Source organism: Phaseolus vulgaris, chromosome 9 (genome assembly GCF_000499845.2).
Source record: "Phaseolus vulgaris cultivar G19833 chromosome 9, P. vulgaris v2.0, whole genome shotgun sequence".
In the NCBI taxonomy this organism is placed as follows: Eukaryota; Viridiplantae; Streptophyta; class Magnoliopsida; order Fabales; family Fabaceae; genus Phaseolus; species Phaseolus vulgaris.
The window spans coordinates 17,393,308-17,457,944 of record NC_023751.2 but is presented as its reverse complement, the minus strand read 5'-3'; the positions used below and the strand labels follow the sequence as shown (position 1 = coordinate 17,457,944).

Genomic DNA, 64,637 nt, shown 5'->3' with positions numbered 1-64,637 from the left:
CTTTTATTGGTACCTTACATTCAAAGATGAGATGTATCATAGTTTCATTTTTCTCCTTTCTCATCACACATAGATCAGATATAGGATATTTTCCATTAGTACTTCCTATTTCTCCAATTTTACTTGTGACAACCTTGTTTGACATTATTCTCCATGTAGAGAAATGTGCAAATGGTAGAATTTTAACTCTTCCAATGTGCTAAAAATTTATATAAATTCTTCTAAATTTATCTATTTGCAATTTTATGTAAGTTCCATTGAGTGTATATGTATCATCCACAATATCTTTCCATACCTAGGTATTTCCTATACATATTTAATTGGATTCCTAACAAGTCTACGAAGAAGACATATTCATGAACTTTTTTTCATTCAAATCATTCTTTTCTCCATTTAACTTGTCATTCTCACTAATTACTTTGCAATTTTCTTGACTCTTGTAGGGTTGTCTCCTTGTTTATTGCATTAGTGTACAATCAAGGGTATTTGTACATGAATGTTTTCTCTCCCGTCCATCTATCTTTCCACCATAATATCTTATTTCTATATCCAACCTTCCATGTCAAACTCTCCTCAAACCAACTACTATCTTCTCCCATGCCACATACATGTTTTAGATCTTTCTACCATCGTTACTCCTCCTTGGCATTCTCTTTTATATTATGTTTCTCCATGAGCCATACTTAGACACCAAAATATATCTCCACAAACCTTTATTTTCAACTCCTAGTCCTTAAGCGCGCGCACACATATATATACCCATTTTATCCATGCTATTTTCCTACTCTTAGATCTACATCCTCACAAGAATTTTCTCTAAATTAATTTACTTGAGCATAATGAGATCCTAAATAAATGCATATAATATAAGGATAAAGTCGTAATAATTGATTTAATGAGACACACTCTACCTACCTACTACGAAGGAGACGACATTCCCTTTCCATCTAGATAATTTACTTTTTATCTTAGTGATGAATGATTGTCAAAATTGTTGTCTCCTTGAATTGGCCCCCATAGTCATACCTAAAGGGCAGTTGCATTGGGCTACAATTCAAAAAAATAGCAAACCTCCTTAATTCTTCTTGTGCAACACCTAACCCACCATTCTTGCTCTTATGTAAGTTGACTCTCAAACTAAATGTTAGCTCAAAACATTTGAGAATGTTTTTAATAACCATAAGGTTCATCAAGGTATCATCCATAAAGTGTAGCATTTTAACCTTAATGTCTTTCTTCTCACTCTAACGCTTTTTTAATAGTTATTCCTAATAGCTTGCCTAATTATCTCTACTAATCCTTTTAATTGTCTTGTTTGACTCCTTTTAATCCTTTTAATTGTTTAAACTTATATGTTGTACCAACATTCACGAAAATGGAAATAATGGACAATTTTATAAAATTGTGATCAACTAATCTATAATTTACCGAATCCCAACATATTTAATATGTAATAGATAATAGTCACTTGTTTTTTTTTAAAAAAAAGGTAATAGTTTTTAAAAATCACTACAAGAAAATCATGAAATAGAGACCATTTTAGAAACTATTACAACTAATTATTTTGGTTTCTAAAAATTGGTTTCTATTTCATGATTTTCTTGTAGTGAATCTTTTGTTCAATTTATATTCTAATTTATAAGGAAAGGATATATATTTGTTTCTAATAAATATCTTTTGTAATAATTATTTCTCTGTTAAAAAAATGCAAACAAATATATACTATAATTAAAAATTTGGAGAACGACTTGCAAATAGATCATTAATTTGAGAAGCGTTTTGACCTTTAAATATGAAGTTTAACTAAAATATAAGTCTTTCATGTCAAAAACAGTGAAAAACCCTGAATATTAATATAAAAATGCAAATCATTAAAAATTAGTAGAAAATATTAATTGTTAAGTGTTTCAAGTGTTTGTTAATTAGTGTTTAATTTGTAAGGTATGTGGTATGATTTTGTAAGTTTGTAATACTTAATGCATACATGGACTGTTTAAAAAGATTCCAACATGATGGATTTCATTTTAATTCCTGGTCAACATTGATTTTTTTTTATCGGTAATAAAAAATAAATAAATGGAAAATCACTTCACGGTGGTTCAACCCTTATACATAAAGAGCAAAACACCTTACCATACTCCTACCACGAAACGCCTACCTGATTATCTAAAGAACAACCAAACTAACCACAAGAAAACATTAAATTACCATCCTCATACAATCCACTGGGTTCAAAATCCAATTAGAGTACTCGAAGGAAGCACAATGGGACTTTGCGTAAATCCACGACCAAACCTTTACATGTACTAAGACGAATACTTGGAGCGCATCTACCACCCCCTATCGAATGACACGCAGTTCCTATAATTCTAAATACTACTCACAACTCCAACCCAAGTTGCACTCCAAACATCATTAACCGAATTTGAAGTCATCATTAACCGAATTTGAAGTCTGAGTTAACCTGTAAAAAGTTTTACAAAGGAGATGAATTCACACTTAAGATCTAAAACCCTAAACTATTCATTTTTTTCAGTTTGGATCACCTCTTTCCATTTATACTATGGGGCCATTTTCCAGTCAACCTTAGACCAATTCATCCAATTATATAACTATAAACTCATTTCTTATAGGTTTTATTAAATATGATCATAGAGTAATGCATTTCTTTATCAATATATATTTAAATTAATTTTGACTTTAATTCTGTGAGAAATTATTAAACGTACACGAACATTTTAAATGTTTATAAAAAAAAATGTTTTTTTTCTTTTTCTTTTCTTTTTCTCATTTCAACTTTTCCCCGTCTTAAAAAAAAGACATAAATGTATAGTTTCATTTATTGCGTGCATTAAGTTTTCAACCTACCATTTTGCATCATTTCACCAATAGGCATGGAATATGGATAAGATTAAATATACTCATGAATGTGTTTACATACAAATTTCAAACTCAAATGAAAGTTTTCAATAAAAGTTTAAAACAATGAACCACAAATAGATATTCCACATTAGAATAGATGTAAGATAAACTAAAAACACAAGTGAAATATTTAAAACAATGAATAAGATATGTATAATTTATTTCAAAAAATGAGTTGAGATTTTAAAAAAAATCATTAAAAGGAAAATTAATTAAGGATTTTTTTTAAATATATGCAGTGATTCTAAATCACGTATACATGTATTAAATATATTTTTAATTTAATTAATTATTTGCTGAAAAAAAAAAACATATACATGTATTAAGTTGCAAATTTTGTTTTCTTTCAAATTTTTATTTGTGATTAGTTTTTTTTCAATTTTAGTTTTAAATTTTTTAAAAGTTCGTAATTTTAATCTAATATTTATTTTTCACATATTAGTTAAATTATGTATAGTAATATATTCAACGAATACGTTAGATTTAAGATTCAATTGTATTAAAAAAAATGTATGTAAAATTGTAGATTAAACAAAAAATAAAGTTTTCTAATACTTGATACTGGAAAAGAATAAATGGAAGTACGTAATTGTGAATTAAAAATTAAAGAAGAATAACATTATAATTAACATTTATATTATCTCATATTTTTTAGAACATACCTATATATATGGTTTTCCTTTTTATTTTAAGAAACATTGTTACCCATATAAATATATTGAAATCCTTATTTCTTACATGTACTTTTTGTTTCTTAATTCTTACAAAGAAAGAAAATAAGAAGAGAAAAAAAAACATTGAATTGGAACTGAAGATATCCTTTTTAGAAGAAGAAAGTTAAGAATTTTATTGGTAAAAGTTATTATTTTTTCTGACACACAAGGGCATTTGAGGACACCACTTCACCAACTAATTGGGTTAATTTTTTCTCTCTTTTTTTAATTTCTTTTCATGCAAAGAAAAATATTTTTTATGTTTCTCTTTTATTAAGACTCAAAATATTTTGCATACACTTCTGCTATGCCAGTTACCCAACGACCAAGAAGATGAGTGGACAAATTATAATTTTTATTTATTTTTTAATACTTTATTTTTTGTGATTTTAGTTATAGATTTTAAGAACCTGTAATTTTGATTCAATACTTAATTTTAAGTATATTTACACATTTAATATTTATACTTCAATTATTTATTAATGAAACTTTAAACAAATATATGTTAGACTTAAGGTTCAATTAAACTTAAAAATAATCAATAAAGTATAAAGTATTTACAAAATTAAGGATGAAAAGTTAAAGAAAAAGTGATGGACGCAGTTCCACATAATTTGTGTTATAATTTGAACATAGTTATGTCATGTATTGATTTGTTTAATCGATAGTTTTAGCATACTCCTAGATAGTAACAGTAATGTGTTAGAAATGGTGACAAATTTTGATTGGATGATACGATTAGGGTTGTTTTGTTTGAAGTTTGAATTGATGAAGTAGTGATGACGATGGTGAAAATGTCATAAAAGGTACAGTGGAAGCAGCAATTAGACTCTCATTAAATACCAGGCTACAGTATCTGCACAAAAGAGATAACCAAACCAAGTAAATGACTGATGAATGAATGCAACTCACTCACAAAAATTCACCCAATCCTTCTCCTCCATCAATGTTGTGTTCCCCTGAACCACATAACTGCACCTTCTTCAATTCAATGGACCAAATCACACTTTCATTACTACCTTTTTCTCTCCTGAAAAAACTCCTCACTCCCAACACTCAGTTAACACTTAATTAATGCACCATACACACACACCTGCACTGCACGAGGCTTCACAATTTTATTTCATCACTGAAATATTTGTGTCAGCTAAACTAAAACTGAAAGGGAAAAAAATACTACTACTATGCTAATAAGTGAGATCCCTAGGTTGGCACGTTTATGGATGTGTGTTATGCATTGATGGATGTTTCTATCCCTTCGAGGTGGCTGGCATTAGCTCACCCTCTCTGAATTCTGATGCTGAAATATCTTAATCTTGTAGCATACGAAAACAAGACCCTCTGACACACTACTTCTCTTCCCCTTCTCATCTTCTTATCTAGTTTTTGCAATGGATCTACCAAGACATCACCAACCCCACCATGCATTCTCTCTTAACATCTCATTTTTTCCATTCTATGGCAACATAAAAGGAAAGTATATACGTGCAGGTAGAAGATATACCCAGAGGCTTATACCATATGCTGCCAATGTATCAGTAGAAAAAGTAAACCATTACATTACACTAGCTTTTCATTCTAAGAAGAAGAAAGAAAAACAAGTAGATGTGACAAAGAAAAGTGATTTAAGCAAAAAGAAGACAAAGTATGGACTATAATTGCCAAATATCTACAATATACAAGGTGGGGAAGCATGAAGAGGAATTGGTATACATAAATAATTAAAATCATACACATTTTTGAATTTTTGATTCCAAAGCAAATATGGATGCAAGTTCCCCCTTTAGATCATGGATTGAAAAGGTAGTTCCCACACTTGCATTTCCAGCTCATTGGTTTGTAATTTGAAAGGTCGTCACCTCTTGATGAGTAAGAAACAACTATGGTTGTTGCTCTTGCTGATGAATAATGACTTCTATGAGTTTGAATTTGAGGTACAACTGGGACTTGAACTGCTTCACAGTGCTCACAAGTACTGCATCTTCTTTCACACTTGGGAGGCCTAGACCCTATCTGAGATTTTGCCACCATCATGGGTTCCCGCTTTTTCATGTCCTTCTGCATATGTACACTCAAGTACTCTCAAGTCAATAAATACCAACACATTGGAACATACAGAAGTAGAGAATTCAGTTATGGTTTTGTACCTGGGCAGCATGTATAAGATTGGAAGAAATTACTCTTGCTGCATGCATATATACACATTGAAATAAGCAAAGTTAGATAAAAAGAGGAAGAAGAAAGAATGAGATGAGAGAATAGAAACGGGATAACCTTTGGCCGTGAATAGAATAGCAAAGAGAATGAGGCATAGGAAGGTTTGTCTATAGTTGTGGCAGGAGACATAGACTTGAGTTAACCCCATCTTCTCATCAGGGGAAAGAGACTGCAGAAGAAAGGCTTCAGTAATTTGTTTTGAGTGTAACTAAATACTAGTAACAGCTTGATAGAAGAAAAATGATGGTGGAAAAGAACAGTGTGACAAAGAGAGAGAGTGAGAGAAAGGAGGGATATGTGGCAGTAGAGAAGGCAGTGCAGCTGAAATTCTGAAAAAGGTGTCCCAAACGTGGGTCAGATATTGAATGCCACCCCCACAATACAAAGGCAAAATCACTCACTCTCACCTCTTTTATTACCCTTATTATTTCCCCATCAATTCATAAAAACACACTGCAAAAGGTGTATTATAGATATTGGACTTTGCGAGAAGGAAAGGACCTCACCACTCGGACAGACACACACACGCTGCATCGTTCACTGAGCCTCAAAAATCCAACCTCTGTCATATGGGGACAAATTCTCGAACTGAGGGCACCATTCAGACTTGGAGTAATGGCCATGCCAACCTCACACACACCAAACTTTCCAATACCAAAATACGAGACAAAACCAAAATACACATAACCTGGGAATAGGTTTTGTTAATACTTCATTGGTTTTCTTAGTATTCTGCTGTAATGCCAACTTCTGGGCGTTAAAAACTCTTTCTATTGCCTTGTTATTTCATGCAATGTTTATTCTTATTCTTAGTATTGCTACTTTCACAACACTTTTTCATAACTAATTCTATTTCATTTTTAAGTTAAATTGTTAAATTACTTTTTATCTGACTATTTTGCAAATTTTAATCAAGTTTCTGAAATTGGGTCCTTGAATTTTGTAATCGAATCTTCCTGTCTTATTTCTTTGTGAAAAATTAAACGCAAAAATCTAATTTGTCCAATATACAGAGTGTGGGCCGGTTGGGCTTATTCATCACTGCTAATTCAACAGTTGCTTACTTTTCTAATAAAATTTAAGTAATTTGATTTTGAAATAATTTTGGCAGAAACAAGAGTTAGGCTATTGTAAACAATATTTTAAGAGTACTGTATTTGTTTTAAAGATATAATTGAAATTTGAAATAATGCAATTTTTAAACTTTATGTTGGGTATTCTCATTCCAAATGATTTCATATACATTGCAGTCAAAGAACCTTCAGGGTACAAATTATAATCCCCATTCTATTCTTCATCAATGTATCTTGCTTATTCTTTTTTTCTCTAAACCTTCTTTGTCTGTATTCTTTCAACTTCAGTGCAAAAAAATGATGAAGCCCTCTCCATCTTACCAAAAATTGCATCGCCTTGTCTGTTAGAATGTGGCAATATGGGAAACTATATCTGAAAACTGTCAACCATATGTTGAATCACGTCTGCTCCATCGGAATTCATACAGTAAGTATTCACCTGGATATGGAACAAATTCCAACCATACAGAGAGCATTGTTAATACTTAAAACAAGGAGTAATGTACCAGGCTATCATCACTATGATTTTCAAACCATAAAATATGAGACATTGAAGACCCCATCATGGTCCTGCCTGGTGTTAAGATTGGAAAAGTATTTCTGTTCCTACATTATGTGTTTCAAATAGCAGAAACTTGCCTGAATGGTGCTATGTGCCAGATATTTCTGCCTACTGCCACTGAAGCTGACATCAATTCTGTCCCAGCTCATTGCTGTCAAGCTTCTGATCATTTCCTCTACAAGGGTCGTTAATTTGTACACCATTTTAGTTATGATTCATAATATAAAGCATCATATCTTTATGTTCAATCCGATTTGGCAGAAACAAGTAAGTAATTTCAAAAGCAACATTCAGGATTGGTTCTCAAGGTTCTTAACCATTCCAGCAGATTCTTGGTTGATTTAAGTACTCAGTACAAAAATTAAGTAATGGAAAACCATGATGTATTCACGTGTCTATGGTCGCTAAGTTTTAATTTATGTAATGTTTGGATTAGTGATGACAGCCATGATCTTCAACTACTTAATAATTTTTAAAAAAAATTACATCTCAGAGTGCCACAGTTATAGTAAGTAGTGATCTTTTGACTCGTGCTAACACAAATCTTTTTTTCTTTGAAATTTCCTCCTTTTACCTAACCGCATCATGGTATGTATCATATAAAGATCTGATTCGCTTGTTAAAAAATGTTTTTCACATCTAACTGCCCCCCTTCACAAGGGAAGACAATTAGTGTCAGGATGTCACTCCACCAAATCCCATACTATAAGACGAATCATTAACTTCAAACAAAGTCAACATGTCTCCTTAAAGCAAAAGACAGCAACTTTGATTTATATTTTTCATTTTCGCTTTCATGGGTCATCACAAAAGTCCAAAAATGGTCATCTTTTGAGTTTTAATATCCAAGCTCCAGCCACCTCGGACCACAACAGACAAGAACTTGTCATGTTTATCATAGTAGGTATATATGCCAAAAATATTTAGACATCAGCAGATTATATACAATAGAAAATAAACCTCATCAGTTGAAAAACTTGAAAGTGAAATACCTTCGGAATCAAGTTTACTGGATGCACTACTCAGTTTGGATTCAGCTTCAGCAGGAACTTCCTCAGCGACACAACTAGATTTTGCTGTCTCTACATAAACAATATGCGGGTACTTTTCATGTCTTGAAAGATGCCGGCGCTGAACAAAAAAACACGTTAGACAAAGACACAGTTTACACAAATTATATTATTAGATCAATAATATTATATTGAAGAATCTTGATGATTACCTTCGGGAGTTCCTTTCTACGCCTGATAGATGATGTACTCCATCCAACAAGCTCTATTTAAAGAGTCAAGTTGTTCATGTAAATAATTTGTGGAGTTAAACATTAATTCACGTCAATTTAATAGCATTTTTTGTTAGTTTAAATTCGGAATCAGACAAAATTAAATTGATTGATTGGCATCAAAATCAAGAACTAAATTGACAGATTAAGACTTCAAATTCATCTTGGCTTATGACTAAAAGACAAGGATACGGTCATAACGAACATTTGCATAGGCAACGCGGCGTTTGAAGGAGCGTAAAGCAGACCTATAGAGAAGAGGCGTGGGATGTTATTTGTTATTGACTCAGAAAAGTAAACAAAAAAAATCAAACAAACCAAACCATAAATTCTTACAAGAATTTAATGTCTTCGGAGTCACGCACCATCTGGAGAAGAAGAGGGGGTTTCCCATTGTCACCATCTTTTAAAAATAGATGTTTTCCCGTTTTACCAAAAACCCCAGCAACACGAGACACTGCTTTCTCCAGAGAGTAAAATCCACAGAACATAGGAACCTGAATCATGCATAATTCCAAAAACTAAGTCATTATCAACTCATGTAGTGAGCCACTTACGTTTCAGAAACAAAGTATAGCAAAGGCTAAAGCTACCAAAGAATAACCTGTTTATGACCTCTAGAACCAAGGTGTGGCGTTGCAGATGTAATGAAATTTATGGGCTCTAGTCCTGCAATTTTTCCTTCATATTTTCTATCATGACATTCTTGATCTGAAACATGTCTTTCACAATGTCCATTCCCCAGAGAAAGTTCAACAGATATGTCTCTCCCATAAAGCCTGGCTATTGCATATCTTGCCACCAAGCCTCCTAAAGAGTGACCTACAAATGAAATTTTCTGAACACTTGGGTGACGTTTTATAACTGATATAACCTGAGAAAAGAGAAGAAAACAAATATGTTTTATTTTTCTGGGTTTGTTGCCAGAGACTTGAACTCAATTGAATATTGAAGGGCAAAACTAATTAACTACGTGTGGTGTAAATGATTACAAAGATCAAACAAATGAATGTCAAAGCCATAACACACCTCCTCTGCTAGTCTATCTCCCATTACATCAACCCCATCAAATGTCAACATTGAAGAATTGCGTTCACTGCCTGCATTGCACAATGGTTATGCATTCCATTAAATGGTGGAAAACCCAATTTTGCTGTGAAAGAGTGCAATAGAGAATAGAAATTTAGAATGAAGATAATTGAAACTGCTTCACTTTCTTTAGCCCATTTAAAAAACATCAGGGGATGAAGGTTGCTTCCACTTTGCAGGCAATAAGAAACAATTTTCACAAACATTTCATGATAAACTTCAGCCGACACCCATTATCTCCTATGTGGGGTTAGTTCACACTACAGTATGATTTAAATAAAACCAACCACACAACATTTTTCTCTGATTAGTTAAATTTGTAATTTTCACACCATGATTTTTTTTATCAAGTCTTTCATTTTTTTAACACTGCACTGACTCAATGCTACCACACATCAGAAAGATGATTTTGTTTAAACAGACAGAGGAGGCAATCAGAATTGTGTTTGTGCGAACTTACAATGTACAACAGCATCTTCTGGATACCTTTTCAGAAACTGCTTTGCGGCAAATTTCCAATTCTGAGCACTGCATCAAAGATTGCTACATCACTTGACTGAAAGGCTAATCAAATAGATCACACAACATAAACGCTATGGTACATACTTGAAGCAAATGATAAACAGTGTAGAGAAGATTCAAAGTTAAAAGTAACAGTAGTTAGGCAAACCTGCCAACGAGACCATTAACCATTATGATCAAGTGGGTGGGGGTGGGACGCTGACCAGACTCATCAACAACCTCAATATCAAAACCTCCCCCGGAGACATCATGTTCGATTCTGAAACAACCAAACCCGGGGAAAAAAGAACTCTTTTTACTCTTCTTCTTCTTCTTGCTCCCTCCATCGACACCCTCTTGCTTTATTTCCTCAAGCTGGGGTGCTGGTGCTGAATCCATGGAGAACACTACGTTGGGTTTGAAAAGCTTGTATCTTGGGTTGATTTGGTGGCGTGGAAAGGGAAGGTGGTGGAGTGAGATGATAGGAAGCGTTTTAGTTACAATATGCGTATTGTTCTTATGTACTCCAAAGAAATCGATGCTTGAAGCTGTCTTCTGTGACTCTGACCCTCTCAGCTTCAGCTTCAACTTCTTGACTCTGACCCTCTTATTCTTCAATCAACAATATTTCACTTTTGTTTTTCCATTATTTGATTTTGACTCGTGTAAACTTAACACATGGGTCGTTTAAGGTTTTGTTGATTCCTAGTTACCATGATTTGGAATTTAAGTTATTACCCCTAAAGTCTAAGCAGCTAGAAATTTCTTCATCTTGCTTCCCTTTTTCCTTCTTGCTTCTAGAAAGCTATAATTAATATACTCATATTTATTCAAAATGATAATAAGAAGAATAATCATTTTCATGCCTACTTACCAGCAAAAATATTTTCTGCGCCACTTCCCACTGTTTAGCGTTAAAAGTTGTGTATCAAATAACAATGCTATCCTCAAATTAGGGGAAAAAACACATCTCAGGTATTTGTTGCCGTACATATTGGTGTACATCTATATAAAGAAAAATTGAGGTATTGTTTGATTTTTTTTATTGCAGTATCGTATTATTTTATGTTAAACTATTAAAATCGATTTGCTTCTATTTATAAAAAAACTGTAAATAATTGGTAGTTAATTAAATATTAATTTAAAAATTATTTATCAATAATAGAAACTAATTTAGAAACTAAAAATTTATATAATTTTTAAAATTTTCTCTAATTTAATTAATATAGAAACTAATTATTTTTTGTCTTTAAAATTGATTTCTATTATTTCATGATTTTGTTGTACCACTATTTATTTCCCTATCTAGCACCCTTTTGTTTTTATTTCCCTGTCTAACACCATTTCAAAAAGTAAAATAATAATAATAATAAATTAAAAAAAATTGAATGCATAAAAAAGATAAATATTTTTAATTTTTAAAATAGTTAGAAATATAATTAATGAATAAAGAAATAAGTTTTTATAAAATAAAAATAAAAAAGTAATAAATTAAAAATGTTTAGTTTAAATTTTTTTTAAGAATGAAGAAAATAAAAAATTAAACCCTACAACAACATAAAAGTTAAATTTATAAACAAAAATTAGTATTTATTTTTATTATTATTGATGGTGTAATCATGTTAATTTCAAGTAAAAAATACATGATATAATCACATTTTTATTAATTAGTAGTGGACACAGATAATACTGAAGTGTCTACCCTTGAATGGTACATTAAATAGTTTGTGCAAAATGAAACATAATTAATAACGAGAAGTGGACGATCCAGTAATGTTTGGACACGTTCTTTTTGTGTGTTTTGGTGTTTGACAATATGAATCACATTTTTTTGTTCGATCATGTTATTCTCTTATGTACATATCATTCCTTATTCAACTTGACTTAAGTCTCCTCTTTGAGGTTCTTTTCATTGACATAGTATTTGACGAGTGTATGCAGACCAATACTCTTCAATATTATTTGTGTGTTCACTACTAATTAATACTAATTAACTTTTTTTTATATAATTATGTCCTGTATTTTTTACTTGAAATTAACATGATTACATCATCAATAATAATAAAAATAAATATTAATTTATGTTTATAAATTCAACATTTATGTTGTTGTAGGGTTTAATTTTTATTTTCTTCGCTATTAAAAAAAATTAAACTAAACATTTTTAATTTATTACTTTTTTTATTTTGTAAAAACTCATTTCTTTATTCATTAATAACTATTTTTAAATTATAAATATTTATTTTTTTAATGCATTCAAAATTAATTTTTTTTTTTTTACTTTTGAAATGATGTTAGATAGGGAAATAGAAACAAAATGGTGTTAGATAGGGAAATAAAAACAAAAAGGTGCTAGATAGAAAAATAAAAACAAAAGGGTGTTAGATAGGGAAATAAAAACAAAAGGGTGCATAGGAAAATAAAAATGTAAATAGTGTTATATGAAAAATTGAGTAGTTAATTAAATATTAATTTAGAAACTATTTATCAATAATAGAAACTAATTTAGAAAATAATAATTTTTTAGTCTTTAAAATATTTTTAATTTAATTAATATAGAAATTAATTATTTCTATTACTTCATATTTTGTTGTAGTGTGAGAATAATGTTGTGAAATAAATGGTAATTATATTCGCTGGTAAAATGGTATTTCGTCAAACCTCCAGTGCAATGACGATACGCAGCATTTTTTTTCTCTTGCATATGCTTGTAATTGAGCATTTAAAATTAATAAAATGGTTAGAATAAATTAATTTTAAAGAAGTAATTATAAAATTTGTAAAAGAGTGTAACTCAATTGAGTTTTGTTGGCTTAAGTTTTTTTATTCTTATAACTGTGTTGGCTTAAAAAAAATTATTCTTATTATGTAATTTTAGTTTATTAATTAATTTGTAAAGTCTTATTTACAAGTAAAATTAAATATTTTTCTTTTATTTCAACATTTTTAATGTATTGATTAGTTTCTAAGTACTAAAACAAAGCCTGAGTCAAACATAACAACTCTATAACATTTTCCAAATATTAGTAATATTGGTACCAATATTTACAATAAAAAAAAGTAGTTTATTTACACGTATTTTTCTTTCACCATCCTATTAAATCTTGATAATAAATAATAATAATAATAATAGTAGTAATAATAAGCTAAAAGTATATTGAATGAAAAATGTAATAAGTGTAGGAAGAAATGTTTAAATAGAAAATAATTAGTTATGTTTAAAGACATAATTGATTATGCTTTTATATATAATCAATTATTTCTCATTTAGGCACTTATAAATAAAATTTATCAATGTCAATTATAAATATAATTAAAGTAAAATCTCTCTTTCTCTTCCTAAATTAGCTCACTAGGGAGGAGTTGGGAATATAAGTTTCTCTCCTCTCTTTGGTTATTGCAATACAAACAAACTTAATTAATTATATGTATATTTCTTTCTCTCTTTATAAATGTTAAATCTACTTAAACAAATACAACTTAAAGTTCTTTACTCTTTGCTTAACGAAGTCTTAAATGACTTTTATATATATATATATATATATATATATATATATATATGAAGAATAAGGAAACAGTAAGTGTAACCGAAAAAGAAAAAATATTCTAAGACTGAAGAGTGTCTCACACTTTGGAATTATTAAAAAAAAAATTTAAAAGACAAAAATTAAGAGGTTACTTTTATCCCTTCTTAATTTAGAGTGAAATTGTGTTTTTCTTCACATTGGTTAAAACACATAATTTTCATTATTATTTATGTATTTGATTAGAATTATTTTACTAAGTATAATTTTACCTAGTTATTATTGAGATGAGTAATTTTTTTAAAGTATGTAATGGACAAATCGTGTCAAAATGACACAATTTTAATATAAAGAAGTTGTGTTATTCTAACACGACTTTATTTAAAATTATAGTAAAGTAGTGTGATTTATGCATGACTTCAGTGTTAATGAATAAGTCGAGTTGACCAATCACGAATTTACCTAATCTAATCATTTTGTAATTTTTAGTGAAGTCGTGTTAGAGTTTAACAAGTTAAGTTGGTGGTCGTGAAAGTTGAAGTCATGCCTGATTGACACGACTTCAGTTATTTGTATATTGTATAGTTCATGATTTTCGTGAAAATGAAGAGTGTGATAAATTAATATCGCATGAACATGTTACGCTGACATCATCTATATGTTTTTATCAACAAAGAATAAATAAAATAAAATGAGGCACTTCAGGGATGTCTCAATCCTTATACAAATAATCCCAACACAAGTTTCTTATCCCTCAACCAATTGGGGATCCCACAGACATTACAACACATCAACCATATTAACGTACCATAACAAGATATAAGAGCACATCAATATACAATTACACCAACCCTCCAAAGGAACACATTCTCAAGACACGACACAAAAGTCCAACAACTAAGCTCAATATTTGCCAGTAAACAAAAGTAAAGTGATGACTTTTTATGGCAAGTATACCACGTTGCCAGAAGTAATAATGTGTCTCTAAGTGTGCCACAAGGAACAATTGAGTAATTAATAAGTGTCTAATTTCAGTAATATTTCATATTAAAATATAGGCACTTATGAGGATTTATTGTTAATTTACATATAAAATAATCCCTAATTTATGAATTTATACATTTTTACATTTTTATGAGCTTTATTTGAATAAGACCATTTTATTCCCAAATCTGGTGTTAATTGCAGATTTCTAAGAAAGATTGGAGATTTGGATTAAAGATGAATGATTTAAGCTAAAAAGATAAAGATGGAAGGTCCCAGAATGGAAAAAGATGCAAAGAAAGATTGGGTTTTTTTTTATGTTTTATCATTTAGCCCATTAGCGCGACACAGGAAGCAACCTAACCCTAGAAAACTATGATAAATAGAGGGTTAGAGGCTCAATTCTAGGGTGCCAGATTGAGAGGAAAACACCATAAAGTAAATTGTAACCCAATTGGGAGAATGGAAGGTGCTAGAAGTATGCGTGACTAATTCTACCCTTTGGGATTGGGAGTAATCTGCTCAAACTCTTATGTATTGAGGTCATATCTTATATATTAATATTCAGTTCTTGATTGATTATTGGTATTGTTGTTTTACTTTTAATTTTTTGTGACAAATTAAGAATCTTAAATATGACCGGGAGGTATTTTTAGGGTTTGGACTTAAACAACAATACTTAACATATTTGAGTGCTAGGAATAGACTTGAAATGTTAATTGCTATTAAACGTCTGAGCTTCGTTCTAAGTTGTTCTTATAATTATGCGAGGGATCGATAGTTAGGGGACATTCTTAAGGATTTTATATGCGAGGAATTGATATAAATGATTTTTATACGGGCATCAATTTCAATCAAAGAACTTAATATTGACATGCTAATCAAAATACATGAGAGTGAGAGAGATGAAACTTAATCCCTATTTTTCCAATTGAAACAACTAATTCTTTGTCTGTTTTCTTATTGATCATCGCCAACACAACCACTTTCAATACACTTTTAATTGTTTTGTTCTATATTTAGCGATTATTGTACTTGGATAATTCATTGTTCCTTGTGGGATCGATATCCGTCCTTAGGGACAATTATTACTTATGACAAAGCGGTGCACTTGCTATAAAAAGTCATCAATAATCAAGTAAAATATTCACTAAATATAAAATTATTAAGAATGCTTCCTAAATATCGATTCCTCGCTTATTTATAAAAACAACTTAGAATCAAGCTCAGATGTTGATAGCATTTAATATTTCAAGTCTATTTCTAGCACTCAAATATGTTAAGTATTATTGTTTAAGTCAGAACCATAAAAATACTTTACAGTCAGATTTAAGATTCTAGATCAAGAATTAGAAACAAAACAACAATATCAATAATCAATCCATAACAAGATATTATATCATATTTAAATATCACCTCAATACATAAGAGATTGAACAAATTACTTCCAACTTCACAGGGTACAATTAGCCACACATCTTATAACACCTTTTATTCTCCTAATTGGGTTACAAGTCACTCAATGGTGTTTTCCTCTCAATCTTGCACACTAGGGTTGAGTCTCAAGCCCCATATTTAACCTAATTTGCTAGAGTTAGGTAACTTCATGTGTCGCACTAATGGGCTTGTTGATTAAAACATAAAATGGCTCAATGTATCTGACGCATTCTCGCTCAAGCGAGAAAGGCGTCAACTTTTGCGAGATTCCCTATTGCTGAATTGGGCTTTTTGGGATTTTTATGCGTTCTAGGACCTTCCAGCTTTCTCTTTTTTTATCTTTTATCATTTCTCTTTAACTCAATCATCTCCATTCTTCCCTAGAAATATGAAATTAACACACACAAAAATTGGGAATAAAATGTTATTCTTCAAATAAAGATCATAAAATATATAAAAAGGTATAAATTCATAAATTAGGGATTATTTTATATGTAAAATAACAGCTAATACTCATAAGTGTCTATATTTTAATATGAAATATTACTGAAATTAGACACTTATCACTCTCCCCAACTTAGAATCTTGTTTGTCCTCAAACAAAGTAAATGAATATTTTTAAATTTAAATATCAAAACAGCTTAAGTGACTAAACAACAAATTAAATTAGAAACTCATGATGCTTCCAAATTCAAATATAGAAAAATCTAGATACAATCAACTTTTATGATCAAATCAAAACAAATAAATGACAATTCATTAAGGAATTTCTTCTCATATGCTCACAAGTAAGTGTTCCTCTCTATTTTCACTTAATCATAACTAATCATAGTTACTTTTCATTTCATCTTCCTATCACAAACATATTAGAAACATGAATCTTGAGGTATTATCCAGGGTTGTAATGAGGTTAGACTTCAAAAAAGTATTGGGTTTTCAAATAACAAAATGCACATCTTAAAGAATAAGAACATACCTACAATCCAATTATAGAGAACATATATGTTATCTAATCAGCATTCTCTTTTGAGTTCACACTTTTCCTCATTTTTCTTTTCTACCTTTTCATGATTTTCAACATGAATTTTGCTTTTTCTCTTTCTTTTTTTTTCATTAATAGGAACAGATTCTTCCTATTTTCAACTTTTTGAGCTTTCAACAATCAAAACCAATCATTCCTTTTTCTATATGTATCACATCTATGTTCTTCTTCCTTAAACATGCAAAAGGGTAGGAAAATATATCATCAAAGGTTAGGGTGCAATAAACAAAAATTCTTGGCCCAAAGGGGATATAAAAAAATGGAATTCTAATAAGATAAAGGTTGATTATTTGGCATCAGGTTCCTAATTGACACAAATGCCTCAATCATCTTCACGCTCTTTTATTATGTAACAAAGAATAAAAATTAAACAACCACAACTGTCAATTCGAAAAACTCTCAAAACTGTTTAAAGTTCACACACTTACTTTGTTTAATTGGTTTTATTCCTTTTTGTTTTGTCATTCTTTATTCTAATCAATCATCTTGTTAAATTTTCATGTATCACAATTTCAACTATATTTGAATAGGGATTCAATCAAATTTCCTTTTCTAACTTGTGTCTAATTCATCTCACTATTTAATATTTAAACACAAATTCCTTTTTTTTCACAAATTAATATTCCAATTCTTTTTTTTATTTGAGGAAAATAAACTAGAAAACAAATTAAGTTAAAAATTAACAATAATTCAAGAAAACAATAAACATAAAAATATTCCAAAATCTGATACAAATAGACAACTAATCAAACAAATGCTAACAAAATAAATAAGAAAAATAAAATAAAAGAAAAAACTGAAAAGAAAGAACCATATTAGTCGTCCCTTAAAAAGTCATCCAAGTTTGTGTTAAATTCATCATCTACACCAGCCGTAGATGATCCCGCTTCGTTCGATGGATTTGCCCCCCAAAATAATAGTACTTGTCCCCAGGCCAAGCAACATAAGCAACACATTAATTTGGATGCATGTAGGGATTATGTTGCCCTTGAGGGAAGTTTTGATATATGTATTGTTGAAGCCTCATTATCCCTCTATGATTGACACTTTCCTGCATTTGTATATGTTTCCATGTAGCTCTTTGTTCCAATTGCATTTGTTGCAACTGTTCCATTAACTTGTCTTCCCTAAATGATATAGATGATTATGGTTGGTGAATAGGTGACTGATAGATAGAGACCTCACTAGCTTTTGGTGCATGTTCTTCTGCAACAGTACAATTGTTAATAATAAATTTCAAATCAATTGGAGGTCTAATCTTCATAGGTGAATTAACCTCCACACCATATTTTGCACAAAGGGCAGTAATAAAAGTAGGGAACCCCAAAGTACCCTTTGCCTTTTGATTATTTTGGCCAATTTCAAATATAGCAAATTTATAAATTTCATGACAAATGATTTTGGCTGCATCAACAGAATAATCATATTTTAAAAGGCAATAAAGAAGATGACACCTAGAATATTCAAGTCAGACACATGGCCATTAGGTACCATATTGGCTAGCATGAAGACCATCCAAACTTGAGATAACGTCTTCATATCCTCCATGGTTTACCAGCTGCAGTTAGTTAATAAGTGTGATAGACATATTTCCCTAGCCACTATGTCATCATTAAAGTCAGAAATTTGTGACTTCAACCTGTGGTATGTGCAATCCTCATCTCCTTTTAAGTGCAAAGGGTCACCCAAAAAAGCACTGATGGAGTCCTTGTCAAATGGTACCCATCGCCCTTGTACTTTTGATTGCAACTGTTGAACTCCATTTTCTCCTGCCCAAGCATTTGCATAAAATTCATGGACTACATCAAGATCATACATCTGAAGAAGCTCGGCTAGCCTAATCCAATTCCTTCTTTGCAAGCCCTCTAAAAGTGGGTCATAATTTTCGGGCAACAAATGTACTATTCTCTCTGGAATAAAAGCCCAATTCTTTATTTCTTCATACCTCTTATGCTTTTCTTTACTTTCAAATATGCTTCGTGCTGGAGGCTCTGGAGACTCCATCCTCACTCTTTTCCTTTGGCCATTTGAGCTACACTACTCTTGGTCTGACCCATAACTGCAAATTTTAAATGAGACACAACCTATTTCTCATACATTATCATTAATCCAGATCTCAATTCAAATTTAACCAATCTCATGTAATTTCCCTAGAAGCATGTTTACAAAACCCTTTTTATGCATTGTCAACTAACAATCCATATGCAAAAACAACAATCTCATGTAATTTTCACAAAGAATTTTGACAAACACCCTCCGTGCATGCTTAATTTTTGGTGCAAAAGGGTAAGAGTTCTAAAACTAACCATCCAAAATGTGAGAATCAACAATCAATCATGCCAGCAGATTCTATAGAACAAAGAACTTAACTTCATTTATCATAATCTTCTCAAAACTCAAAGACTCAAAATCCCCCAAATTTTAACCCAAAAACATAAATCCATGGCTTAACAAAGAAATTAGGGCAAAATATAGAGGTACAAGACTTACTTGGCACATAGTGATCCAAGATTGTGAGTTTGAAAGAGGAACAATGAAAGATTAGGGAAGAAATAAGCTATCACAGAGAAAAAATGACAGCTTCTCACCGAAGTTCTTGAACAAAATGGCTCCATTGGACCCAATTTCATGGAACATTCTTGACCAAAAAATATCATGGAACTTTGTTGACTACAATTGGTCAAGATGAAATTCGAAACATATTTTCTCTTTCTTTTGCCATTGTTGAAGGTGAAACAAATGAAGCTATAATATGGTTCTTCCAATTATTGTGAGCTTATGTCATGCCTTGACCAAATGTATTCTTGATAATTGATAAAGGACAACCATATTTAGCATTAGAATCTGTAGAAGTTGGTCGAAAAGGAGATGAGTTGGCCTTAGTGTATTGCATACAACATATTACATCAAACTTTAACAAAATGTTCAAAAGCTAACTTGAAGAGACAACTAATAAACATTGGTATGTATATTCCTTAACTTGCATTATGCAATATTAAAAAAATGAGTAAATGTTTAAGTTATTCATTACATCACCCCAACATATGAGATGAAACAACCCACTCTTTCAAGAAAAGTTATCGACAATGAGATTAGAATTCTGGTAAGCAATCTCTTTGATATATCAAATATCATTGGAAAAGTAGACTCAGATATATGACGATGACAGGAGATACGAGCATATGACAACAAATCTAGCCAAATACATGAACTTTGTTTTGAAGGGAGCATGATCCTTATTAATTTGTACTCTTGTAAGCATGTCATTGATGTTTGTTCTTATTGTCATTCACAACTAATGATATTTGTTGTTCCAGTCTTCAACCTCCACAACATTTTCAGGACTTATAAGGTCCAATTTCATCAAGCTCAAATGAAGATTATTTGTTTTTTTACATGAGACCAAATTTGACACTTGACCCACACATGCAACAAAATGAATCACGAAGATAAACTATTAATCATATCAATAATGAAATGGATGAGCCAATTTCAAATAAGTCAGAAAAATATTCTTATTGTTGGAATGAAGGTCACAATAGGAGGGATTGTCTATATAGAAAATAACATGTCTAAAAGTGTAACATTTTTCTCCTTGCTAAATTCATTTTTTTTTACATAACTTAACATGCTTAATTATTTTATTTAGTCATTTGTTTACACATGAAATATAATATATTAACTATTCCTCCTCATTTAACAGACATACAATAATTATATTAAATTCGTTTAATTATTAATTAAAAAATAACAAACTTACCAATTATTCATAATTTTCAAAAATTTACACTTCTACAAATTATTAAATACATAAAAAGTAAAACAACATTATAAAAAATTCCGTTATAAACAAATAAAACACATCATGAACCAGGTGAACACCTCAACTAAATGTTCAAGGTAAAGTTGTGTCAAATGTGCACGACTTCATTGTAATATATAAATAACTAAAGTCATATGAACCTTTCACGGCTTTAGTGCAATATACAATTAACTAAATGTGACAATCATGCACAACTTCAACTTTCATTGTCACCAACCAAACTCGTTAAACCCTAACACGACTTATCTAAAAGTTAAAAAAAGAATATTAGACTAAGCAAAGTCGTGGCTGGTAAAAAAAAAGAATCGTGGTTGGTCCACACGACTTCTTCATCAACATTGAAGTCGTGCATGAATCACCAACTTCACTATAATTTTAAAAAAATCGTGACAAGATAACACGACTTCTTTACACTAAAGTCATGGCACATTGACACGACTTGCTATTAAAAAAATGTTTATTTATGTAATAATTAGGTAAAATTACACTAATTGGATAAAAATTATTTTGTTATGTGTTTTTCTTTGTGTTGTATGTTATTGATGCATTTGTTGAATTTATTGATTTTCTTCTATTAACATATTTTTTATCAGTGTATTTTTTCTTGCATCTTCTCCCTATATAATTAAGATAGAGGGAATGATATGATCCATTGTTACGATTAATTACTATGGTTGTTGGTCTCGTGTATTTAATATCTTATTATGTCTAAGCTTTGGCGAAGTGATTTAAGGATTATTGGCTAGGTTGATAATTAGGAATGAATGAGTTGTAAGATTATTAATGAGAAAGTTAAGTGCTTGAGACAAACTAGACGCAAGTAAGTACTAAAAGTTGAAGACACTTTATAACGTTGAACCTAAGTGCAGGGACCAAGATAGTTCATAGATTTTGAATTATGATAACCAAGAGAGTGCATACATAATATGAATTATGATACACTTAAAACTTTATTTATAAACTATACACATATAAAAAGAATACGATGATTGAACATTTTTTAGTTTTATTTTGCTTCTATAATTTTTTATTTAGGTATATTTTTAATTCTATTAAAATTAACGAGGTTTTTTATTTTATTTTGATTCTTATTAAAAAAAATTATCTTTGTAAAATTTGAAATAATTATTTAATTTTTTTATAAAATATTTCAGTCCTATAAAATATTTTGCGTTGATTTTTTTCTACAAAATTTAAAATCACTCAAAAACACTACTTTTTAATTTCAAATAAACTATAAAATAAATAATTATTTTTAATTATAAAAACACATAAACTAAAAGTATTTAAGTCATCTTAATAATATTATCCAGAATGGTTCATATTTTCACTCCAGATATATTCACTTATGTTATTTAACTTATCTATAAGATTAACGAAGAGAGTTCCTATATTTATTATACACAAATTGTTGCTGTTTTAAAATCCAAAAAATACCTCTAATTATTATAATGCAAGTTTTGCATATTTATATACAAACTTAGAGTTTTCCAAAACATTCTTAATGCATGATTAGTAATTATAGAAATACAAACATTTACAATTCATAACTCGAAACAAACTCTAAAGCCTTACAAACTCTCCTCCACCTGTATGATCCTCTGCTTGTGTACATAGTACGATCATCGCAATTCAAACACAACAAGAAAAATAAGGGTAAGCTAGTAAAAATAAAATTTTATAATATACACAATTAAATCAAAAGAGAAAACCGAATTATATGGATTAATTTCTTAATTATCCAATCTTCTTCAAATTTCAACATAAAAAAATCACATAAATCTCACATGAATCTACACATCCAGGATATTGAACAAACAACAACTGACGTATTCCGGAAAACTTGTATTAAGTAAGTCCTACTAGAAAATAACACTTGATCCAAAGATTACTAACGAATCCAACAAAAAGAATCTGGGTAAGTTCAATACAACCCAAGTTGTGCATCTCATATGTCACGGTGTGCATGAACTCCCCCATAACTTAGTCTATGTGACTTAGATCATTAGTGAAGCTCGAAGATGTTTATTACCACATAGTTATCAATACTTAATACACAACAAACATTTGTCCATACATTATCCCAAATGTATGAATTCAATTTCATACCATTTTCATCATACAATATCATTCAAAATGCAATCCACAATATTCAAAATTCTATTTAACATAAAAACAACAACACTTTAATACTAAACCATCAAAATCTAATATTTCTAAAAGTTTAAATAATATTTAAACAAACAACACAATATATAAACACACAACATCCTTGTAAGAGAAATTGAATATTGGAATCATGTCCCCTCCACATTCAGATCTTTTAGCCTAGGGTGCCATTAAAAATTAAAATTAGCTTCACTTACCCGAAATTCTACCTCAAACAGGGCACCACTCCAAAATTTAGGAACCTAGAGCAAGTTATCCAAAAATTACCAAATTTTAGTATGAGCTTTATTAAATTGAGAGAAACACTTTTCTCAACTAGTCCCACTAAGATTGATGACTACATCATAGAGAAAAAATAAAAAATAAGGGATCTTTAAAGTAAAAATGAATACTTTGTTTGAAAATCTGATGGAGTAAAAATGTATCCGGACTCTTCAGTTACATCATGACGTGATCAGATTTTTGAATAAATGAGATATGGAAGATAAATGAAAAGAGAAAGGAAGAGAGAAAGGTAGGATTTGTGTTTTTTTTTTCTTTCACTTTTTACGGTTTCTTCCAGTTTTATCCTTGAATACTTATTTTTTTTTAAAAATAAATAACTACTTATATTAAAAAAACTACCAACACATTAATAAACAGGATTTGTCTAGTTGGTGTACACAAATTATTACGGTTTTATCTTTGACTAACCGTTTCTTAAACTAAAATAATTACTTATATGAAAAAAAATTACTAAGAAAAAATTGTGTAAAAAATTATTTATATTTATTTAAATTTCTATAGCATTTAATAAAGAAAATTATTTTATTTGAAAGACAATTATTTTATTTGAATGACCATTTTTTAAACTAAAATAACATCTATATAAAAAAAACTACCTCCAATAACATTAGTAAAGAAAAATCTTCATATACATAAATTCTTACTTTTGAGTAACCGTTTTTAAAACTAAAATAACTATCTATAAAAAATAATTAATTAATTAATTTAATAAAATAAATAATTGAATAATTTTTTTAATTTTAAAATAATTAAATAACTTTTCTTTTTAAGAATAACAGTTATATAAATTTTAATATTATTTCTATAAAATTATATATATATAATTATATATATTTTTTTAATTATTTATAAAAATAATATAACTATAAAAAATAAAGTTTATATCTATTTTAATCTAATAAAAATGTAAAAAACTGAGCAATTTTTTGTCCAACCTATCAAATACATGGTTATTAGGGGGAAAAGGGGCTTGGTTGGCATTCCATATTTTGAAAAGAAAAATGTTGAATAGATAACAGGAGTTAAATAATAGCTCTGGAATTACACGAGGAATTATGAGATTAAAATAGTGGCATTGGAGTTGTTATAAGATTAAAATTGAATATAAAACATTGACTATAATATATATATATATATATATATATATATATATATATATATATTATTACATAATATTCTTAGGTTCCAAAAATACATATAAAAATTAAAAAATCATTGACTAAATAATCAATACTTCTAATTTTAATATTATTATCATCATGTTAGTTAATGTGTGTTTGGATTTAGTAGTGAATTTAAGAAAGTGGAAAAGAAAGAAAATGAAAGAAAAGAAAGTGAAAATGGATGTTGTTTGGATTTAGGATAAAAGACTATAAATAAGTGAAAAGATTTGATTGATGTAGTATAATAAATATTTTATAGATTAAAATATTTAAAATATAATTTATAAAAAATATTTTTAAATAAAAAATATTTTTTAAAATATAACTAAAATAAACTTTACAATTCTTTATTTTAATGTAGTTATTCTATTATAAGAAATTATTTTTTTAATGATAATCGATTATATAAAAGTTACAATAGATTATGTTTGGAAATAAATTATGTTTGGAAGTGACAATATTTCTTAAAAAAAAAAAAATTAAGTCACCAAATTTTACTCTTTTTATGTGATTTTTTACTTTATTTAAGAATGTTACTTTTATTTAAAAATGTAATTATTACAAATAGTCGATTCATAAATAAAGTTAATTTAAAAAAGTTTCGTGTTTTAAATGATAACGATTAACCATAAAAACACATTAGATAAATAGTCGTTGTTAATACATTTTGTGTTACTGGAAAGTAATTGATTCTGCAATAAAAAACACTTTCTACGAATATCAAATTGAAGTTGATAATTCTTTAAAATTTCAACCAAAATATTATTTTGATCATATTATCCAAACATATTTATTTAGATAGATAAAGTATAAAAATTTCACAAGCCCATAAAAAAAAAGGTAAAATTCAATAGTACAATGTGATTTTTTTAAAAATAATTCATTTTTGTCTTTAAAATTGTATAAAGTGTTTTTAAGATAACTAATTAACTTCAACCACAACTCTTTTGCGTTGAAATATATTTGTGATTGCTTATACAAAAACATTGTTTATATAAACAACTTTAAAAAACACTTACAAAAAGAAAACCGCTGGTATTGAAGTAGATTATTGAATCAAAAGAGTACAATCAAAACTAAAAAGATTGAAATGAAACGCAAACAGTTCAATTCAAATCTAAAAAATGTTTTACACAGATAAAATATAGATGTTAGAAACACATTTTCTTTCAATCGATAAATCACACATAAATTGTAAAAGAAGTGGAGCGAGAAAGAAAACAATAGCTAAATTAAAATATTGTACGACAAATAATAGTTTTTAGTGATAATTATAACCCCAAATAAATGATTTAAAGATTCATAACGTTTTATTTATGTTTTTCAATTAGTTTCAGTTAATAGTAGGAAGTGAGTTATTATCACGGTTTTAATTTAAATAAATAAAAAATTTGATAAATCAATTAGAAAATATACCAATAGAGATTTTAAATAAATGTTTTTTATTATTAATTTATTTTAGTTTCACCGGTAAACACGAGTTAAAATTGTTAAATTTTCTTTGGTTTATTTTGGGACATAACATGTCACATGTAATTATTTACGTAATAGTAAAGTTTCTCTGTAGATAATGATTATTCTAATTTTTCGTTTTAAATTATTAAAAAATAGAACTATTTGTATGTCTCATTGTTTTACATTTTTTAGTGTAGGAATGAACTCAAGCGAGTTGGTCCTAGTAGAAGTTCTTGCACACATTAATTTTTCTTATAGAAAATTAATTTGAATTATTTTCTTCTAGAAGAAATTTATGATCGAAACAAATGTAAATATATTTATCTAACAGTGTTTTAACAGCAGTAAGGTTCTTCGCGAGTGTCTTGGTACATGCAAATGCACGTACGCACGCGTGTATGTTTTTATTTTTCAGTATCCATCACCAACAATAATAATATAATAATAATAATAATAATAATAATAATAGTAATTTATAAGCGATGATAGTTGCTAAAACCAAAGCAAAAGCCAAAACGGCTGAAACCAACCCTCCGTTCATGATTTCCACCTCCACTCCGCGGTGGCGCCGTCGCTCTGGCGGCGTTTCTCCACGCGCGCGTAACCTCTACGCAAGCAGTAACCTACCCTTATTGTCGCTTTTCACTTGCACATTCCACATGGGTTTCGTCCGTTAATTATTTTCATTAATTAGGGGTGTGTGTCTGACGCTCCTTTAAATCGGCGTGAGGTTCGGTAAACCGAGATAACATCCCCAACGCTAGCCTCCAAGGTAATAACAAACACTCGCCCAATAAGATTCGCCCACGTGGGAAAAAATAAAGGTCCAGATTGAAAACCAGAGGGGTTCACATGAACCTCACCGCATCGTGACACCCCCCTCTCCTTTACCACCAGAATTAAATAAAGCTGTCTCTTCCCCATCGTGCTTCTTCTCTCCATTTCGCATTCGATCTTTCTTCTCCCCGCGTCTCCGAGAGATTTCTAGGGTTTTTTTTTCCAGTGAGATTGAATTGAATTTCAGCACGCAGAGAGAGATAGACTAGGGTTTTTTAATATTGTTGTTATTTTTCAATTGGTGGTGACCGCGATGGGTCATTGCATTGGTTTCTGAATCAAATTTCACTTCGTAAATCCGAATCTCAGTTCCTTCAATGTGATGACTCCTGACGCCGCCGGTGAATGGCTCGATTTCGTTTCCGGCGCCTCCGATTCCTCGCTATCTTCGCCGTCGTCGTCGCCGTCTTCGCGAGTGGCGAATCGGAGTCGGAGCATGAACTTTCGGTGACTGATTTGGATTGGAACCTCTTCCATCAGGACTACTCGCCGCCCGCTCCGCCGCCTCCGCCACCGCATCCGCCGTCGGTGTCATGCGTGGACGATCTCGGCGGAGTCGGGACTCTGGACACGACGTGCAAGATCGTGAGCGACGTGAACCTCACTCGGGACGTGTACATAGCAGGGAAGGGCAATTTTATCATCCTCCCTGGGGTGAGGTTCCACTGCGAGATTCCCGGGTGCATGGTAACCGTTAATGTCACTGGTAACTTTAGTTTAGGTAGCAACTCGTCGATTGTGACCGGGGCTTTTGAGTTGGAGGCTGAGAATGGTGGTTTTGGGAATAAGTCGGTGGTGAACACGACGGGTATGGCGGGACAGCCTCCGTCGCAGACTAGCGGCACTCCGCAGGGGGTTGAGGGCGGTGGTGGGGGTCACGGCGGGAGGGGTGCCAGCTGTCTTGTCGACATGACGAAGCTTCCGGAGGACGTCTGGGGAGGGGATGCGTATTCCTGGGCCTCGCTGCAGAACCCTTACAGTTTTGGGAGCCGTGGGGGGTCGACGACCAAGGAGAGGGACTATGGTGGGTTGGGAGGGGGGCTTGTGAGGTTGACTCTTCATCAAATTGTTGAGATGAATGCGAGTGTTTTGGCTGATGGGGGTGATGGAGGGACAAAGGGTGGAGGTGGCTCTGGAGGCAGCATTTACATCAAGGCTTACAGAATGTAATATTTTTTTTTTGTCTTTTTTCCCCTTTTACATAAGCATATATGAGGGACATGCGTTATATGACAAGTTGCTATATTTGTTTCTCTGAAATCTTGTATCTGAGATTCTTTGTAAACATTTATATGTTTCCGTGATGCTGCATTTGAGATGTGGTTTTCTAAGTCTAATATCAGCATCACAATTAATTTCATGGTATGTGTTCAAATTACCAACTATAACTTGTATTTTGGTAAGAAACATTCTGAAGCTTAATACCAAAGTGAGCTGGTGAATGTACATATGTAAAATATAAAATATCCAGCAGAAGGATATTTTCTCCATAGTCCCTTACATTCCTTGATGTGTACAGCTACATGCCAATAATGGAATGTTAATAATTTGTTTCGTGCTAGATTTTAGTTGAAATGTGAATCTAGTTTTTATGCTGTTTCATTGATATGTTTTTTTTTTTTTTTCTGGAAATGATCAGGATTGGCAGTGGGATTATAACTGCTTGTGGAGGTAACGGCTTTGCTGGTGGTGGAGGTGGCAGGGTTTCAGTTGATGTGTTCAGCAGGCATGATGAGCCTAAAATATATGTGCATGGTGAGATTTTTAGTTTGTGCATTGGTTAGCTGTTATATTATATATGCTTAACATTAATATATGCTTAACCTTTTGTAGTAAATAAATATATATGAACATTAATATAGGGAGCATTGAGTTGCATGCCACTCTCTGTCGTTGATTTGTTAATGGGTGATAAGGAAAATGTTTTAGAAATCAAAGCTAACATTTTTCAGCCTTTTGAAATAAAACTTAGGTTGCCCTCTAGAATTAAGTTTCACTTGAGTTGGCTAATATGATTTGATGATCAACTATTTATCAACCTAGAACCTACTTTTTGGCCAACACTGGTAGGTAGGGTAAGTGATATTTAATTAGTTAAATACCTTTGGCTTACAGTCAGTTGCTTGAAATTACCATTATGACTTTGTTGTTGTGTTAGCTTGTTGGGACTCCAAACTTATCATCGGTTACACTGACTGCAGTGCACGATTGATTTCTTATTTCAGGTGGTAAGAGCCTTGGCTGTCCCGGAAATGCAGGTGCTGCTGGGACTCTTTATGATGCAGTCCCTCGAAGTCTTATAGTTGATAACTATAACATGACAACCGATACAGAGACTCTTCTCTTGGAGTTTCCAAATCAACCCCTTTGGACTAATGTTTATGTTCGAAATAAGGCCAGGGCCACAGTTCCATTGCTTTGGAGTCGTGTACAGGTTTGTCAAATGAATATCACATTAGTTGGATAATCCCAATGCCAATATTCTGTTAATCAACTCCTTTTCTTCTCTTGTTTGCTGACACCTGACATTCTCTCCCCCCTTTTGTTTTGCTTGTATCCTCAATTTTTTATATCCATTTAGAAGTTCATTAGTAAACTCAAGATGAGCATATGCAGTCACTTTTGGGTACCCCTAATACAACTCAATATCTGATTAAGCGAGGAACTTTTCTGAAAAGATAACTGAAAAATTCTGACATCCCATTTTTCATTCTATGTCCTGAATGATGCATGGGTTTTTGTATTTTATATTGTCCTGATTGTTCTTGCTAAAGTTGTCTCCCTCAAAGAACCCAAGTGCTGAAAAACATCTCTTTGATAGTTGGTACGGATATTTTTAATTAACCACTTAAGCAAACTGAGTAACTCCCACTGACAATATTGTCGAAGATTAAAACATTGAAGAATCAAAGACAATAATTTCTGGGTTTGGTTTTCATATGCCTTTATTCCGTTTGCTTGATATATATTTTGCTTATATTGGCATGTTTAGTTAATTGTTGGTCATTGAAATCCATACCGGTTGTTCCCCTTGATCTTGACTTATATTTTTAATAGATAAGAAGTTTTCTTGATGTTAATGTAAATTATATATATAATCTTCTAAATTCTAATGTATTTAGGGGGAGGGTCGATGTCTTGAGTAGATATACAATGTAAAAGATAATCGACTTCCTGTTAGTATTCTGGGTTGGCTGCTTCTTTGAGGACGCCTCTGTCTCTTTATTAATTTTTTATGAAAGATTTTCTATTTTTATTTGCTTTTGTTTCTAGTAAGTTCTTTTTTAAAAAAATGACAAGTTTCCTCCTTGTCATCCCTTCTTCATATCATGATCTTTGTGACCTTTTAATTTTAATCTGTTTGAAAAAAAATGTTTGGTATGTGAAGGACATCTGTACAACTTTCTTTTCTTTTTATTCATTATATAGGTGCAAGGACAAATAAGTATCTTGCAGGGTGGGGTGTTGAGCTTTGGTCTACGACACTACGCAACATCAGAGTTTGAGTTATTAGCTGAAGAACTGTTGATGAGTGATTCTGTAATGAAGGTAATTGGAATGAGTTCCTGTATATGTTCCATCTTTGAACTGTGCTGTAGAGCTAGTAAACATAATGAGCATATCATATAGGCAGCACTAATTTTTTATTTTGCCAATAGTCAATGTTACAATATTGTTTGCTGATGTTTACACTTAAAATTTTATGAAAAAGGTTTATGGAGCTCTACGCATGTCTGTAAAAATGTTCTTGATGTGGAACTCAAAAATGCTCATAGATGGTGGGGAAGATGTGACTGTGGAAACTTCTTTACTTGAGGCTAGTAATTTGATTGTTCTCAGGGTATTTAACCACTCCTTGAATGAATAAAATTATTGCATGTATGATCTTCACATTTGACTCATTGGGGGTTTCATTAACAGGGGGCTTCTGTGATACATTCTAATGCAAACCTTGGAGTTCATGGACAGGGTCTACTTAATTTATCAGGACCAGGAGATTGGATTGAAGCACAGCGTTTGGTTTTATCCCTATTTTATAGTATTCATGTAAGACATTGTTTATTTTCACCACCTATCTTTGTAATTTTACTGCCTTTTAAACACTCGATTTCCCCATCTGATCTGTCTTTATTTATTAATTAGGAGATCTCATTTCTTTTCCACTAGACTAACTTTTTTTTTTTCACTAATCTTTTCAAATTAATTTGTAACACGTTTCTTATTCTTTCTTATTTTTAGTGGCTAAAACTGTAGGGCGTTTTTTCTGTAGATTAGTGGTTAGTTGTGTGCTATTTTTATTTATTTAGAAAACATTGGAAACACATCCTAATATTTTCCAGTTGTTAAATACCTTTACATTGTTAGTAGTAGAATCAAATAATATGAAGTTTTCCTTTGGGTCTAAAACATAATGCACTTGAACAGAAAAATGATGGTATATCCCTTCAATTAACATTTATCATTTGTAACCTAGTTATACACCTTCTAAAATTTCTATCGCTAATCCAAAGAAACTTCTTTTTTCTGTTATGTTAAAAATAAGATGAATGCAGAAACTGTCTGAGGAAAATATCATTATGACTACTGAGCACGGATATCATGTCTCTTTACACCATGTCAAGATCTTGGGCTTTATTTGGGGTGCAATGGACTGTTTTTTGTCCCTTGTGCCATTCTTTTGGTGGCGCAGTTGCACTCTTCTGATGCTTTTGGGCTTTATTTGGGGTGCAATGGACTGTTTTTTTGTCCCTTGTGCCATTCTTTTGGTGGCGCAGTTGCACTCTTCTGATGCTTTTGGTTGATTCTTGTTAATTCCATCTTTTAAATGAAACCTAACTTGGTAGTTTTTGGACATTAACCAATGATGATAATACTTTTTGTGCATATGTTTTGGTTGAGCATTATTTGGCCTTAGCTCTACATATTGAGTTTTTTTTTTACATTTTTTATAGGTTGGGCCTGGATCTGTCTTGCGTGGTCCATTGAAGAATGCAACAACTGATGATGTGTATGTTTGGATGTTGTCAAAATATTCTCATTCTACACTTTTTGTGTGTAGTTCTGCTAAATTTCCATACTTTTATGATTGACAGTACTCCAAAGCTTTACTGTGACAATGAAGATTGCCCCTATGAATTACTTCACCCCCCTGAAGATTGCAATGTGAACTCTTCCCTGTCTTTCACACTTCAGGTGCTTTATGAAGTATTGATGGTGTAATACATTTGGTTGTGCTTATATATCTACATTTGAAACTTGAAAATTCTGTATGTTACCTTTCTAGATCTGCAGAGTCGAGGATATCCTTGTTGAAGGCCTTATAGAAGGTTCTGTTGTTCATTTCCACCGGGCCAGGACCATAAGTGTTGAATCTTCTGGCATAATATCCGCCTCTGGAATGGGTATGCTTATTTGTTGTGTGTGTGGTGGTTGTCACTTTTGACTTCTAGTATCTGGATTTTCTAAATTGATTGTGTAAAAAAATTTGCAGGCTGTACTAGTGGTTTGGGCCATGGAAATATTCTAAGTAACGGTATTGGCAGTGGTGGTGGGCATGGTGGTAATGGTGGGGATGCATGGTATAATGATTATCATGTTGAAGGTGGCAGTTCATATGGGGATGCAAACCTGCCCTGTGAACTTGGTAGTGGAAGTGGAAGTGGCAACTCTACTTATATCACAGCTGGAGGTGGTATCATAGGTAAGCCAAAGTTTATGTTTGGGCTAGTTAATGTTTCTTTATGAATAATGAAAATGTTGATTGCCACTAAATTTATTCTTTTATTCGTATTCTTGTGTTGTATTATCTGTTAAGCAGTTGTTGGATCATTAGAACATCCTTTGTCGAGTTTGTCCATTGAAGGTTCTGTAAAAGCTGATGGAGAGAATTTTGAACCGGTAATCACAAATGAAGGTTTTGCAAGATTTGACAATTTTACTGGAGGTCCTGGGGGAGGATCTGGTGGCACTATACTATTGTTTCTCCATACACTTACCATTGGGCAATCAGCTGAGCTTTCTATTATGGGGGGCTATAGCAGTTTTAATGGAAGTGGTGGTGGGGGTGGTGGAAGAATTCATTTTCATTGGTCTGACATTCCCACTGGTGATGTTTATCAGCCAATTGCTAGCGTGAAAGGCGGCATTCAGACCAGGTATTTCTATTTCAAGTTTTTGCTGCAACTCATCAATATTATTTTTGTTCTGATTTTGCATAATTGTTGAGCATGTAGTCTGTTATTTTTTTCAGTCAACGTAGCTGTATTTTTAACCAAAAATAAGTTGTCACCAGTATCTGATGTTATCTTTGCTATTTCTTAAATAGCTTTTAATTGCCATTGATGTTTTTTTGGTTCCATTTTTTTTGTTTATTTTATATCTATTGTTTCTCTGTATCTTCGAAGGAGTATACTTTTATAGTTTTTCTTTCCCTATCATCTTGGTACAGGCTTCATAGGTGGGCATAGATGCAGAAAATAATATAATGAGAAGCCAGTTAACTACTATTTTTTTTTTTGTTTCTCTGTTAGAAAATGAAGTATGATCAAAGAGGATAAGGCATCCTCAAGATCTGGAAAAAGTTTTAAAATAAAAAAGAAGCAAAAATATATAAAGGAACAATGGGAAGCCAGTGGATGCTACTTGAAACAGCCTTGGGAAGAACTCATGAGAGAAGATAAGAACATAAACCCTTTCCCAATTATTTAAGGGCAATAAAACACCCTGCTCCACTTGATAATTGCCAATTATCACTTTTGGCCTTTCTACTCTTGTTAAACCCTTTAAATTGGTCTCTAAAAGACTGCTCTAGCATAAGACACTCCCAGTGGTCATCACTCATTTCAGATCTTGAAACGTTTGAGGTCTGTGGATTTGTAGCAAACTTTTTCTGTTAATCCCTTTTGGCCAATGTCTTTCTTTTTCTTGGGTGTGAGGGTTGTAATTAGAAGATGGCTTTTTTATTTATTGTTTGCTTTGGTGTTTTAAACTTAATAATTTTTAGCTTGTATATTTCAATAATTTAATTGGAATAGTGTAACAATGTGAAGATTTCTTACAATCATTCAATCATGAATTGCCATGTATGATTTCATTGTTTACTTTTGTGATAATTGTTTTGAAAGTCATATCTAGGATGATTTCTAATAAACTGGCATTATAAAAATCTTTAAATAAAATCCATTTCAATCTTTAATTTATCAACTTTTCTTTCATTGAAGTTTCTATTTTCTGTCCCTATTTCATTTCAGTTTCTGCCTTTTCGCCTTTTGTTCGTGTTATAATGGAAATTTCAGGACTTTATAATTTTTTCTTAATTATGATAGGGGAGGAAAGGGTGAGGGCCAGGGTGGCTCTGGAGCAAATGGGACAATAACTGGGAAGGATTGCCCTAAAGGGTTGTACGGTACCTTTTGTGAGGTATAATTTCTTTCCGCATGCCTCCAATTATTATTTATGTGCTCTAGCTAGCTTTTTGATCATGGGTTTTTCCATATTTATTGGATGTGTGACCTTATTCTGCATTTCTGTGAACTGGTAGTTTGTGTAAATCTGTTATTTTTAATGGTAAATGTATGTGGAGGGCCAGGAGTTTTATCATAATGGTCATCATCATCACCATTTAGGTTATGCATTATTTTTTTCCAGCCTTGATATGGTGGTTGGTTAAACCTTTGTGGGAATTATACTTGAAAGGATATTATTAATGTGCCAAGTTATAGTAGACATAGAAGAAACATGTAATGGTTAAAACATCTATGGAGAATAAGTGGGTGACACTTGTTGCCGTTGTGTTTTATGATATTTATACTGTGACCTCAATATGACGGTGCTGGGTTGACAAGAGTCAGGTATTTTGAGTCTATTTCTGGCAATGATGTACTAAAATCTTAAGGGAAGCTGATCATTATTTAGAGGGCCAATTTTGATTATTAATGAAAATATGTCAAGTTTCTGATTATATATACATGTCACCCCCAAAAATCTGCAGATGTTTCAATATTTATGTATTCCACTCATCATCAGATATTACATGGCCTTTTTATTTTGTTGAAAAAATTCATTGAAGTCATTTCATTTACAAAGCTTTAGCATTGCACAAGACTCTTACAATTTGTTACTTTGTGGAATTTTTACCTTTGCAGTTTTGTAAGGCTTTGTGGGCTGATATATTGTCTTTTCTTTTCTCAATCTTTCTTCTGTGCCAAAATATATAGTATATTTTTTACTATTTCTAGCTCAGTGCTGCTTTGAAGCTGTACATAAGGCTGGAAAAAAAGAATGTCTTAAAAAAGGTTAAGGGTGTTATGATACTAAATTGGTGTTGGTGTTGAAAGGATTCTGTGTAACTATAAACAAAATGCAAGACTAGAAACTTTAAATATTCTAATAATGAACTCTAATGGCATATTGGTAGTTGAAAGTGCTGGATTTGCTGCAGATTTTCAATTAAAGACGTCAACCTTAGTTTTGGCTTCAACTCAGCTTAGTAGAACCCAGTGTCCATTTAAGTTACATGCAAACTGTGGCTACTAATGTATAAATGATGAAAACATTTAAGTTTGTTTTGTTGCAATGTCATAGTTGCAAGGTTTTGGTTCATCATGTTTTGCCTGATCCTATTCTGATTTGGCTACATCAAAATTGGTGAGGCTATCTGGGTGCTGGTGAACCATTTGACTGGATTCCAGCTTCATATGAACCCGGACTGACCACTGCTTTGACATTACTGGATGGGTTACTCAACATAATAGAAGCTCTGTTTTCCCTTTTTGTCTCATGTCTACTATTGCTACTTTCTTGCTTTCCGTTTTTGATGACTTGCTGATGCTTGTACTTCTAAAGTTTATACTCATAGGCTTTTATATTTCTTGCTTGCCTCCAGGAATGTCCTGCTGGGACTTACAAAAATACTACTGGATCTGATAAATCACTTTGTCGCCATTGTCCGGTTAATGACCTTCCTCATCGCGCTGTTTATATTTCAGTCCGAGGTAGATTTTATTATTTAATGGATCATTACATAGCAGAGACATTCAAAGGATTTTACTCTCGTTTAGTTTGAAGTATTTGTTGTGCAAGTTGAATGATTTGTGGACTGTCTTTCATTTTTTATTTTTATCCCTCATTCTTGATGGAAAATGGTATAATGTGACCTCCTTTCTTGATAGTATTTATCTAAAAAATACCCATTTTATTTTAATCTCGGGTGCATGAATGCATAATTTTCCATCTTGTCCTTTTTTCCAGGTGGTATTACTGAAACCCCTTGCCCCTACCAATGTGTTTCGGACAGATATCATATGCCTGACTGCTATACTGCTCTTGAAGAGTTAATTTACACATTTGGTGGGCCTTGGTTATTTGGTCTTTTTCTTACGGGTCTCTTGATTTTGTTGGCACTGGTGCTCAGTGTTGCAAGAATGAAATTTGTTGGGGTTGATGAATTACCTGGCCCAGCACCCACCCAACATGGTTCTCAAATAGATCACTCCTTTCCTTTCCTTGAGTCACTAAATGAGGTTTATTCTCAAACCATGTGGTTCCTTTTTAGTTTCCATATTCTGACATTTGCGAATTTAATATTAGCGTGCCCCTTAATAGTAACTATTTTGATTTTATTAAGATTTTTTATTATTGGCATGATGACAACGTGTTGCATAGGTGTTGGAGACTAATAGAGTTGAGGAATCCCAGAGTCATGTTCACAGAATGTACTTTATGGGACCTAATACTTTCAGTGAACCCTGGCATCTGCCACATACAGCTTCAGAGCAAATAATGGATGTTGTGTAAGCAAAGCATTCTTCTGTTTGATCATTATATAGATTCCATGGTTAAATTGGAAGATTTCAGTTCTTTTACTTGTAAACTGTGTTATTTGGTTATGATATTGAGATGGAGATTTTCCAACACTTGACATGGCAGTTATGAGAGTGAATTCAATACATTTGTGGATGCCATTAATGCTATAGCTGCTTATCAATGGTGGGAGGGAGCAATATATAGTGTTCTTTCTGTTCTTGCTTACCCGCTTGCATGGTCCTGGCAACAGTGGCGCAGGAGATTGAAGTTGCAACGTTTACGTGAGTTTGTTCGATCAGAGTATGATCATGCTTGCCTTCGTTCTTGTCGATCACGAGCCCTCTATGAAGGGATCAAGGTTTGGACCTGTTCATATAATTGTTGAGCTTGTGAAGAGTGAAATATTGATATACGATTGATTTGCTACTGAATTGTGTTGGTTTAGGTGCATCTCTTGATCTTTTTTTAAGTTACATTCATTTGATCCAATGTAACTGTTGAGTTCGTTAAATATGTATAACTAGATACGTACTGAATGATCAGTTCTTTTATTTATTATTTAAGACATGGTTAGTTGTATTGCTGTAGTTAATGATCAGCAGTGATATGTCATCAGATGTCAGTTTATTGCATTACACATTACGTTTGATTGTATTATTATCACTTATTTTTTATAGATAGACAGGTTACATGATAACATCATTAATTCAAAACTATTTGACATGTTGATAGCTAGTGGGAGATAAAAATTTCTTTATATTTTTCCTTTCCAGGGTAATGTATGTTGTAATTTTGAACGAAAGAGTGGTTTCTTTTTATTTGTAAGATAGCTTACCTACCTCACTGTAGATTTTGGCATACTTTGTTCCACTGTCTGGGGCCTATTTAGACCAACCAATTAAGAATTCTCAACTTTTCATTAATTGAAACCTAAACAGGTTTCAGTATTTAATGCTGTCATAATGTTAACTGACCTATCAAATAATATAGGTTAATGCAACTACTGACTTGATGCTGGCATATGTGGACTTCTTTCTTGGTGGGGATGAAAAGAGGATAGACCTTCCTCCTCGATTACATGAAAGGTTCCCAATGTCATTGCCTTTTGGAGGTGATGGAAGCTATATGGTTCCATTCTCCCTTCACAATGATAATATCCTTACCAGCCTTATGAGTCAGGTTTGTTTGTTTATTTTGGGGAACTCTATTTTATGCACGGATTCACTTAAGAAATGTGCCTTGTTCTGTTCCATTCTAATGAATTTAATTACATGCATACTTTTAATGATGTTTGCAGTCAGTTCAACCTACAACCTGGTATAGATTGGTTGCTGGGCTGAATGCACAACTGCGGTTGGTTCGCCGTGGGCGACTAAGAGTAACATTTCGACCTGTCCTCAGATGGCTTGAGACTCATGCCAATCCTGCATTGAGTGTCCATGGTGTGCGAGTTGACCTTGCCTGGTTTCAGGCTACAAGTAGTGGCTATTGCCACTATGGACTTATGGTATATGCTCTTGAGAATAGTCCAGCCATTGGAGGAAGTGCTGATGGAGCTTTAAGAACTGAGGAAAGATCAAGGTAATCTTTTATATATTTTAGAGGAATGTGATATGATTTTGATGGTATGATACTTGCTTGATACTCTGTTTATATAATTTTTGGTCTCCAGGGTTCAGAGTGTTAAAAAGGAACATCCTTTTGGGTTTGCCAGAAGCAGAGCTCAGTTAAGCCCTAGTGGAAGAACTGAGGACAATTATATGAGGCGACAAATGCACGGAGCTGCTTTAGATGTAAACAATTTGCAAATGCTTGACGAGAAGAGAGATATCTTTTATCTTCTCTCTTTTATACTTCAGAATACAAAACCTGTTGGCCATCAGGTATTTCTAGTATTGATTGTTTTTACTGATTTGGTAGACTAAAATTTCTAATTCGTGTGGCTGCCTCATCTGATGACTGATTTCTTTGTTTTTTCTCATATGTTGACTGCAGGACCTTGTTGGTTTAGTAATCTCAATGTTGCTTCTAGGAGATTTTAGTTTAGTATTACTTACTCTGCTTCAGCTGTATTCAATTTCTTTGGTTGATGTCTTCTTTGTGTTGTTTATATTACCTTTTGGCATTCTTCTCCCATTTCCTGTCGGAATTAATGCTCTCTTTAGTCATGGACCAAGGCGTTCTGCAGGCCTTGCACGTCTTTATGCTCTGTGGAATCTTACATCCTTCATAAATGTTGTGAGTAATCTATCGAATTTCAGCTGGTTTTGGTATATTTGATCCTTCAATCTAGTATTTATTTTTCGGCCCTATGGACCTTTCCATTTATCACTGCTTTTAATTGGGGATCTTGTGTTATTTGTAATTAGGTTGTTGCATTTCTTTGTGGATATATACACTACAACTCTCAATCGTCTTCCAGTAAAAGACACCCGAGCATTCAGCCATGGAGTATCATGTAAGTGTCTGGTTTAACTTTTGGTTAAGAGTCTGCTTATTTTGGAAAATCTTACTTTACTTTGTCTGGGGATGCATGCATGCAGGGATGAAAGTGAATGGTGGATTTTCCCAGCTGGATTGGTTTTATGTAAATTATTCCAGTCTCAACTCATTAATTGGCATGTTGCCAATCTGGAAATTCAAGACCGGTTCTTGTATAGTAACGATTTTGAGCTGTTCTGGCAGTCATGATGGTATGTTCACAGCATATATTTCAACATTAACTTTTTACCCCATTTCCCTCCTCCTCTCTCGATCGATCCATCACATGTTCTCACTACGGTAATCTAGCATAGATCAAAGATTGATTGACATAGAGATGATAGTATTTTGGATAACTCGAGGTGGGAGAAATAGAACTACAGAAATCCAAAGTAGAAGTTGTAGAGGCATTCATTACTGTAACACCTAATGTTCAATAGTTCTTTTTTTAAAAAAAATTAAATCATTTTCACCTTCATTTTTCCTACTATGTAAATATCAAGTACTAAGCACATTTTAGAATATTCTGTAGCTGTTGCCTACCTTTTTTTACTATGTTCAGTTGGCCAACGGCTTCAAGTTTGAGTAGAGTCGGCAAATAATGTGGGGTTCTTGGATAAGAATTGTTGTTGAAGCGCGTTATATTTCCATCACCCTCTAAAACGCTTGTATTTATTCATTTTTTTGAATCCAATTAGTAATTGTTTGTTCATGAAATATGATTGTACTCTGTTACCATCAGATTACGTAATATCCTATTCTAAACAATTTCTTAACAGTAACACCATGTGTTAGTCCACTCTTAAATTATTGCAGAAGGCACTTGGCAGTTTTTGAGATTTGTGATGTTTTATTAGGCTATAAAAATTACTTCTCCGAATTTATATATTTTATTCAATTTGGATTCTCAATTTCCAATGAAGTTTCTAATTATTTAATTGGTCTCTATATTTGTACACTTTTTTTTTAATTTGGTTCTTGGATAAATAAGACTTTTAATTAAGTTCCTCAATTTTAGAATTGAGATATCAATTTTGTTTTGTTTTGTGAAAACAGTTAAAAAACTATTTGACAGAGAGATCAAGTTGATATTAAGCTAAAAATTTAGGGGTTTTAATAATAGAAGAATGAAATTGGATAAATTATACAATTATGAAAATCAAATAAGTAATTTATTCTTTATTTTTTAAATGAAGATCATAATCTTTATAAATGGTTCCTGTAAAGTAAATTTAGAAAACAAAATAAAACATACTTTTTCATATTTTAGAAAAAAGTCATAAAAAGTGATGCATTGGTAATATTTTTAACATAATTGTTTTGATTAAATGATTATTATCTTGCATTTAAACAATTTATTCCAAAAGATTTCTTCTTTATTTATTTGTCTTTCTGTCGATTTGTTAAATATTTTTTATTTCTTATATAATAATAATAATAATAATAATAATAATAATAATAATGTGTATCTCAATCTAAAAGAAAAACTAAATTGATGTAAATTTAGAGATGGAGGTATTGGAATTTCTAATAGTACAAATACTAAATTAAAAATCATATAAATACATTACTAAATAAAGCTGTTCCGGTACTTCAGAATACAACTTATTAACATCTATTCCGGAATGTATCCGAAAAATATGAAAGAAACATAAAGGACAGTTCACTTAATAGGAGAAACTATGGTGGTCCTCTCAATCTCAAGAAAAAGGCGTAAATGGTTTTCGGATTCCACACAATTTCTAACATTTTTCAAAAAAATATATACCAATTTTTTTATTTAATAATAAATAAATATATAAAAGTCTTAAAATGAAAGCTAGTTATAAAAGAAGTACAAAAAAAATTACAAAAAACTAATAAAAATATTATAGCATTAAATACTAAAATTACTGTTTGATTTCTTTTTTAATTTTTATTATTTAATTGTTGTGGTCCTCCAAATTATTTTTTCAAGCTCGCCCACTGGTTGAAGCATTGGAAGTTTTCTTATCAAATAATTGATAGAAATCCGTCGTTTCTTTGTATGTTTCAATTCCAAAAACTTAATTGCTCTATTTTATTTGTCGTTTTAGAATTTCAAAACCATTTATTATTATTTATGTTTATTATACCCTTACTTATCTTCTAAGTTTTAAATAATTTAGATATGTATTTATTGTGCTAGATGGAGAAGAAGAAGAAGTAAAATATAAAATTTTATAATATTTTTGTAAGAGTTAAAAGTTATTGTATTTTTTTTATGCCTAATTCTCTGCACGATATCAATTTAGACCTACGTTCAACACACTAACGTGAAATGTCCTTTTTGTCTTTAATGATTTAAAATTTTAGTCTTTCAGATATTCATATCTGTAAGTCAAATTACAAAGTTCTGGATATACAAATCCATAACTAATATGTCACTTCCAGATTTCATCATCCGGAAATTTACCTGAACAACATAAATGATCTTTCAAATGTCAAGATCCGTAAGGAAATATAAATGAGTTATGGATCTCAATTCTCAGCACCATTTACAGCACACCATTCAGGATATAAAAATTCAGAAGCCATAACTCATTTTTGAATATGATCCTCGGAAAGTTAAATGAAATACAAAAATAACCTAGATTTTAAAATCTGAAATGTATAAAACTCTTTCGGATTTGTACGCAAAAACAAAATTAAGGGCAATGTTGAATTTTAAATTTTCCGTTGGGTGCACCAATTGCCTTTTTTTTTTTTTTTTTTTTTGTAAAACAACCTTAACAGATAGATAAAAAATGAATTGAGTATTAATTAGTCTTTGTTCATTTTGATAATATAGTTTAAATTCAATTGATGCAGATGTCAACTTCTGTTCATAAATTTATTACAGTTAATTGGTGCGGCGTCTTTTTGGGTGACGAAACTACGAGATGTTAAACTTTTTCACCGTTAATTAATCAGAGATTGTCATACATAGTGTTGTTGACTTCAATACAATGTATGCACACATTTAAAACTTTGAAACTAATAATTAAGCCAAAAATAAAAGTTTGTAGCTGAAATTTGATTGCTTTTAGAAATTATAGAGTAAATTTTAGAAATTGGGTTTAAATTCATCATCGTTCATGTTAAAAGCAGGCATGACAAGGCACTATCTACAGCCATCATCATCATGCATGGAAAAATGTGAGCGTTAAAGATCTTAACAAACAAAACCTTATTTACATTTTTTATCACTAAAATGGGATTTACAAGTTGAAAATACATACGATTACATCTTCAAGATATAGTATGAAGCGGCTGCACTAATAAAATTGGTGGCAGGAGCAGGAAGTCAATCTCCCTCTGCATCTCCTTCATGTGCTATCAAATTGCTTTTTTCTGCGTCGTTAGTGGTGCATTGATGCAAGTGGGGAGAAGCAAAGAGATTCCTCTGAACATCATCGGAGGTATGTAAATTCACAAAATTAGTGGTATTGCCGCTAGGCACAGTTGCGACATGGGGAGAATCAAAGTCAATGATGCCTCCGGCAGAATTTGGTCCGTTTTTACCGCTACCTATAACCAGCAAGCATTGTTAGACATAGCCCTTTCTTTCTAAATAAAATCTAGCAACTATTCGGAGGACGTATAACCTGGAAAATTAGAAGCAGGAGATGTGTTTGATAACGCAGGTGATGTTCCACTTCCTCTTTTCATCTTTGACTGCAAAGCAGAACTTGCCGTAAGTAAGGATTAATGGTCAGCTTATAAAGAAAAGGAAGAAACATCACTCCTCAATTTTAACTAGGTCAACAAAATGTACAAATTTTGCAATTGTCATGTAGAGAAGTAATCTTAACTTGGTGTTCGCAAGTACCCTTCACAAATATGCTATGAGGGGATTTGTTTTTGCTAAAAGATATGTGCAGCTAACTAAAGAACTTGAGCAAGTGTTCAACATACCTTCGAAATTTCTTCACAGTGCTTTACAACAATTGAGATACTTGCAAATCGTCCATGAGATAGCACATAGGCCCATAAGAGAAGCTTCCTTGGTATGCTCAAATCAAGTGCATCAATCCCAGCTGTACTTGGGTTGAATGATATATGTGTTACTAATTGAGATGGAATTAAATAAAAGTTTAGTCCAGAAGTAAGCACTACCGAAGAACTCTCCCTATAAAAATTATAGCATGCTCTGAGCAAAGTGTTTGCAGTTTCCAAATTATCATCAGAAGCTTTGTTGATGATAATATTTTTTATTTTTGTTAAAATTGAGCTCCATCTTGTTTCAATCTTTTCCAGATGAGTTGGATCTTGAAAAGCAGTACTCCATAATTCATTTGGCTGCAAATCAACGCTGAGCAACTGGCTATTATCCATCCCACTGTCAGTCAAGACCTGAATCCCATTTGACAATCCACATGATAATGGAGTTATTTGTGCCAAATTATATATAAGAGATCGGCACCAAGCTACAGAAGCATGCCTGCCAACTTCTGCAGAATTACTGTCTGAGAACTTTGGATTCTTAGAACGCTTCCGTATCTTCTCATTTATAGCTTCAAGAGTTTCTAGTTTTCCATTTTTCTCCAATAATACAATATAGTCATGAAGATATCTGCAAAGATTTGAGAATCTAAATTAGTTAACACGTTAATACAATTGAAAAACAGATGGCAAACGCATTGTATTTCAATCCAAAGAAGCTCAGAGAACATATTTTGTTCAAAAAGCCATATAGTAGATTGAATCTTATTACCCATATATGATACTCTCCGACATATCTGAGCCTTCAATTTCAGTCAAGCTGCATATTTCTGGCCATAGGCTGCCTTGTTCCATGAACAATGCAAACATTCTCTCCAGCACAATGTCATAACTGCTCCCTGAACCAGAGGCAGCAGTCTGAGAATGGCAGATAGTTGAAATTAGAGCCTTTAGATATCTTCCGATAGCCACTGGTATAAGATCTTCAATGCAGAATGAAAACTGCATTTGTGGTGGAAATAAAAGACAAACAACTAATGTTACAATGCCATCAAACCAGAGAACCAGATAGGCAAAAACGGCAGAAGAAATGAAGCACACGTCATAGTTGAAGGGTGACTAATAACATATAACTACAGGGGTGATGCACAGAGCACAATAAAACACAAATAGTTAAGCCTCCAAGGCTGCTTAAGAAACACATTTGAAGGGTCTAGGAGAGTCTGAAGCAAAATATAATAATTAGTGCAATTCATTCTCTAATATTGTTGAAGAATAAGTACTAACTTTAATTGGCAACAAGAACCTCCATGTTTTATCGAAGTAAAATTGATCCACTAAGGTTTGGATCCACTAGTTAATCAGTTATGTTAATATAAAAATAAACATTGAAGAGAGAAAGGAAGACAAGGAATCCACCCGAGTCAAAGTACAAAACAGAAAACAAGGAAAATAAATCAAAGAACTTTTCCCCCTTGATAAATCTGATGCTAAACTCTTCAAATTCAGGACCAGATTTAACTGTGGTCGTGAAGGGGCTTCCTTCCCTTGTGCCCATATAAACTGTAAATCCATCTCTTTAGCAGTAAATTCTTATCACCTAATTTAACTTTAACTAAATCAATCTTATTCTTACTATGTAAAATGCAACAAGCCAAATCATCAAACAATTCTCACTAATCAAGTGCCAAGAAGTGCTTCCATGAGATGTAAGTTAAGTAGTAAATCAGGACTCTAGAATTTACCCGTTTATCTGCCCGTAAAGCAGCGTACGAACGTTCAAGAATACATCTATCCCCAGTTTCCTCCAATAGTTTGAGATAAAAGAGCAAATACTTCCGAATGCAAGTAATAAATTTTCGAGAACTTTCTGGTAAGTTAACCTCAAGGGCTTTTTTGTTCCCAGCAGAACCTGGTGTCTTGCGCCTGACATTAAATGCAAAATAGATTAGTCCTAGGTTGGGACTTATTTCTGTTTCCTTCCTCCTACATAGCATGGATAACAAATCCACTAAAGGTTAAAATATTTTGACAAGGAATCCCTCAAGTTACACAAGGCAGTTTGGGTAAAATTTCTTTGCATTGAGATAGAAAGAAAAGGTTCCAAGAGACTACCATCTTTCAAATCTTCAATTTTTTTGTTAGAACACTAATTAAAATTATCATCCTTCAAATTTGTCAAATCAATTGTTAGTGACAAAATGCCATTTCATTAACCAAATTAAAAAAAAAAACTTAAAAATGAAAGGATAAGAACAATCATACCTTCCTTTTTTTACCATGCTATCAATTTCCCACATATTTATTGTAAATGATGAGCGCGAAGATTTGAAGCAAAAAGATAGATGATCCTTTGCCCTCTCTATATCACCACTCTCACCTCTTTTGTACAGCCCTTGTGCCAGCATGTATCTAGCCTTATGAAAATGTTTGAGATCCCCCTCCACACACATTTCAAGAGCAGAAAGGCAATCATTGTAAAGCATAGACCATGCAGTATTCAATTTAAGCAACTCTTCATGGTTTGTTTCCACAAAATTGGTATGGATGCATCTCTCCTTTGTATTTATAAATGAGCTGTCCATACCACTAAGGATACTTGTGACAGCTTCTTTTACAGACTGATTAAAGGAGTTTGCTGAGAGAACCTGTTTAAGACCAAACAATAGGAAAAAAATATAAGATGAAGTGCCCAAATTATACAGTCAATTAAAGAATTGAAGGTTAACCTTTGAATTAAAGTAACTGCAACTGTAGAGGACAGAAAAACAAGATATGACAGTTAATGTAATCAGAATAAATGGACAATGTCAAAGACAGATAAATAAAGTAATACCAAAATAGAGTACAGTGATCAGAAAAGGGAGGGAAAACCTTCAAAATCTCCAAATTCTGCTTTCCATGCCTGAACAATAATTTCAAGCGTGAGGCATGCATCCTATATACAGGATCAACAGCCGATGTGTTCAAAGCGATAGCTTTATTGTAATATGATAGTGCAATTTCATGTGAATATCCAAGTTTTTCGCTGAGTTTACCCAGGTAAAAGGCATGCAACCAATCTTGTCTGCACAAAGAATCAAGTAGTTCATAAACATCGCATCAAAGCTAGAGAAGTCCAGAAAATAACAATATAAAAGGAAAAAGAATATACTTAAGTGTGAAGGCTTTCTTAAAATGTTTCAGTGAGTTCTCACAAAATGTCATCCACGCTGCATCCTTTAAGGGCAAAACAGATCTCTGATCATAAAAAGGGACTACATTTTGAAGACTGTCATAGTATACCAATGCCAATAACTCATGTATCTCACACTGGAAATACAACAAAAGCAAAAAAAAGGTTAAATATATAAACAACCAATACTATTACCAAGGCAATAATGATATCACAGAAGATTCTTAAAGAGTGTCTACATTTGAGTAAATGTTTGTAAGCATATACAGTCACAAATCTATAACATAAAACTTGTACGTTAAAGCATCATATATAGCTTTTTACCACACATTTTCATTAGTCTTAGAAAAATATTATCAGGCATTCAACGCAACCAAGTAGCTAAACAATGAATGTCACTGTTAGTGCAGATAACATTTGCAGGTCTAAACACAGTTTTTCTTGTTAGATTCCCATTTTGATTGAATTCAACTAAGTTAAACAACCAGATGGTATAAATAAAAAGAAATTTTAAAAGGAGTAAATATATAAATAGAGGTAAACCTTCTGAGCAGATGTCTTTGCCAAAGCTAAACTCATTAGTAGGCATCGTCTACTCCTCCTTCGGCTTGTTTCCACTCTCTCAGATAAAGTAGCATTCTTCCTCCACCCTACTACATTAACGTGCTTGCTACCATCATTTAGCAACAAATCTACTTCCTGGCTCAGTGCAACAACAGAGAAACATTTATAAAACTATATAGGGCAGCATACTTAGAAATTAAGACAATAATATTAATAATAATTTTTATTAGTAAATTCACAGCATTCAGAATTTTAATAAGCCAAATAACATTTCTAACTTACCTCATCATAAATATTTCCAAGTCTCTGCCAGCTTTCAAAGCGCAGAGGATTGTAAATGAGATCATATTTGAAGAGCTTTGCATTTTGTTGAACAAATTCTTCCCCTTCCTTGGTCAGCACAAATCCAGGCCACTTATCTGTTGCACTCATTTCCTCAGAAAGAGCCAAGAAATAATACAAGTTACAGTAGACCTCCAAATATGGCTCAGACCTGAAAGGCAAATGCTTCGAGATAAACTTAAGATGCTAAAAGCAAGGAATATCAAGGATATATTGTAGCCATTAAATTTAAATCAGAAGTGGCATTTACATAAAACAAATTAAAAAAGAAGCACCTACACTACTGCACAATGTATACCTTCTCAATAATGTTGCATTATAGTGAACAAGGCCACCCACATCAGGAAACATTCTCTCAGTAATAGATTCAAGAAATCCATCAGATCCAGCCTCCTCTGAGAGCTGTTCCTCGCATAGATTAGGATCATCTAGGAACTTATCTATAGGGTTTCCTTCTAAGAAGTCCTCTGGTGGCTGCAGAAAGTGCTTTCTGATAGCTCTTAAAACTCTACGAAGTTTGACCAGTCCCGTCCTCTAATACATAATATTTTAGCAAAATATAATCACAAATGACATTTTCTGTACAATATTCCACATACAAGTTGTACTACACAAGTTATGGATTGAGAAAACTCACAGAGGATGACTTTGCATAGGGAAGAACATACTTGAAAACGTCAGCACATTGTTCTTTAGTTTGATAATCTCCTCGGCTTGTGTTTTTGTGCACTACTAGATCATCCTCATACGATGAATCAGATCTTAGATGTAATCCATATAAACAGAAAAAGCACTGATCTAAGGCACAGTCGATTTTAGACTCGAGTTCCTCTCGTTCATCATCAGAGAGTTCATTTACACATTCAATCAATTGATTGCTTGAACTTTCACCCATAATTAACTTACTGTCAGTGCCAGCACCTCCATGATTTTCACATTCAACTTCCTTGCTGTCTTTATCACGAAATCTGCACGAGAAAATATCTTGGGATAATATTCCTTCAGAAACATCCTTTTTAACTGAATTAATTTCATCAATTTTGGTCCAATCCATCTGGATGCCTAATGTGTCTGATTTTGATTCTTCGAAAGACACATTGACAAGACTGTTTTTGGACACTTCTTCACATTGCATTGATTCTTTATGGTGAAAGCTGGATTTAAGCCTCATATCCAAGGCCAAGAGATGCTTTATTGCAAATCTAAGAAATGTTCCTTCTTCGCCTTTGCCACCTTCACCCAAACAGCAAAGCCCATATTCAGCAAGCAAGTCATGTGTTGCAACAATTAAATCAACCTGAGTTAAGAATGCAGAAAAGAATAGTAGAAGTTTTTCATCAAGAAAAGGAAACACCAAAACAACCAAATCACTTAAAAGTACAATTATTCGGAGAAGGAGATAAGCTAACTTGAGTTTTGATAGGTGTGGTTGGGCTAAGATGCTGGAGTTTGCAGAAAACAACAACTGCATCAACGAAACATCTGCTTTCAGCTTGATCAGAAAGTACTTCTGTTGAGGCTTTATTGCAGACTAGTATGCTGGCAACATAGCTGATGATTAACAACAGCAGAGACTGCATTTGACAAATGCTACGTGTTGGAACAGAAAGGTCATCCTGAAAGTATAAGAAAGAACATGCTTTCACCACAAATAACATTCTAATTGAAATATCAAGGAAACAAAAGGTACTATAAGTAAACAAGTTACACAGACCACCGTTAGCAATCACACAGATTATGTCCACTTTTTTTGTAAAAAATAGAGAGGAAAGTACCAACAGTGAGGACAAGAGTTATCTTTTCAAAACAGAAATAGAAAATAATGACATAGGAAGAAAGAATATAAAAGAATGCTGCAGACGCAACAAAGCCTCTAAAGGAAAATTCCCTTAAAACAACTATGAGTGAACAAGAGAGACGCCACAATTGCCACCCAAATCGAAGCATATCAAGTGGCAATCAGAGGTTTTTAAAATTTGAGCTTTCCACTCAACCCAAATACAAAAGTGGATAGCAAAAATTGCTTACCAATGAATCAAAGAATTGTTTCAGAGTGAAATGCATGCACACTCAAGATTGATCCAGCATGTCAAACAATTTATTCCTAAGGAAAAGAGCCATACAACAGTGAATAAATAATTGGGCCCTTGTTGCCACACTCAAGTTGCACATCACATAAATATCAAAGAAAAAGAGCCCATGTGAGGCCTACAAATAAACAAAAAGGCATTAATATTACTCATACTGAGAGTACTGCACTACTTCAGTACAGAAAAAGCTCACAGGTTTCGCTTTGAACAACAGAGTTCAAAAAATTAGTTTCCGTCTCAATAAACCAGCTCAAAAATAAAAACTTGTCAGTTTGGAAATAACACTAAAGAATCCAATTCCTGTCAGACCCGTACACATTCAGTGAAAAAAAATCATAATTTGTATAGCTGATAATCCTGAAGGCTAAGCTATGTTTGAAAAGGTCTTCCCAATTATTTATGGCAAGAGATTCCAGTAAAATATATCCAGATCAAAGATATTGCTATCATTTAGTATAATCAATGAAACAGTAAGGAGGAAAAATAAGAAAATAGGATAACAAAGTTCCAATTACAAATACAATTATTTTTGTGGTTTGGCATAAAAAAAAAGAGATTCAGTAGGTTTTTTAAAAGACCATGCTCAAAAAGATAGGAAAGAAAAAATCAGGAAAAAAAGCCAAAACAACTCATCAAATACATAGAGCCCACCAATCTCCTGTATTTCTATGAGAAATCTGTGAGCCAAAAATATCCACAAGCAAACAACATAAATAATGAGGATGAGCCCTTTTTTAATTACAATACAACAGAAAATTAGTTTTTCATGTAGATGACACAGTGATGTTTATTCAAAAAGGAGTAAGTAATTAATACTATTCTAGATCCTCATTTCAAGGCTGATAATAGATAACTAGTAGGTAAATTTTAATTAACCGATGTGTTTTTCAGGAAGGAGAATGACATATAGTTCCTGAACTTCTTGGATGAACAGAATCCAAAACTACTGAAATGGTATTAGCTTACAGAATCTCCACGTTGATCAATAATTTTCTTCACTTGTGAGATACAGTCAGAGAGTGCCTTCACTTCATCCACAACCAAGTGACTACAGTGCTTGCTAGAACTTTCCTTTGAATCAATATCAAAATTAGGAGATGCATTGAAATGAGGTGTTTGATCGGAGGATTTAAATGATTTAATACATGTACTTAAGCCCATCTTTGTCATAAGTATTTTCAGCTTCCTATAATGACAATTGAAATACATCTCCACATCCATTGGCCTTGTCTTTTGGCATGCTTCCATTAGAACATCTACAGCCATGAGCTCAGTGGAAGATATCTTTTCATCTTTTGTATCTGCCATGGATAAAGGGAATGAATCAAGGTAGACATCCCGCATGGAGAACAGAAGTGGAGAAAGCAGGGATACACACTCCAAATACTTTTCATGCTCCATCATCTTAATGACAGAATTCTCCATCAAGAAATTGACCTTCAATATATTAATTTCATCAAGAACTCTATCAAAGTTTAGCTCTTTTACAGCCTTGCAATGTGGACGAGGAACCGAACATAAAGAATCTTCCACATTTTCTCTCTTGGCCAAAAGTGACAAAGCAATACAGAATTCTTCACAAGCTTTAGCCCTGTTGCCATCACCAATAGACAATCTCCCACTTAGCCAGAAAAATCGAGCCCAGAGAGAACTCTTTTTTATCAAAAGTGAGCTGTCTAAATTTAAATTGCTCGTAGAGGAGGTATCTACTGCTTTTACAATGGTCTCCTGTATACTATCAATCGAAAAACAACCTTCATAGGCATTAGTCAAGTGAAAAGGATAATCTAAAGCTACAGATTCTATGATCTTACAAAGATGGTAAGACGTCTCAGAAATAAATTCTGACTGATTAGAACCAATGGGAGGGCATAATCCAAAGTCATAATATAACTCAGCAAGGAAAATATCACATTCAGCCGTTCTGTCTTTTCCCCAATGCCTGGTCAACTTTTCCAACTCCAGAAATTTGAAAAAAGCATCCTGATATGTGAGACCTTGTCTTGCAACCTCTTCTAAAAGCAAGTGCCCCATATGATAAGCACCATAATTGTTTGAGGTTTCTCTTACAAATGCAGAAACATTATAATACTCAGAATTTCCTAAACAAGATAGTGTTGTGGTCTCTCTATCAATTGTATCTTGACCCTCCAATCCACCGATAATAAATGGCTCTAGATATTGAATGACAACCTTAGTAGGGTCCTTGCCATAAGAAGAATCAGATTCTTCTTTCCCTGGTTTACGACTCCGGAGCCTTTCAAGTCGAGAACTTCTCCTTTCATGTGGTTGTTCTTCTTGAGTATTTGCTTCTTTCTCTTTAAAAACACTTGATTGTTCTATGTTACCATCACCAAAAGCACTATTATCACCATTGGACCCTTTCATTTCCACAGTGTTCATAACAGCTTCTGAGCTATGTGGTAAGATTATGCTTAGCTTAATATCAGGAGAGGTTAATGCCTTTTCAGGATCCATCTCACTTTGTGGTGATAAGATTTCCAGGAGTGCATCAGCAAGAGCCACCCAGGAAACTTCTGTCAGGTGCAGTTCTTTATTCTGTTTCAGCTTTTTGAATGCAACATCCTCATCTGCATTGTCATTGGAAGTTTTTCTCTTGTCAGGAAATTTGAGTCGCACATGTTTAGGTTCGAGTTTATCTATGCCTCTTGGAGCAAATGGCAAAATTTCTGATTCTTCAATGGTATTTCTAACATGCAAAGCACGAGAATGTGAAGGCCAGTGCCTCAAAATCAATTCAGAAACAGAAAGGCAAGCAACCTCATCGCCAATTGCAATAAGAACTTCCAAAAGCTTCTCCATGCAATTCCCTGATGACACAGAAGGGATCAAATATACATAAATACATAATATGAGTATGTTTGCATAGAAGGTGTAGGATTAATTTTGAAAAAAAAGGTATTATGAAAATAACTTTCAAAGGGTGAAGTTTATTGTATAAAATTATTCTTTAAAGTGATTTAAAAAAAAAAAAAAAACTAGTCTTGTGTGGATAAGGATGAGCTTTGTTACAATTAGATTACAAACTCAGGTCCCAATGCTCACATGGTAAACGGGTACATGCACATGTTTGTTCTTGCTCATACCTCATAATAATGGGAGCCCCAAGTATTGGGATTCCTTTTTATTATTTATGATTGTATGATGTTAGTGAAAATTACTTTTGAAAAAGGAGTTCGACAACAAGTTCAAATTTTAAATTAGCATTTAAATGCTATGCATGACAACATATTTGTAAAACTACAAGCCAAATACATCAAAATCAATCCTTGCTGAATCTGCATTCACTCAGCCAGAATCAACATAATATTTCTGACAGAATGGCAGTTCACACTTCTCAATATATAAATTTTACTTTTGTACATAAAATTGATAAGAAAAATATGCCAAAAGTAATTCTCCAGTCCAAAGTGCTTTTGTACAGTGCAGAAGCCATTCCTCACTTTCATTCAAACATGCTCATAGACACATAAAGGGATTGATAAACAGTTCGTTCAAAGACACCCAACTGTAATACATGACGGGTAAAGATAACCCAAAGAGGTAAACAAAAAATTGAATTTCACATACAAGTAAAACTAAGAAGCACTCCACTACGCTGCTATTAGAAAAAGAAAAAAGACTTGTTAAGATCTAAGAGAATAAGGTGCTTACAGTTATTAGGGCTACACAACAGGCCTTGCTCAAATGCCCAACGTGAAATACTCAGCGAGCCCATTGAGCATGACAATGTTCCAAGCTGGTTCCAAACAACAGAATCTTTAGAGTCGATCTCCACAGCTTGAAGATAACAGCGTAAAGCATTCTCATAATATGTGGAACCTTGATTAAGAAATACAGCAGCAAGGTTTTTCAATGCCAAAAACCTGTAGAGGCATTTGTAAGAACTACAAAACACTCATAAGGAGATATAAATATTCAAGCATATATCAAATTCCCAATAAAAAACTTGTTACAAAACCTAATGTATCCCTAACCAAAAGCTCTCAACAATGCTAAGGCTAAGCTGATATTGAATGGAGCCAGTCTAGAATCAGAAGCATTGAAAGCGAGGTGACAACTAACACAGAGAAAAATGCAACAAGTACGAGAAAAGTGTATGTAGGTTTTACCTACATGATACCAAATCATAAACTAAGATCAATTTTGTTAAACTAAGATTTCCACCCCGAGGGATAGCTTTAAAACTAACTTCACCAGTGACATGCTTCACGAAAAATAAAAATAGTGATCGAATTGTCGTGATATGAGAACCAAGCGCCGTAAAACCTAAGGATAAAGGAATTTATTGCGACATATTCACGCGAAATGTTACCTTAGACTATAATTTGAAAGGAAGAAATTCTTGCATGATCACAGTGTCAATCAAATGCTCAGAAAAAATATTAAAATAACTAAATAACTAAAGGAAACAAGCACAAACTTTAACACGTACTTTCTAGTTATTTTAATTAATTACGGGTACTAAGCTCGTCTAAAATTGATCAATGAAAGAGGCGACTATGAGCAAACAGTGATGACGGAACAGTGGATAACTTAATAGACAAAGTGTAGTATAGCACAGATAAAAACCTGAGTTGCAATAGATGACCATCACTGGCACTGCTATTCACCTGATAACAGGAAACACATCAAACCACCAATCCTAAATGAAATTAATGATTGAACAAATTATGCATGACCCAAAAACCAATACCTGAGCATTAGCAATAAGAGGATCTTTAAGAACAGATTCCAAGAGCTCGCGAGACTTCTCGTACTCTTTTGCTTGTAACTTGAGAAGCCCGTCATGATAAGTTTGAGAAAGATGAAATTCCTGAAAAAAAAAATGGAATCAATAACGGTAATGTAGAAGCTGAATTTGTATTAAAAAATATAAAAATAATAACAGCACATATACGAATAACAAAGCTATTAAGAGATCCAGTGCACCGTAAGCAAAGCTCTCAGAAGTGCTGAACATTTTCAATTACGCTCAAACAGGAATACGGAGAGAAAGAAACGTACCTGGGCTTCTTTCGTGGGAGCTAGTGGTTCCCACTTAGTTTTGGAGTCAGTGTCATTGATAGCAGCAATTGAGAACTGAAAAGGCAAAACCAAAGCCATTAATCAGAATGAATAATTCAACACCGCGAATTCAAGAAGCTACCAACGAGTAACGACAATGGTACGAAGATTTGAACAAAAATATAGTCACGTACCATATTCGGACTTCAGAACGGTAAGCGTTCACGCGGTTTCGTGTCGTACCTGTAGATTCGGCAATTTAGGGTTCCAATTTTGTTTGGATTTTGGCTTCAAAACGTTTCAGTTATCAAGAGCTTTATTTCAACAGGCACTTTAGTTATTATCAAGCGAGCGCGCTCTGAAAACGCCCTTTAACCATTGAACAAACGACGTCGTACTAGGGGCTTCTCTGCTATCTTTGACATTCGAACGGAAAAAAGCGTCTATCTTCTCTACCACACTACGGCTCAGTTTGCGGTGTTGCAATTGCATTAGGAGAATCAAAGTGTGTTTCCGCAATAACCCGCACCTCTACGTACCCTACGTCACTTTTGGATTTATTTTGTCTTTGAAAAAAAAGTTAAATACAGTTTTATTCTTCATTTTTTTAAATTCTCTATCTACACCATTTACACTTTTATTTTTCTAATTAATAATTTTTATTTTTATTTTTTTATTTAGCACTCTTTTATTTTTATTTTTTTATCTAACATTCTTTTATTTTTTATTTTCCTATTTAACACCATTTATTTTTTGATAATTTTATTTTTGAATATTTTTAATGTTTAAAATATTTAGAAATATAATTAATGAATAAAGAAATAAGTTTTTATAAAATAAAATAAAAAAAATTAAAATGTTTAGTTTAAAATTATTTTTTTTAAGAATGAAGAAAATAAAAAATTAAACTCTACAACAACATAAAAGTTGAATCTATAAACATAAATTAGTATTTATTTTTATTATTATTGATGATGTAATCATGTTAATTTCAAGTAAAAAATACATTACATAATTACAAAAAAACCAAAGTCAATTAGTATTAATTAATAGTGGATACACAAGTAATATTGAAGTGTCTATCCTAAATGCAAAATCCTAAAAAAAAACTAATGCAAATGTTACACTTAATGTTTAAAAATGAGAAGCAAAAAATGAAAATAAAAAGTCTAGAAAATAAAAACAACAACAATAAAAAAAAAGAATGCTAGAAAAAAAATAATAACTAAAAACATAAAGGATATAAAATAAAGGCAAAACAAATTAAGATAAAGATAAAATATATAAAAATAAATTCAAATAAGATAAATATAAGAGATATAAAGCGATACTAAATAAGTATATGTTAATCATAAAAATAAAAATAAATGAAAGATGATCATTCATTTAATATTCGTGTGTCCTGTTGTTTAACAATATGAACATTTTTTTCGATCATTTTGTTCTTTTATGTCCATATCAGTCCTTATTTAACTTGGTTTTTTTTATAATTATGTCCTGTATTTTTTACTTGAAATTAACATGATTACATCATCCATAATAATAAAAATAAATACTAATTTATGTTTATATATTCAATTTTTATGTTGGTGTAGAGTTTAACTTTTTATTTTATTCATTCTTAAAAAAATAATTTTTAAACTAAACATTTTAAATTTATTACTTTTTTATTTTTATTTGTAAAAACTCATTTCTTTATTCATTAATTATATTTCTAACTATTTTAAACATTAAAAATATTTATTTTTTAATGCATTCAAAATAAAAATTATCAAAAAAATAATAATTTATTATTTTTAATTTATTTTTAAAATGGTGCTAGATAGAAAAATAAAAATAATAAAAGAGTGCTAGATAGGGAAATAAAAACAAAAGAATGCTAGTTAGGGAAATAAAAACAAAAGAGTATTAGTTAGGGAAATAAAAATATAAATGGTGCTAGATAGGGAATTTACCTATTTTTTAAACTAAAATAACATTTTAGTCCCTTTCTTTATTTTTTTAATATGGTATTTTCCGTTAGTTTCGTAATGACACAAATGAAGAAATAATAATGTGACAAAATAAATACCAAAGGTGGTGTATTTTTTAACTGGTCAAAATTTATCTTTTAATAATTATTAAAATAATAACAATTAATGAAATTAATAAGTTGTATTATTTTGATAGATTTTAGTTAAAATTTGATTGTATTAAAGTCATGTAATTTTAAAATTTTAAATATATTAAAATCATTTTTTAATAAAATTGTGTCATCAACCTAGAAACACCCCTGTCAACATGATCACTAACTTGTTCACCTCCGAGATTTGAAGCACTGCACTTCATATATCTTATTTTCTTACACCAATTCATCTTTTTATATTCTTTCTCCTCGTCTCGTACTTATTTTTTAATAATTATGTTTTTCTTTTTATTTTAAATTTAAGTCCTAGAAAATCTTATGGTCAATTTTATTAAAATTTTGTATTTTATTAGATAAAATCTCAACATCAGAAAAAAAATCAATTTAAAAAATAATTAATTACAAAAAAATTAAATTAAAATATATTAATTAAAAATACTTTTAAAAAATTCAAAAAGACCATAAAAAATATCTCTCTCTCTCTCTTTCTCTTTCTCTTTCTCTCTCTCTAAATTTATATTTATGTTATTTAATTTAATTTTAAATACGCATGAATCTTGTTTATAAATTTATATTTGTTTCGTTTAATTTATCTCTAAATATACGCCCATCCAATTTATAAATTTATATTTTTCACTTAATTCATCTCCATCTCCAGTTATCCTACTAATTAATTTATAATTACATTTCATGTTTTCAGTTACATCTTAATTCTATTTATTTATTTATATTTATATTATTTAATTTAATTTTTTATTAAATTTACAAGTATATTATTTATTTATTTCCATATATGCATTGTTTTTTTAAAATTTATAATTATATTATTTCACTTATCTTCATCCTCTTTATTAATTTATATTTTTGTTATTTTATTTGTATCAGATATACTTACTCGTGTGTGGTTATTTATTTAAAATTTCTTGCTCTTATTTTTATTTTATTTCGTATTATTTTAAACATCATCCTTTCATAGTTAGAAGAAATATATATAAAATAATAATAAAAATAAAGTACAATTAAATATTTTTATTCAATGAAATTGAAAAAAAAGCTTACATATGTGCCCTATAGTTAATTTTTATATTTTTTTTATCTGTTTAGATGGTGTATATAGATTATTGGTAAGGACAAATATAATGTATCTTAATAGTTATCACATTTTGTGATCCTTGAAAATGTCAAAGAGTAGGTCAATCGAGAAATAGATGTAGCTTTCATTGCAATGATTTGAGACTATGTTAATGTATGAGTGTTTCTGTTTGGGAAGTTATTGTTTGGTACAATGCGGGATAAAAGGCAAAGACCATGGTAACAACAACACCTACCTAGCGACGCCCAAAGTTGGCGACGCCCATACCTGGCGACACCCAAGGTGGTCAATACATTGACTTCCTCCCTGAAGCCCCTGGCGGGTCCTTCCATATGTTGACTTTGGTCAACGCCCGAGGACGGGTCGGTACAGTAGTAGATAGCAGGTAGCAGGTTACAGGTAGCAGGTAACAGGTGCCAGGTTGCAGATAATAGGTTACAGGTAGAAGGTTGCAGGTAGCAGTTAGAGGTAACAAGTTCTAGGTATTCAGGTAGCAGGTAGCAGATTGCAGGTAACATGTTGCAGGTAGAAGGTAGCAGGTAGCAGGTAGCAGGTAGCAGGTTGAAGATAGCAGGTACTAGGTGATAGATAGAAGGATGTAGGTAGCAGGTTGTAGGTTGTAGGTAGTAGGTTGCATATAGCAGGTTGCAGGTAACATGTTGCAGGTAGCAGGTAGCCAGTTGCATGTAGCAAGTAGGAGGTTACAGGTTACATGTAGTAGGTTGCAGGTAGAAGGTTGCAAGTACCATGTTGCATGTAGAAGGTTGAATATAGCAGGTTGCAGGTAGGAGGTAGCAGGTTCAAGGTAGCAAGTTCCATGTTGTAGGTAGCTGGTTGTAGGTAGAAGGTTGCAGGTTGCAGGTAGCAGGTTACATGTAGTAAGTTGCAGGTAGCAGGTTGCAGGTAGCAAGTAGCAGATTACAGGTAGCAGGTTGTAGGTAGCAGGTTGTAGGTAGCAGGTTGCAGCTAGGATGTTGCAGGTAGCAGGTAGCAGGTTGCAGGTAACAGGTTGCAGGTAGCAGGTTGCAAGTAACAGGTAGCAGGTTGCAGGTTGTAGGTAGCAGGTTACAAAAAACAGGTTGCAGGCAGCAGGTAGCAGGTAGTAGGTTGCAGGTAGTAAGTTGCAAGTAGCAGGTAGCAGGTTGCAGGTAGCAAGTTGCAGATAACATGTAGCAGGTAGTAGGTGGCAGATAACAGGTAGCAGGTGGCAGATAACAAGTAGCAGGTAGCATGTAGCAGGTTGTAGGTAGCAAGTAGTAGGTAGCATGTTACAGGTTACAGGTAGCAGGTTCCATGTAACAGGTTGCAGGTAGCAGGTTGCAGGTAACAGGTAACAGGTAGCAGGTAGCAGGTAGCAGGTTACAGGTAGCAGGTAACAGGTAGCAAGTAGCAAGTAGCAGGTACCAGGTTGCAGGTAGCAGGTAGCACATAGCAAGTTGCAGGTAACACGTTGCAGGTAGCAGGTTGCATATAGCAAGTACCAGGTAATGGGTTTCAGTTATCACATACAAGTTGCAGGTAGAAGGTAACAGGTTGCAAGTAGCAGGTTGCAGGTAGCAGGTTGCAGGTAGCAGGTTACAGGTAGCAGGTAGCAGATTGCAGGTAGAAGGTTGCAGGTAGCAGGTTGCAGGTTGCAGGTAGTAGATAGTAGGTAAAAGGTGGCAGATAGCAGGTTGCAGGTAGCAGGTTGCAGGTAGCAAGTAGCAGGTAGCAGGTAGCAGGTTGCAGGTTGTAGGTAGAAAGTTGCAAGTTGTAGGTAATAGGTTGTAGGTAGAAGGTTACAAGTAGCAGGGTGCAGGTAGCAGGTAGTAGATACCAGGTAGCAGGTGGCAGATAACAGGTAGCATCTAGGAGGTTGCAGGTAGCAGGTAGTAGATAGCAGGTAGCAGGTAGCAGGTTGTAGGTAGCAGGTTGCAGATAAATGGTAGTAGGTTGCAGGTAGCACGTTGCAGGTAACAAGTAGTAGATTGCAGGTAGCATGTGGCAGATAGCAGGTTACAGGTAGCAGGTTGCAAATAGCATGTTGCAGGTAGCTGGTAGCTGGTTGCAGGTAGCAAGTTGTAGGTAGCAGGTAGAAGGTAACATGTAGCAGGTTGTAGATAGCAGGAAACATGTGGCAGATAGAAGGTTGCAGGTAGCAGGTTACAGGTAGCAAGTTGCGGGTATAAGGTAGAAGGTAGCAGGTTGCAAGTAGCATAGCAAGTTGCAGGTAACACATTGGAGGTAGCAGGTTGCAGGTAACTCGTTGCAGGTAGCAGGTTGCAGGTAATAGGTAGCAGGATTCTTGTAGTAGGTAGCAGATTGTTGTAACAGGTTGCAGGTAGCAGGTGGCATGTATGAGGTAGCAGGTAGAAGGTTACATGTGGCATATAGTAGGTAGAAGGTTGCAGGTAGCAGGTAGCATGTAGCAGATTGCAGGTAACATGTTGCAGGTAGCAGGCTGCATGTAGTAGGTTGTAGGTAGCAGGTTGTAGATAGCAGGTAGCAGGTGACAGATAGAAGGATACAGGTAATAGGTTGTAGGTTGTAGGTAGGAGGTTGCATATAGCAGGTTGTAGGTAGCAGGTTGCAGGTAGAAGGTAGCCAGTTGCAAGTAGCAGGTTACAGGTTACATGTAGTAGATTACAGGTAGAAGGTTGCAGGTAGCAGGTTGCATGTAGAAGGTTGCATATAGCAGGTTGTAGGTAGCAGGTAGCAGGTTGTAGGTAGCAAGTTCCATGTTGTAGGTAACTGGTTGCAGGTAGAAGGTTGCAAGTTGTAGGTAGCAGGTTACATGTAGCAAGTTGTAGGTAGCAGGTTGCAGGTAGCAGGTTGCAGGTAGCAGGTTGTAGAGAGCAAGTTACAGGTAGCAGGTTGCATGTAAAAGGTTGCAGGTAGCAGGTTACAGGTAGCAAGTTGTAGGTATCAGCTTGTAGGTAGCATGTAGCAGGTAGCAAATTGCAGGTAACAGGTTGCAAGTAGCAGGTAGCAGGTTGTAGATAACAAGAAGTAGGTAGTAGGTTACAAAAAGCAGGTTGCAGGCAGCGTGTAGCAGGTAGTAGGTTGCATGTAGCAAATTGCAAGTTACAAGTTGCAGGTAACAGGTTGCAGATAGCATGTAGTAGGTAGCAGGTGGCAGATAGTAGGTAGCAGGTGGCTGATAGCAGGTAGTAGGTAGCATGTAGCAAGTTGCAGGTAACAGGTTGCAGGTAGCAAGTAACAGGTAGCAGGTTACAAGTTATAGGTAGCAGGTAACAGGTTGCAGGTAGCAGGTTGCAGGTAGTAGGTTGTATGTAGCAGGTTTCATGTAGCAGGTAACAGGTAGCAGGTTGCTGGTAGCAGGTAGCAAGTAGCAGGTAGCACATAGCAAGTTGCAGGTAACACATTGCAGGTACCAGGTTGCAGGTAACTCATTGCATGTAGCAGGTTGCAGATAGCAACTACCAGGTAGTGGGTTGCAATTATCACATAACAAGTTGCAGGTAACACATTCAAGGTAGCGGATTGCAGGTAGCAGGTTTGATACGATTCCAATAACATGATAGGGATATTCTAAGGACATGTTATGGATTCAACCTGAGTTGGAATATGATTAGGCACTTTTTAAGAATTGGATCAATGTTCTTAACATTCAAAAACTCACCAAAACACAAGTAACCAAGCCTAACTCACACAGAAACTCAAGAACACAACATATAGCAATTATACCCATGGAGGATGTGACAAAAACAGCAAGAACAACCAATTTGCACCGATTAAAATTGAATATGGTTGTAGGTAGTAGGTTACAAGTAACAAGTAGCAGATTGCAGGTAGTAGGTAGCAGGTAACAGGTTGCAGGTAGCAGGTAACAGGTTGCAGGTAGCAGGTTACAGATTATAGGTAGCAGGTTGCAGGAATCAGGTGTCAGGTAGCAGGTTGTAGGTAGTAGGTAGCATGTAGCAGGTTGTAGGTAGCAGGTAGCAGGTTGCAGGTAGCAGGTTGTAGGTAGCAGGTAGCAGGTTACAGGTAGCAGGTTGTATGTAGCAGGTTGTAGGTAGCAAGTTCGATGTTGCAGGTAGCAGGTTTTTGGTTGCAGGTAGTAGGTTACAGGTAGCAAGTAACAGGTTGTAGGTAGCATGTAGCAGATACCAGGTAGCAGGTAAAACGTAGCAGATAGCAGGTACCAGGTTGCAAGTAGCATGTAGCATGTTGCAGGTAGCAGGTTGCAAGTAGCAGGTTGCAGGTAGCAAGTAGAAGGTAGCAGGTTGCAGATAGTAGGTAGCAGGTTGTAGATAGCATATAACAAGTAGTAGGTTACAGGTAGCAGGTTGCAGGGTAGCAAGTTCCATGTTGCCGGTAGTAGGTTGCAAGTTGCTAGTTGCAGGCAGCAAGTTACAGATAGCAGGTTGTAGATAGCAGGTTGCAGATAGAAGGTTCCATATTGCACGTAGCAGGTTACAGCTAGAAAGTTGCAAGTATCAGGTTGCAGGTATCAAGTTGCAAGTAACAGGTTGCAGATAGCAGGTTGCAAGTAGCAGGTAGCAGGTTGTAGGAAGCAAGTTGTGTGTAGCAGGTTGTAGATAGCAAGAAGTAAATGATAGATAGTAGGTTACAGGTAACAAGTTGCAGATAGAAAGTTGTAGATAGCAAATAACATGTAAAAGGTTTTAGATAGCAGGTAGCCGGTTGCGGATAACAGGTAGCAGGTATCAGGTTACAGGTAGCAGGTTGCAGTTAGAAGATAGAAGGTTGCAAGTAACAACTTGCAGGTAGCAGGTTGCAGGTAACAATTAGCAGGTTGTAGGTAGCATGTAGAAGGTAGCAGGTTGCAGATAGCAGATAGCAGATAGCAAGTTCCATGTTGCAGGTAGTAGGTAGCAAGTTGTAGATAGCAGGTAATAGGTTGTAGATAGCAGGTTGTAGGTAGCAGGTTGCATGTTGCTTGTTGTAGGTAGCAAGTTGTAGGTAGAAGGTTGCAGAGACCAGGTTAGAGGTAGCAGGTTGTAGGTAGAAGGTTGCATGTAGCAGGTTACAGGTAGCAAGTTCTAGGTATCAGGTTGCAGGCAACAGGTAGCAGGTAGGAGATTGCAGGTAACAGGTTGTAGGTAGCAGGTTGCAGTGAGCAGGTTGCAGTTAGCAGGTTGCAGGTAGCAGGTTGTAGATAGCAGGTAGCTGGTGACAGATAGAATGATGCAGGTTGCAGGTTGTAGGTAGCAGATTGCATTTAGCAGGTTGCAGGTAGCAGGTAGCAAGTTACAGGTTACAGGTACTAGGTTGCATGTAGTAGGTAGAAGGTAGCAAGTCGGAGATAGCAGATAGCAGATATCAAGTTGAAGATAGCAGGAAACATGTGACAGATAGAAGGCTGAAGGTAGTAGGTAGCAGGTTAAAGGTATCAAGTTGCAGGTAGCAAGTGTTAGATAGCAGGTAGCAGGTTGCAAATTGCTAGTTGTAGGTAGCAGGTTGCAAGTAGCAGGTTGCAGGTAGCAAGTTGCAAAAAGCAGGTTGGAGGTTGCAGGTTTCAAGTAGAAGGTTGCAGGTTGCAGGTTGCAGGTAGCAGGTAACATATTGTAGGTAACAGGTTGCAGGTACTAGGTAGCAGGTACCAGGTAGCAACTTGTAGGTAGCAACTTCCATGTTGCAGGTAGCAGGTTAGAAGTAGCAAGTTGCAGGTAGGAGGTGCAGGTAACAAGTAGTAGATTGCAGGTAGCAGGTTACACATTCCGGATAGCAGGTAGCAGGTGTCAGGTAGCAGGTTGCAGGTACCAGGTTGCAGGTAGCAGGTAGCAGGTTCCAGGTAGAAGGTTGCAGGTAGCAGCTAACAGCTTGTACGTAGCAAGTTCCATGTTGAAGGTAGCAGGTTCCAAGTAGAAGGTTGCAGGTAGCATGTAGCAGGTTATAGGTATCAAGTTGCAAGTAGCAGGTTGCAGGTAGCAAGTAGCAGATTGCAGGTAGCAGGTTGGAGGTAGCAGGTTACAAATTACAGGTAGCAGGTTGCAGGTAGCAGGTGTCAGGTAGCAGGTAGCAGGTTCCATATTGCAGGTAGTAGGTTCCAAGTAAAAGGTTGCAGGTAGCAGGTTATAGGTAGCAAGTTGCAAGTAGCAGGTTGCAGGTAGCAAGTAGCAGATTGCAGGTAGCAGGTTGTAGGTAGCAGGTTGCAGGTAGCAGGTGTCAGGTAGCAGCAGGGTTGTAGGTAGCAGGTTGTAGTTAGCAAGTTCCATGTTGCAGGTAGAAGGTTGCAGGTAGAAAGTTGCAGGTTGCAGGTAGCAAGTAGCAGGTAGAAGGTTATAGGTTACAGGTAGCAGGTTGCAGGTTGCATGTAACAGGTTGCAGGTAGAAGGTTGGAGGTAGAAGATTGCAGGTTGTAAGTTGCATGTTGCAGGTTGCAGATAGCAGGTAAAAGTAAGAGGTTGTAGATAGCAGGTAGCAGTTTCAGATAGCAGATAGCAGGTAGCAGGTTGTAGGTAGCAATTTCCATGTTGCAGGTACCAGGTACCAGGTTGTGGATAGTAGGTAGCAAGTTGCAGGTAGCAGGTTGCAGGTAGCAGGTAGCAGGTAGCAAGTTTCAGGTACCAAGTTCCAGGTAGCAGGTTGCAGGTAGTAGGTTGCAGGTAGCAAGTTGTAGATAACAGGTAGCAGGTAGCAGGTTACAAATAGCATATAACAGGTAGCAGGTTATAGGTAGCAGGTAGCAGATTGCTGGTAACAGGTATAAGGTGCCAGGTACCAGGTTGCAGGTAGCAGGTTGCATATAGCAGGTTGCAGGTTGTTGTTAGTAGGTAGCAGGCTGTAGGTAACAAGTTTCATGTTGTAGGTAGCAGGTTGAAGGCAACAGGTTGCAGGTAGAAGGTTGCAGGTTGTAGGTAGCAGGTTGCAGGTAGTAGGTTGCAGGTAGTAAGTAGCAGATTGCAGGTTGCAGGTAGCACATTATAGGTTACAGGTAGCAGGTAGTAG

General features: G+C 33.4%; 4 protein-coding genes and 1 long non-coding RNA gene across 6 annotated transcripts; 1 reads left to right on the top strand and 4 right to left on the bottom strand.

Annotated features, from left to right (window-relative positions):
* Positions 1 to 5,256: 5,256 nt before the first annotated feature.
* Positions 5,257 to 6,047, bottom strand: LOC137821828 (uncharacterized). Its single transcript, XR_011082882.1, has 3 exons — positions 5,910 to 6,047; positions 5,783 to 5,820; positions 5,257 to 5,693 (listed from the first exon to the last, which is right to left on the bottom strand). It is a non-coding gene; the product is annotated as an uncharacterized lncRNA (long non-coding RNA).
* Positions 6,048 to 7,047: 1,000 nt separating this feature from the next.
* LOC137821827 (uncharacterized) lies at positions 7,048 to 11,156 on the bottom strand. The gene is made up of 10 exons (XM_068626592.1): positions 10,529 to 11,156; positions 10,319 to 10,386; positions 9,799 to 9,869; positions 9,374 to 9,643; positions 9,106 to 9,266; positions 8,962 to 9,017; positions 8,710 to 8,762; positions 8,480 to 8,618; positions 7,565 to 7,662; positions 7,048 to 7,364 (listed from the first exon to the last, which is right to left on the bottom strand). The coding sequence occupies exons 1-10, from the start codon at positions 10,756 to 10,758 to the stop codon at positions 7,293 to 7,295; spliced, it is 1,218 nt and encodes a 405-aa protein (XP_068482693.1). The 5' UTR covers positions 10,759 to 11,156; the 3' UTR covers positions 7,048 to 7,292.
* Positions 11,157 to 27,095: 15,939 nt separating this feature from the next.
* On the top strand, positions 27,096 to 40,080 carry LOC137820087 (uncharacterized). The gene is made up of 22 exons (XM_068623880.1): positions 27,096 to 28,244; positions 28,718 to 28,833; positions 29,304 to 29,512; positions 30,508 to 30,627; positions 30,791 to 30,919; positions 31,000 to 31,125; positions 32,031 to 32,086; positions 32,172 to 32,271; positions 32,363 to 32,480; positions 32,570 to 32,779; positions 32,897 to 33,233; positions 34,404 to 34,497; positions 35,963 to 36,071; positions 36,328 to 36,599; positions 36,742 to 36,869; positions 37,006 to 37,240; positions 37,873 to 38,061; positions 38,180 to 38,463; positions 38,555 to 38,765; positions 38,878 to 39,120; positions 39,252 to 39,340; positions 39,426 to 40,080. Exons 1-22 carry the CDS (start codon positions 27,424 to 27,426, stop codon positions 39,571 to 39,573), a joined length of 4,344 nt encoding a protein of 1,447 aa, XP_068479981.1. The 5' UTR covers positions 27,096 to 27,423; the 3' UTR covers positions 39,574 to 40,080.
* A 2,345-nt stretch (positions 40,081 to 42,425) lies between these two features.
* On the bottom strand, positions 42,426 to 55,068 carry LOC137822969 (calcineurin-binding protein 1). 2 transcript variants are annotated; one of them, XM_068628022.1, is made up of 19 exons: positions 54,748 to 55,068; positions 54,505 to 54,579; positions 54,194 to 54,313; positions 54,070 to 54,110; positions 53,152 to 53,363; positions 50,443 to 52,307; positions 48,796 to 49,002; positions 48,024 to 48,683; positions 47,685 to 47,920; positions 47,327 to 47,537; positions 47,024 to 47,179; positions 46,460 to 46,617; positions 46,180 to 46,372; positions 45,571 to 45,953; positions 45,051 to 45,231; positions 44,078 to 44,307; positions 43,279 to 43,936; positions 42,969 to 43,038; positions 42,426 to 42,891 (listed from the first exon to the last, which is right to left on the bottom strand). In XM_068628022.1, the coding sequence occupies exons 5-19, from the start codon at positions 53,213 to 53,215 to the stop codon at positions 42,668 to 42,670; spliced, it is 5,496 nt and encodes a 1,831-aa protein (XP_068484123.1). In that variant the 5' UTR covers positions 53,216 to 53,363; positions 54,070 to 54,110; positions 54,194 to 54,313; positions 54,505 to 54,579; positions 54,748 to 55,068; the 3' UTR covers positions 42,426 to 42,667. The 2 variants fall into 2 exon arrangements, with proteins under 2 accessions (XP_068484123.1, XP_068484122.1); XM_068628021.1 differs by having other exon boundaries at positions 54,699 to 55,046.
* A 4,501-nt stretch (positions 55,069 to 59,569) lies between these two features.
* LOC137822273 (uncharacterized) lies at positions 59,570 to 63,904 on the bottom strand. The gene is made up of 3 exons (XM_068627161.1): positions 63,450 to 63,904; positions 61,792 to 62,144; positions 59,570 to 60,858 (listed from the first exon to the last, which is right to left on the bottom strand). Exons 1-3 carry the CDS (start codon positions 63,902 to 63,904, stop codon positions 59,570 to 59,572), a joined length of 2,097 nt encoding a protein of 698 aa, XP_068483262.1.
* Positions 63,905 to 64,637: the final 733 nt, after the last annotated feature.

Bases quoted from the DNA above. Each gene is read 5' to 3' on its own strand.
- LOC137822273 (XM_068627161.1), bottom strand. From the start codon at position 63,904: ATGGAACTTGCTAACTACAACCTGCTACCTACAACCCTGCTGCTACCT. The intron at 62,145-63,449 runs GTACCTGCAACC...GCAACTTTCTAG, and splicing joins TACCTGCTACCTGCAACCTG to CTGTAACCTGCTACGTGCAA. The intron at 60,859-61,791 runs GTAACCTACTAC...ACCTGCTATCAG, and splicing joins CAACCTGTTACTTGCTACCT to CCACCTGCTACCTACTATCT.
- LOC137821827 (XM_068626592.1), bottom strand. From the start codon at position 10,758: ATGGATTCAGCACCAGCACCCCAGCTTGAGGAAATAAAGCAAGAGGGT. The intron at 10,387-10,528 runs GTTTGCCTAACT...TCTTTGATGCAG, and splicing joins GTTAATGGTCTCGTTGGCAG to TGCTCAGAATTGGAAATTTG. The intron at 9,267-9,373 runs GTTATTCTTTGG...TGCATGATTCAG, and splicing joins GTTCTAGAGGTCATAAACAG to GTTCCTATGTTCTGTGGATT.
- LOC137822969 (XM_068628021.1), bottom strand. The intron at 52,308-53,151 runs GTAAGCACCTTA...CTGTGTCATCAG, and splicing joins GTTGTGTAGCCCTAATAACT to GGAATTGCATGGAGAAGCTT. The intron at 47,180-47,326 runs GTAAGTTAGAAA...GCACTGAGCCAG, and splicing joins TTGGAAATATTTATGATGAG to GAAGTAGATTTGTTGCTAAA.
- LOC137820087 (XM_068623880.1), top strand. From the start codon at position 27,424: ATGGCTCGATTTCGTTTCCGGCGCCTCCGATTCCTCGCTATCTTCGCC. The intron at 28,834-29,303 runs GTGAGATTTTTA...TTCTTATTTCAG, and splicing joins GCCTAAAATATATGTGCATG to GTGGTAAGAGCCTTGGCTGT. The intron at 39,121-39,251 runs GTGAGTAATCTA...ATTTGTAATTAG, and splicing joins TTACATCCTTCATAAATGTT to GTTGTTGCATTTCTTTGTGG.